This window comes from Mytilus trossulus, chromosome 5 (assembly GCF_036588685.1).
Source record: "Mytilus trossulus isolate FHL-02 chromosome 5, PNRI_Mtr1.1.1.hap1, whole genome shotgun sequence".
NCBI lineage: Eukaryota > Metazoa > Mollusca > Bivalvia > Mytilida > Mytilidae > Mytilus > Mytilus trossulus.
Genome location: NC_086377.1, coordinates 20,392,750 through 20,462,994, shown reverse-complemented (window position 1 = coordinate 20,462,994; position 70,245 = coordinate 20,392,750). Strand labels below are relative to the sequence as shown.

The 70,245-nt window shown below is 31.7% G+C and overlaps 1 protein-coding gene across 1 annotated transcript; it reads left to right on the top strand.

The window, feature by feature from the left end:
• Positions 1–15,495: 15,495 nt before the first annotated feature.
• On the top strand, positions 15,496–17,245 carry LOC134717727 (GTPase IMAP family member 2-like). Its single transcript, XM_063580219.1, has 2 exons — positions 15,496–15,573; positions 16,469–17,245. The coding sequence occupies exons 1-2, from the start codon at positions 15,496–15,498 to the stop codon at positions 17,243–17,245; spliced, it is 855 nt and encodes a 284-aa protein (XP_063436289.1).
• Positions 17,246–70,245: the final 53,000 nt, after the last annotated feature.

The following is a 70,245-nucleotide window of genomic DNA, read 5'->3' as shown; positions in this document are numbered from 1 at the left end:
ATTAAATGGAGGTTTATATCATTTGATTTTGCTATTTGATTAGGGACTCTCCATTAGTTAAGCACTGGAGATCACAAGGTTATCGTATGATCATATATTTAGATGACGGCTGGGGGATTGAGTACTCTTTTAGGATTGTGTGAAACTTTCTAAGGTCGTAAAGCATGATTTATTGTCAGCAGGTTTTTTCCTGAATCATGAAAAAAGTATTTGGGACCCCACAAAAGTTTTAACTTGGCTTGGGTTCCGTTGGCATTTGGATACTTTTAATTTAGAGTTACCTGATGATAAGATCGAGCGTTTTAAATCTACTATAGACGATTTTTTTTAGCAATATCAATAATATAACTGCAACACAATTAGCACGAGTTACTGGCAAGATTATTTCTTTTATTCCCAGTTTTGGAAACATTTGCAGAATAATGTCTAGGAATATGCTCATTCTTATCGCCGCTAGCGATTATTGGGATTTTCACATTCAGTTAACCGACGAAGCATTCATTTTTGCCAGATAGAATTGTCTTTACTGATGCAAGTGGTTTCGCTTGTGCGGGGTTTGCTGTTGAAACGCCAAATAAAATTGTACATAAGATGTGGACTCCCGACGAGGCAAAGAAAAGCTCTACTTTCAGAGAATTTTCTGCAGTATTTATAACCCTATTTTCCTTATTGCCCGACTTTCAAAATCGTTTGGTAAAAATTTATACGGACAATCAAAATGTAGTTAAAATTGTGCAGGCTGGGAGCATGAGATCAGAATTACAAGAAATCGCTTTGAAATTTTTTAATCTATGTATTCGCAATTGCATATCCCTTGAAGTAGAATGGATTCCCCGTGAGCTTAACACAACTGCAGATTTTAACAGTAAACTGTTTGACTTTAATGACTGGTATGTGAATGATGTGTATTTCCAGTATTTTAATTCTTTATGGGGTCCGTTCGATTGTGATGTATATCACTCAATATCCATTTAAATATTTATTTATTTTTTATTAGTTTTATTTGTATTTTTTGTCGGTGTTATACTAGTTGTTTCAGATCAATCCTGTTTTGGCATAGTAGTTATATAAAAAATATTTTGCGACACGCACTTGTTGAGCATATTTAAATTGGAGTTATGCATTACATACGCATTTTATAAGATATGGAATCGTTTATACCTACGTTTGCACTTACCAAAGTCCCGTTTGGGCATAACTAAGGTTTATTTATTATATTTTATTCTATGTCAGAGATAAGTCCCGATTGGGCTCTCTCGTGTGCATATATGAGTCCCGTCTTGGGCATTATATTGATTTATTCTTTATTTGTTCTTTAATGAAGAGATAAGTCCCGTTTGGGCCCTCTATCACATTAACATAAGTCCCGTTTGGGCATTGTATTGTTTTATTTTGGAGAGATAAGTCCCGATTGGTCATCTAGCACGCATACACTAAAGTCTCGTTTGAGCATTATTCTGTTTTATTGTGTTCGAGATAAGTCCCGCTTGGGCCTCTAGCATGCATGAGTTATGTCCCCTTCGGACGTCAAAGTATTTTATCATGCATTGTTGAATTTTACAAAGCAGATAATTCCATGTTGGTACTCTCAAAATGCCATTTAATTAAAATGTTTTTCTAATTTATCTTAATACATTTAATCCGTTAGTATACTTGTAAATCAAAATTGAGAGTATTTTGAAAAAAACACTTTTACATATAGTGCTTCGCTACATGATTTTTTAAATCAAATTAATTTCATTTAAATTTATTTTTCAGTTTAGATTCAAACATTCACATTGGGAATCCTTAAGGCATTTTTCTAATCCTGAATTGAAAGCTCTAACAGTTTCTTTATGTTCAGTAGTAACTGCTTCAAAAAGCGAAAATACTTTGAAGAAATATAAAGGATATTTCAAAAGATTCAAATACTGGTGCTTAAAGTACAATATACCGTTTTTGCCTACCACTGTGTGTACAGTTGCTCTTTATCTTAACTATTTGATACAATCTGGAGTTTCCACTGCCGTTTTAAACGCAGCATACTATTCAATTAAGTGGGAACATGATCTGAATTTATACGACAGTATATTAAATGACAAATTACTAGACATGGTATTAGAAGGTGGTATAAGATTGTTATATAAACCTTTGAAAAGGAAAGAACCCATCACCCCTACGGTTTTGAAGAGTATTATTGCAAAATTCGACAAAAATGACAATTTGCCAGGGTTGAGAATCTGTGCTATGATGTTGTTAGGGTTTTCCGGGTTTTTAAGATACGATGAGTTGGCACACATCCGTTCTTCTGATTTAAAGTTCAACGATTCTCATCTACAAATAATCATTCAAAAAAGTAAGACTGATAGATATCGACAGGGTAACACTATTTTGATCTCTAGAACTGGTACAGACCTATGTCCAGTTGCTATGCTACAGAAATATTTTCGTGTTGCAAGTTTGCCAGTTGGGAGTGAATATTACATCTTCAGAGCTCTTTCATACTTCAAATCTATTGATAAGCATACACTAGCTTGCACGAATAGGCCTCTCTCTTACACTCGAACTAGGGAAATTATTTTAAACGCGATTTCTGAAATAGGCCTGAATAGTTCTTTATTTGGCTTACATAGTCTAAGGAGCGGGGGCGTCACAGCAGCTGCTATTATTCTGTTCCCGACAGGCTTTTGAAAGATCATGGTAGATGGAAGACAGACAAGGCTAAAGATGGTTACATAAAAGAAAAATTAGAAAATAGACTTAAAATTTCCCAAAATTTGGGATTATAATTATGTGATTAGAACATCCTTCCTTCCTTTGTTTTTGTCGAAACTGATCAGTACAATTTCTCATCCCAAATTGCTTTTTGTTTTATTTATATATTATTAAGACAATGTTTATGTTCGTATGAGTACATGTACAGCGAAGAAGAACATAATGCTATTTATGTCCTGCGCCAAAATACTCTGTTATTATTAAATGGAGGTTTATATCATTTGATTTTGCTATTTGATTAGGGACTCTCAATTAAATTTTCTCAGAGTTCAGTATTTTTGTAATTTTGCTTTATATGCAACTTATAATAGGATATGTCTTCAAAACTAATTCTGGGAAATGTTTGTCACAACAGAAATAAATACAACATTTATTGAAAATGCACTTTTCAATTTCAAAAAGTACTGCTTTATACTTCAAAATATTTTGAGCTAGAAATATCTTCACGTGATAAAATTATTTGTTATGTAATGCATATTTATTTTAGATAACCTTTATTGTAGTTGTACGTGCGAAAAGTTTGATGTTGCAAACTTTACATTTACTGAGATATTTTGTTTAAACAAGGAGTTTAGAAAAACATTAATCTTTTTCTCGAGCACTGTGATGATTAAATACACACGTTTCAGAAAGATTATTTGGGTTATGTTAATGTGTCCATTAATAAGGAAATCTCATAAAACATTCTACCAATACTTTGTGATAATATGTGGCTTTGAATCAATTTTTCTACTGATATCGATTTGATATTAAATGTCATTCAATGGTTTATCTTTTTCAAAACGGTAGTTAAGAGACTGATAAATGCATATACATTTCTTCTAAACGGAGGGTAATACAGACAGAAGAAGAAGTATACTTAACAACACAACTATTTCCATTTTATGTGCATAATTGTCATTTTGCAAATGGCGTTTTTTTTCTGGTGTTTTTTTTTTTAATTGTATAGCATTTCACAGCTGTATAATAATTTTACTCTAATTATTCATCCTTTATTTTTATTTACTTTTTTTTTTACATTGTATCATATATATCAAATTTATTTGTTAGTTAAGTGTATGTTCATTTGTATTACTACGTCTTTTGATTGAGTAAAGCCATTCAAATATCTATAACTCATGTTATAAAACAATGTATTTAAAAGCCACTCTTATGCAATTTCAATTTCTTATTGATAAAATTCAAGGAAATCTGAAACAAAATACACGTAAATGTTCAATCGTTAGAAATTAGTTATATCAAATGGTGAGCAGTACCTAATAGTTTTGTGTAAGTTTCAAGATCTCTGCATTCATTATACACAAATTCAAAACACTCACTGTGTACTGTGATCGTAACGTGTCTTTATTCTGTTGCTGATATTTTGACGTATTGTGGACTGCTCAGTTATTATGTTGATGATACATTCATAATGAATGATTCATAGCATGGGACGCTAACTCTGCAAATGCAATTACCTCAGGTGTTTTGATTACTCTGATATGTCTTCGCAACCAATTGTATGAGATTTCAGCATTTATAATGTTTTAATTTTCGTTTAAAGAGAGGTTTTAACTGATGGCATATAATACTTAAACATACATAAAAAAATGTCGTCGATATAAAACAAAAACAGAGCCAATAAAACTTCATCAGAATCGTTATACCCAATACATACATACAAAAATCAAGGATTTGTAGAATATGAACACTGGTATAGCTTATTACATAAAGGAACTAGAAAAGCTGAATTTTTTTAAGGACAATTTTCCCGAGAAAGTTGCAAATTTTAAAAAATAAGAAATAAAAGACAAAAACAATTTATTAAAATTTAAGCACAAGTATAGGTAACAAGAAGATAACAATTAGGCAGTAACAATCATATATAATGAGCAAAAAGAGTTAAGCAACATTTTTTTTTCGGGAAAAAAATATTCAAACATCATTGATATAATATTATATACTTTTACTTAGTTTTACCTGTAATTAGAAACAGTCGTACTTTGTTCCTGGTGATTGATTTCGCGCCATTTCAGCTTTGTTCGTGTAACTGATGTTTTAACTTCTGTACCTGTACTTTAAAAACTATATTAAAAATTTCTTTTACACTTACGTTCAGAAACACACCATTGCCGATTGCATGGAGCGTTATCATGGCCTCCCCGAAAATGACCGTCAGATATCTCTTGGAATGATTGATGCCGAAATGAGTATTTCTGACACTCGATTTAATGTGCAAAAGTCAACAGTTTAGAAACTAACAAACATATATCGACAAAATGCAACTGCACAGGGTCGGTCGATAACTATCGTCAAGATAGGATCGATACCTTCGCTTTTCGCACAAGAATAGTGCATTGCCGTAGGCAGCTGCTGGTGTGCTTGCCCTTCCATCATTGGTGCACTCATGGGAATGGCTGAGAAATTGATTTTAAATAACACTATACTCATTTCCAGATTTTGACCCTCCCGCGCTTCATACAAAGAAAATCCTAATAGATGTGGGTAATACACATTCATGTTGCTTCTGACATGTTATAATTCCATTTTGTTATTATTAAAATTATCTGTTGTTATGATTTTGTAATCAAATAAAATTTCACATGTATGTTGCTTAACTTTTTTGGCTCAGTATATATATATATATATTTATTTATACAACTCGTCTAAACATCAACCCAACAATGTTAGATCTGTAAATTTGTTTTCGCAAATTTTTTTGTTCTTCCCTCACCGGGATGCGAACCCATATATATAACCCAACAATGTTAGATCTGTAAATTTGCTTTCGCAAATTTTTGGTTCTTCCCTCGCCGGGATTCGAACCCATGCTACTGTGATATCGTGACACCAAATCGCCTGCACTGCAGCCGTCCCGCTAGACCACACGACCACCTGGGCTCTCTCTCTCTCTATATATATATACAACTCGTCTAAACATCAACCCAACAATGTTAGACCTGTAAATTTGCTTTCGCATTTTTTTTGTTCTTCCCTCGCCGGGATTTGAACCCATGCTACTGCGATATCGTGACACCAAATCGCCTGCACTGTAGCCGTCCCGCTAGACCACACGACCACCTGGGCTTCATAAAATGAAGCTTTCGCTGGCCATGTGTTACCTTTACACGTCAGTTTTAATCTAGCGGCGTACTACAGTACATGATATATAAGGCATGGAAATGTTATTTTTACAGATCAGCTAAACAATCTATAGTAAAGGATCCTACAAATTCATGTAAGATACAATCACAGAAAATAATTATGTTTATAAGTACGTCTGAGCCAGTGACAACTCTACAACAGATTTATCCATCGGATCACCAGCAGTGATGGTGATACATGGCTGTGTACATTATGTATATACACTCGTCTAAACATCAACCCAACAATGTTAGACCTGTAAATTTGCTTTCGCATTTTTTTTGTTCTTCCCTCGCCGGGATTTGAACCCATGCTACTGCGATATCGTGACACCAAATCGCCTGCACTGTAGCCGTCCCGCTAGACCACACGACCACCTGGGCTTCATAAAATGAAGCTTTCGCTGGCCATGTGTTACCTTTCCACGCCAGTTTTAATCTAGCGGCGTACTACAGTACATGATATAATATATATATATATATATATATAACAAGTCTAAAAGAATACAACATCACCAAAACACAATAAAACGAACAATATGTTAGATATTTCGGATAACAGATATCCTTCTTCGGTAATTGCACGATGAAAAATGAATCATGTCAATTCAAATTAAGACTCTATCAAAATCTTGATTTATACAATTTAAGCGAACGCTGGAACAATTTTAAAATTTTCAAACACACCGCAAAGATTACAAAAATATGCCAAAAATAAAAAAAGTTATTTACGATGTGAACTGGCACAACTCTAAATTCCCAAAGGTGTTGACAGTTGAAATGTTAAACAACTGCGTGGAAATATAGTCCCAATAAACAGTCCTGACCGATCTAAACTGGTGATATTTAAAATATGACAACGGTAGGGCAGTTGCATCAGAGACTGCGTATTTAAACATCTAAAAAATATAGTAATTTGATGATAAGAAAATTGAGTAATAAATGTTTACTGAGGTTAAGTGATAGAACGTGGCTGCGTACTTACACATTCTTGCCAACTGTAATCAAAACTAATATAATTCAAAAATTCCTGAAAAGTGTAAGGGTCCAGTACGGAAGCCGTAGTAACTGGCCACAAGTGATGAGAGGAAATTAGTGATGGTAGGAAAAATGAGTGACTCTTCTATGTTTTTTCATTTATGCCCTCTGGGGAAACTGTCCTTAGCTTTCTTATCCAAAAACTGCTCGGGAAAGATTTTGATAGAGTCTTAATTTGAATTGACATGATTCATTTTTCATCGTGCAATTACCGAAGAAGGATATCTGTTATCCGAAATATCTAACATATTGTTCGTTTTATTGTGTTTTGGTGATGTTGTATTCTTTTAGACTTGTTATATATTATAGTATGTAGTGTACTGCATCATGTTTATATGATCCATCGCCCCGTAAGATTTATCGTTGACTATTTATTCAGTCATTTTATATATATATATATATATATACGTCTGAGACAGTGACAACTCTACAGCGAAAGCAAATTTACAGTTCTAACATTGTTGGGTTGATGTTAATCCGAGTTGTATATATATATATATATATATATTCATAACATCTTCATGCCTTATATATCATGTACTGTAGTACGCCGCTAGATTAAAACTGACGTGGAAAGGTAACATATGGCCACCTAAAGCTCTTTTTTGAGAGCCCAGGTGGTCGTGTGGTCTAGCGGGACGGCTGCAGTGCAGGCGATTTGGTGTCACGATATCACAGTAGCATGGGTTCGAATCCCGGCGAGGGAAGAACCAAAAATTTGCGAAAGCAAATTTACAGATCTAACATTGTTGGGTTGATGTTTAGACGAGTTGTATATATATATATATATATATACAGATGTACATGATGTACTAAGATTGTCATAAAATACTCAGTTTGCGGTAATAGCGACAAGTAAAAGTAATGTCTAAATTTCGTGCGATATTTTGTAAATATCTTCTTAAATTTTCCTCCAATAAGCGCCTTTTGTTCACATGTGATTAAGAACATCAATTTGGGTTGTCGGTGTGTTTTTACCAGATTTACTAATATTAAGAAACTGTTAGAGATTATTGGTTTCTTTTTATTTTTGTCAAATGAACGTCGCAGATTCATCTGAAGGCTAAATCTAAAGATAGATCTTACAGATTATATTGTGATATCTTGTTTTTATCATATTTGCGTTGGCATCTGAATGAACTTGACGTTGCTTTGTCTCAAAGATTAGTGATTGGGAGATTTAAATTCGAGTAATGGTTAGTAACAAACAATATTATATGTGTAATATATGTTTTTATGCCTTTTGAATATTTCGAAACATTAACAATAAACATGTACACTCAACTATAATTTAAATGTTACTTTTTGTCCACTGAGTATATTTTGTATAAGTTAAAACAAAAAATACCAATTTGGTGATTTTAATTTAAGCAGCTCAACTACAGATCTGATCAAAAGAGCAAAATAAATAGCGTTTTTTCTGATTTATCCTACATATATATTTTATGGTATATCAGTCTTTGACCTAAACTCAAAACTTAATATTTGCAACGATGGTTCATTCGACTTTAAGTGCAGTTAGATACATTGGTAATTGATATTAGAACTGAAAGACTCATTCAATGTAGTTACATACTGTACTGCTTAGTCTCTAGAATTCACTTAAACATTTTTAGTATTATTAAATCTAATTTTTATGAGCAAACCAATTTAGTAAATTAGTCTACTAATTCGTATAAATAAACATTTCTTTCAAATATACGTAAACTCTTGAATATTGTGTATTGCTAAATCAGATGTTTGATTATCTGACATTTTTGTTATTTTGTACTGTTTAAGTCAGTGGAGTTGGAGGTCTATGATGTATGATTTGACTGTTGTATCCCAATAATAGTCAGATTTACGTATTATGTGCTTATAGGACATATTTCTCTACTTTCATGGTGCTTTAGAACACCTGACGCAGCTTATGTTTTATTTACTTTTTATGATTCTGAATTTATCATTTAAGGTGGTTCATGGGTAAAGATAGAAATGACAAGATTTTCGTATACTTTGCCAAAATGAAGATTGTACTATGTTTTTTTTTTTTTTTTATCTGAATGATAAAAAGTAATTTTTTTTTGTAATATATATTTTATTATTTTCATATCATTTTCAAATCTCATCTACAAATAAAGATGTACACACAAATTATTCTGCTATAAATCTTAAACATATGGTTAACCATACTTGTTATAAATTATAAAATACATTGTACAAAGTCAAATAACAGAATACAGAATACATCTGCATCGAGCTCTATTTCCTAATAATATTATTAATGTTTGACCATTTTTCTTTTATTCTTTTTGCTTTATTGGTAGAGCACAAACTCATAGAGACCATGTCAACCCTATAATAATAGTTAAGCCATTCAATTGCTTTAGCAACAGATGGGACTGTAAATCTAACTCTACATAAGTAAACATATCTCTTCAATATCAGAATACATGTATTTAGAATATCTTTAAATATGTGATAATTAACACCCAAGATTATACTTGATAAGGTTGGGAGAAAGCTTACATTACATACATCTTCTAACTTTTGAAAAAAATTAAGCCAGAATGTTCGAACGTATCTACATTCAAAAAAGAGGTGTATGTATGTTTCTTTAGTTTCTGTACAAAAAGTGCATAGTTCTGTTTCACTATATTTACACTTCATAAGTAAAATATTTGTTCCTAGAATTCTATGGAGTAATCTGTATTGAAATGCCCTTAATGTGGGATCTTCAGTTATAAGTAATGGAAGACTAAAAAAATAATTCCATTCTTCGGCCACAATATCTATTCCCAATTTTATTTTCCATTTCTCTTGTATGCGTGATGGGGTTTCCTTTATTTTCTCTAGAAAAAATTTATACAAATGTTTTGATACTTTATCAACTGTTTTTATGGCAGTAACAATTTTGTGACTGACAATATTTAGTTTGATAAATACTTGTGAATGAATTATATTCTTCCATTCCTTTGGAAGAGCCAAGATTACTCCATAGAACTCTAAGAAAGTTGTTTTTATATTATAATTTCTAATAAATTCATCATAATTGTAAAATTCTCCCTTTTCCTTAATGAGATCATTTATGAAAAATACATTATTCTGTATCCACCTTTTATAAAAAGCTGTTTTTCCATCAATCATAATATTTTCATTTAAAAACAATGGTTGAGACAAGATATCACTTGGGGCTGTGGTCAGAGGTTCACACAGTGAGGCATATGATGAAATTACATTTTGCCAAAAAGGGTTAAATTCTTTTTTAATTTCATTGAGTGCTGATTTTGATAGATGCCACATATTTTCTCCACCATTCATTTCAAGGTGATCTGCCAATAGAACTTTCCATGAGGAATAATTTGTGAGGTCTAAAACTTTTTTAACCCAGGATAACTTAAGTGATTTTATAAATGATTCAATATGTGGCATTTTTACACCACCATCCTCGTAATTTGAGATAAGTATATTTCTTTTAATTTTGTCCCCTTTACCATCCCACACAAATCTGTATAGCATAGCTTGTAACTGCTTTAATATATCTGGGGATGGATCTGGTAAAACAGTAAAACATTGAATTAGAATTGGTAGGGCGAGAGTTTTCACAACTACAATTTTCCCATATATAGTAATATTTCTGAATGACCAATCACTTAAAAGATTTTTTACTTTTTGAATTTTTTCTAAATAATTATCAACACATATATCAACTTTTGACAAACAATATTGAATGCCTAGGAGTTTGAAATTTCCTGAATGGTTCCATATTATTGTTTTATTTGTGTTTAACTCCTCACCACAGCCCCTTTTTGCCCCAATCCATATAACTTGGGTTTTTTCAAAATTAGCCTTCAAACCAGAGCATGAGTAAAACAAGTCTATCTTATTTAGAGCACTGTTGAGAGATTCTTCACTATCATCCAGGATCAAAGTCGAATCATCAGCATACTGACTGAGTAAAAATTCAGAATTTTTAATCTTTATACCATTAATGTTGTTGTCATATTTTATAGATGCACTAAGCAGTTCCAAACATTAAATAAAAAGATAGGGAGACAGCGGTTCCCCTTGTCGTACCCCCCTCTCTATTACAAAAAAATCAGATAGATAGCCATTATTTTGAATGCAACTTTTTGAATTGTAGTAAAGAGTTGTGAACCATTTCACTATTGTGTCACCAAAACCTAGAAATTTCAAGGTTTCGCATATAAAGTTCCACTCAAGAGAGTCGAAAGCTTTTTCAAAGTCCAACAAAACAAACAAGCCAGGAATATCTTCCTCATCTACTTTTTTCAAGAGGTCATATATAAGTCTTGTACACTCACCAATATATCTGCCTTTCATAAAGCCAGTTTGAGTTTCACTAATCAGGTGATCTAGGACTTTTTTAATTCTATTTGCAATACATGTTGATACTATTTTATAGTCTACATTAAGTAGTGAAATAGGTCGCCAATTTTTTAGAAAATGTTTTGGTTTACCATCTTTGGGTAGACAGGTAATAACACCTTATGTTTGTGAAATTGACAATTTACCTCCTTGAAATGCTTCTTTGAAAGAACGCAGTAGGAAAGGATTAATGTCGTGCCAAAAAAATTTATAAAACTCAGTTGTAAAACCATCCAGACCGGGAGATTTTCCATTTTTCATATTTTTTAATGCATTATGAATTTCTGAGCTTTTTAGTTCCCCCTCTAAATTAATATTTTGTTCATCAGAGAGAATTTTGATAAATGGGTTTTCCAGAGAAAAGAAATTAGCTCTGTGTGTATTATTTATAATTGTTTTCTTGGATGAATATAGATTTTCATAATATAACTTTTGTTCCGCACGAATTTTTGCTTGATCAGTGATAGTTTCACCATTATCTAGAGTTAATTTTTGAATTACTTTTTCAATATAATTTCTTTTCTCTAGATAACAGAAATATTTTGTACTTCTCTCTCCTTCAATTTGCCATTTTGCTTTTGCTCTCATTATTGCCCCTTTTATTCTAGATTCTCTTAAAGACCTTAACTGAAGTTCAATACATGTAATTTCTTCCCTTTTATCATTGATATTTTCATTATTGTTCAAATTGTTCAATTGACTTTCTAGTTCTTCTTCTTCCCTACTGCGTTCTTTCTTTTTAAAAGATGAATAAGATATTGTTTTTCCTCGTATCATCAATTTTAATGTTTCCCAAAACAGTTGGTCTGAAATGGAAAATTCTATTTCTTCCCTATTTTCAGAATCAACTATTTTATATTGATCAATACAATCAGCAATACAAGTTTTAGTATTAGCAATAAATTCTTTGTCGTATAATAAAGCATTGTTAAATTTCCACGTCCCTTTGCCTTTTTCATTTGTATTAAATTGAATGGACAGAGATACAGGTGAGTGATCAGACCTATATGCAACACCAATATCACACGAGGTTATCAGTGGTTGAAAATCAGATGAGACAAGGAAGTAGTCCAGTCTTGCCTGCTTCTTGTTAGGTCCTCTCCAGGAAAACCTTTTTTTCTCTGGGTATAATTCCCTATAAACATCAACCAAATCTATTTCTGACATCATTTCATTAACCTTTTTTTGGGCTTTAGGATTATTTTTGTGCAAATAGTTTAAAGTATCCATATCATAATTTTGTGGTAAATTCCAATCACCCCCCACTATTACTGAAGTATTACCAAAATTTTCAATATCTCTTTGGAGTATTTCATAAAAAACTGGTTTGTCTTCGTTGGGTCCATATACTACTGCTATTGTCATTCTATGATTGAAAATTTTTATATCTAGAATTGCATAGTTCCCGTCTTGATCCACTTTCTGTCCAAAAATTTCAAAAGAAAAAGTGCTTCTAAATAAGATAGCCACGCCCCTACTGCTCGTGGTATGCGACCCAAATATTATTTTATACCCCCATTCTGCTTGCCAATACTTTTCAAGTTCTTTTTTACAGTGAGTATCTACCAAGAAAACCATATCATAGTTTTCTCTACATTTACTAAATATATCTCTTCTTTTAATTTTATCAGAAGACAGGCCTCTACAATTTATGCAACCAATTTTCAAACTACCCATATTTTATATCACTTACAATTGTAACGGATGAATGATCTAAAATTATACAGTCAATAAACATATTCAGAGCAATACAAAAAAATGAAGTACAAATAACTAGAGAGAAATAAAAGTGACATAAAAATGCTTTTTTCCAACCATTTAAACAATAACTACCAAAATGCTCCCGTTTCATGGTATTGCAGCAAATACAATTTAAATCAGATAAATTAAGTAACTAAGATACAGTGGGTTTCCTTCTTCCCCAGCCATTTATGTAAACAAAATATAGTGTTGTCTAAATCTTTTTTATTATTATTTTTTTTTTTTTTTTTTGGCTGTTTTCTTCATGCCTCTAAAAGAACAGTTTTTTAACCTTAAATATGGTGTAAAATCTATTTCCCAGTTAATTTTAATAGTGTTTGATTAAGGTTCGGAAGTTTGAATGAAGTATTTGTTATTTTTGACAGGGGTGTCCCCTTTTTTGGTGGAAAGCAGATAACTATTTGCTTGTAACTTGTCTCTCAGGTAGACATGTTTTTTTTAAAGATACTAGGGTTTTATAAATACTCTTTAGTGACATGTTACTTATATGTAGGGCTCTTTGAAATAGAGAAAAAGTGCAACATGTGGTGATATGTATCTTGACATGTGGATTTTATGATCTACCGCCGGTGACCACGCTTAAAACTTATAAAACTATTTTCACCAATAGGACAAGTTCAAACATGTTACGTAACTGGATTACCTTTTGCCTAATTACTCTCAAAAGGCACATATTGTGTATTTATTTAGTTTAGAGTAGGTAATATTACTGTAATGAATCTATCAGTGTTTATGTCTGATTAGCTTGCACGAGTCAAAACATCCGGTTTTGTTTGCGCATGTCTACCTGGGATACCTAATATGCAAATTAGCCATGTGCAGATTGACCGGGACACTCAATTAACAACATAGAAAAAAAACCCGAATTTAGAGATACAAAATACACAATGGCAAAAAAACACAAAAAAACAAAGTTATAACATACAATAATACTAAAAAGATATACTATGAGTCACTGTGTTCAAATGAGTTTTTGTTATAATTCTTGGTTTAATTCAGTTAAAAGTTGTCATTGGTTTTTTTTTTCACGAGTAGGTAAGCTAAAAAGTCTATGATGATCTCTTTTTTTTCAGCATAACAAACGGATAATCTTTAATGTACACTAGATGGACGTTCCTCTGTTCAGATGAAGAAAGTGCACGTCTTTCATTCAGAAGGTTAAATCTAAGTTTTGCAACAGACGGCGGCACATCGGGAACGACACTGTAACCACTTCCACGTTTTAATTTCATTCCAGCAGCCAGAACATCATCTCGATCTATTAGGCTATTAAACCGTACAATGATCTTTCTCTTCTCCTTGTCGCTATCTTTTCCTGGTAGCCTATGCACGGCCTGGAATAGCATTTTTTCTATGCGCTCCTTTGGTATCTCTAGAGTTTTTTCAAAGAAGGCCCGGACATAAACATCAGTCGCTTTAGGCATCTCGGTCAAGGGGGATCCCCTCACGCCACTTATAACCAGGTTCCATTTTCGGCCCCAATACTCCAGCTTTAGACGTTCCTTTTCTTCTGTTGATATTTTTTCCTCAATATCAGGGAGGAGTGTGTTATGGACATCTTTTATACTATCCTCCATGAGTTTAGCGTGAGATTCAAGGTTTTCTACATTGTCCCTTAGTACCTTGACCTCCGTTCTCAGAGTTTCAACATCCCCCTCTAATTTAAGGTGCAAACTTGCAAAACATTCGGACACAGACTTTGATTCGTACATTTGTTTTAATGTCTCATACCTTTCTTGTTCCCTGGGGTCCATTGTATCAGCTGTTTCAGTATAATACCGTCAAAATGTATTTCAGGTATTGGTTTCTTTTCCTACCAGTGACCTCTGTTTACACGAGTACTGGAAATTCGGTCCACTCGAATGATCTTATAACTATAATGTTTGTGGCAATTAAAGAGTTTTTATCAGATAAATGTCATTAAAACAGACAGAGTTGTTTCTGGATCATCTATTGTTTTTATTTTAAGACCTAGCTCATAACTCACATAACTTATTAACTGTGTTTTCAATAAAAACGGCGGAGAGTAGAAAAACACCACTTCATGCAATCGCCATGTTACCGCCATGTTTACAATGATAAAAAGTATGGGTTACCGCGTTTTTTTTTTCAAGGTACGAGTTGTTCAAAATAGCAAACAATTGCTTAGATTGTTTGTGAATAAAAAGAAATCTATGAGACAGAGTTTTGAAATTAAATATTCGAGGATAGTTTTTATAATATTTTTCAAGAAAATAAAAATAAAAATTGGTGTCAATGAAAAAGAGGCAGTGCCAATTTCCCCCTGGATTCTTTTACAGAAGGGCCAATTTCAAAAGATGCTAAAATATTAGAGTTTACTTTAAAAACAAAAAATAAAAATGCTTTTTGGTCAATAACTCGATTTTCATATGTATCATGATATTCGTTATAAATAATTAATTTAACCCTTCAAAAAGGAAGGAAGTCCAAAATGCAGAATAAGGTGTGTTTTGGGTGGGAAGAACAGGGAAATCCTCGTGAAGGACATTTCAAACCAAAACAAAGTTATGTATTTTGTCATTGTTGTAGTTAATAAATTTTGTCCCTTAAAAACATGAAATTGGTTTAGTGTTTCTTTAATATATATAAATACACTTTTTAATGACAAAAAATGTCACTAAATTGCTCCTGAATAAGAAAATCATATTCATAATCATATTATATGAATGTGACGTATTTTCATGTACTATAACTAGCATCTATCGGGCTATTCAAAACATGATTTACCTATTTAATCGAATGAAAGAACTCCAGGAAAAATGGCTCTAGCTCATTTGTACTAAAAGAGTCTCCAATCAACTGGCGTTTTAAAAAAAATAATAATTCCAAAAGCACACATATTTTGTATTTGTTAAAAAAAAATCGATAATGCAATGAATAACTAAGTTATTTTTAAATAGATCAACAATGTAACCAATAAATTGCAGATCTGTCTCCAAATTTGGAGATTTGGTCGAGAACTAGACCGATTATTTATTGTGGTGATTGTACAAATCAAGATAGCGGTATACCCCTGAACTACCTTAAGTTCACGGAACACCTGTTCTAACATAATCGAATTCTGGTAATAATAATCGTATATTGTTTTATAACAATTTGTTAGTCATTGTTTAAAGAATAGGCAAAACTTTGTCTAAATTTGTAAACAAGATTATTGATAATCAATGTAGTCTTTATATCATATTTCCCAAAACTGTTCTTTTATTTTGTTTGAGGCTATAATTCAAAAATAAAGCCATCACGAAAACCGTAAAACATTGGAAAAATGGATATCCCACAAACAATTCACTTTGCAAGGTAAAAAAGATGAAGGAGCGTAAAAAAACATTTAAAACATTTAAATCATTTACAATGCAATTTGATTATCAGAAACTCTATTCATCTCTGATGTTTTTGTTTTGTAGGCTTCACATAACCATGACACTCGTATTGTTATACTAGGTAAAACGGGAACTGGAAAAAGTGCAACTGGAAATTCTATTCTCGATAAAAAAGAATTTGAATGTTCACCTGGAGGAAGCACTTCAACATGGAGTTGTGTAAAGAGAGAAACAAAACGTTTTGAAACAAATATAGTAGTAATCGACACCCCTGGACTACAAGATGTCAAAAAACCAATTCATGCCATTCGATCTGAAATTCAAAAGTCAATCGAAATGGCGTACCCCTTTTCTGGAATTGCACATCCAGGACCAAACGTATTTTTACTATGCCTGAAGATGGGTCGTTTTACAGCAGAGGACGAAACCTTGTTTCAGGAGTGCCTGATCACTTTCGGAGAAGAAATGTTGCCATTCACCATTGTTGTATTTACCCATGAAGATACGTGGGAGTCTGATATGGAGTATTCTGGAAAAGATCCAAAATATAGCGAATACATGCAATCGCTACCATTATCTGCTTTAGAGTTTATTGGCAAATGTCGCAGCCACATATATTTTAATAACAGAAAAACTGATTTAGATATGGATTTGCAAGTTCAATTACTTTTTAAACAAATTGAAGATGCAATCGTATTAAATAGTGGCAATGTGTATACAAATGAAATACTCCAAAAAGTTGTGAGTCGCGAACAATTCAAAAACAATATTAGCAACTGGTATACTAATGGGAAGAAAATGTTTAACTCAGTTCTAGCCATTGGAAATGTTTTTTGGTTTTTGAGAAATTCTAGACGATAATTGAATTGTTAAGTAAATATTTTATAAGGCTTTAAACTGCGTGTTGATAGGCTACTGAATTACATATACATTTCAAAAGAAAAGAACAAAAAACAATAAACATATAAGCTATGATCATGATGAGACCGTTTGTTACAAACAGCCATCAGCTTTGAATTTCGATCGGAACCTTTTATCTGGATTCCGTGGTTTGCAAATTGTACATTCGATCTTTCAGATTATTTTAAATATTCAAAAGTCTTCTAAGATAATAACATTTTATAGTAGCGATGTGAAGCTTTATATTAAATACTGTATAGCTGGTTATTTTGCTCGTGGTTTTTATTTTTGCTTTTCTTGGCGGATGAAGGGAAATTGTAATACTTAATTAAAAAAAATTAATTTCAAGTGTTTTGTAAACTTTCTATTCTCACCTGTTCGTCGGATAAACAATGGCTTGCGTTAACTTTAACACCGTTGATTTAAAAGGTAAATGTTCACTGGTTGTCAGGTATATTTAGTGTATTGGTTTCATGACAAAATAATTAATGAGATAAAAGTGGTAGGTACTTTGATAAATATTTTGACTGTCCCTTTGGTATCTTTCGTCCCTCTTTTATCATTATTGGATAGTGTCAATTATGGAAAAATTGCAAGTCACTCATGATAATTGTCTATTCTAATTATTACATATAGGTCCAGTCATCTAGAGTTTTGTTTTATTTATTATACCTAGGATTTAGTAAAGAAATGTTTTAAATTCGAACGAGCATGGCGATGGAGAATTTAAGCCACACCGTATATGCGTTGACCTTTGAATAAAATAGTAGTGCGTATTAACGTTCTATTCAAGGATACATTTGATTCACAAAACTTCATAGTAAATTGTCACAGTTTTAGTCGCAAAAGGAGTTTCTATGGGAAATAACAATCTCTATATTTACAGAAATGCAACCCACATAGGGTTACAATAGGGAACATATAGTATTTCACAAAATATGTTTTTCTCAAAAAGTTAACAGAAATAACTCTAATATGAAGTTTTATTAATAATCCTAGAAGATTGAAAAACTCATGGGCTTTAACCATTATGACTCAGCATACGTTTCAAGTTTACAGTATGCATGGTTTATTTAAAGCTCTGAATTAAGAACAGAGTCATGCTATATGCATATTTGTAATTTAAATATTTTAGAAATGCCTTTTTTTACTCATCGCAGTCATTGAAACTCATTGATCCTTCCTTGACATTATTTGTGGAGTGTTTTTGTCCTTCGCTAAAACAAAAGTAAGCCTAAATGTGCCTCTTTCTGACCGCGGCATAAAACAATACAAGCTAGAATTACAAAAAGTCCTTAACAAAATATACTATAGTGTATGCTATTCTAAATATGTAACAAATATTCAACATTGACAGAAACATGATAATAATTTAGGAAATGTAAAACCCCAGGTGTTTAAAATCAGAGAAAACGCCTACCTATTTGGTCATTAAACAGATAATTTGCTATACATTTATTGTTTTAAAGTTCTTTTGTATATCCAACAATAACTGTGCTTGGAATTTATTTAAAATTCAGATGTAAGCAGTCATTTCTATCAGTGAATTCATACACAAGACTGGTATCGTCATATATAGAATTTTTGCAAATATGGCTTTGTTTGAACAATCTAGTTCATATAATAGTTAAATTATGTTAGATATATGGTAAGAGATGGTACTGTTGTGACAAAATTGAGAATCCGAGGAAGAAATTGTGAATTTTCATTAACAAATGATGTGGACTGGAGACAGAGTCAGGATTTGATATTTTTTTATAATCTTGAATGTTGGAATGATTAACTACTTAAAATAACATTTATACTGTTCATAAATGCTTTTAATTTGTTATGAGAATAGTTTAAAACAGGCTCTAGAAAATTCATATCAGAAAACATTCACATTACGTAAGCAGCCAATTGCTATCGAATTCTTTAAAAATATGAAATATTGGTAAGAATATAAAATGTACTGTAAAAGAAACTTAGAGTATATGTAGTGATTTACTCATGTCTATAATTTTCATAAATAAGTATTGTCGTATTCAAATAATTGCACTGCAGATACATGGATATTTAATACCAATAGGTACATGTAACACATTTCTAGTCAGAGTGTATTCATATTGTATTGTTAAATATTGGATGCAATCTATTTAGGAAACATACTCGATAGTCCACGAGTTACTATGTAAGAAACTGTTTCTTCAATGATTAAAAAATAAATTTTATTTTTTTGCTCAACAAAAATCCCCTTCGAGTCCCTTTTACATTCCAAAAGTAAATTTGATTAACACCTGTTAGCATATTTTGATTCATCTAGTGAGCTGGTAAAGGTTATGACCCCAACATTCATTCTATCATTTGTCAGATCACCAATAATTTATTAAACTTCATAGATAAAAGTGTCACAGTTTTAGCCGCAAAGGTAGTTTCTATGGCAAATTGTATTGTGTATATTTACAGAGTTGGTGGATTGAACTATTTTTAGCAAACCAGTATAACTCCGACTAAGCATTTGAATAAGTGAAATGCACTGTTCATTTTTGGTTCAAATTTATCTATCCTCAGTCATATCAACCTACTGTTTCACCAGTACATGTTTTCTTTTAATTATATTTGTATCAGTCAGCAAATTGTGCATTTTGTTTTAACTTGGTCCAAATATGCCGAATATCTTATGTTAGGATGTTTCCTAAATCTTGTACATGTATATACAATCGAAAAATGCATCGAGCAAAAAAGAAGATATAATGTTTCGCAGATTCGAGTCTACTTTGTCATATCTTGATTTAAAGTAAAACCACAAAAGGCAAGAGAAAAGTATACAATTATCCATTGTATTTAAATCTTAAAATTTTGTTGTGCTGCTTTATTTTTAAATAATCCTGGTGATACATTTGAAGCCGTTTAAAGACGTTAAATCATTTCAAGATAAAAGTCTAAAGTAAGCAACCATGGGAGCGTTAATTATATTGTTAGTAACCCTTGCTGGTACTGTCTTCGGGTGTGGTTGGGGCAGTGGCAGAAGAGCTGTTCTTGTTTTTGCCGGAGGCGTTGGAGCAGTTGGCGTTATTGGTGAAATGATCACAGGTGATGGTGGATATGGAAGGCGGTATTTACATATTTCAATTGGTGTGTTTGTCGTATTCGATTAATTGCACTGTAGCACATTTCAAGTCAGAATGTATTCTTATTTTACTGATAAATGTTAGGCTGTGTGATAATGATTTTTTAAATGTATGTTAGTTCTCTTTGTTTAGTTATTTGGAGACAAATTAAAAGTGACAGTAAGAAAGTTTAGAAAAAAATTAAAATCAGTGTGCTAGTGATTCTAAATTTGTCATCCTTTTATCCATGCCAAATGTAGTAAAAATGTTTTGGTAAGGGCGACTGTTTTTAAACGATTTTATGATGAATAGAAAACACAATGTTAAGATTTAGGAGGAATGAAAGCAATATTCAAGTATAGAACAAGTATAATACAATATGTGGTATGCAGACGTGTTTGTTACTAATAACGATGATCGAATGTTTTCGATGAGCTAGCTAGTATTGTACCTTCGTCTTTAGTTTTGGCTTAAAGTTTAGTCAAAATAGCATTAGAAATAAAAAAAGATCAAACCGATTTTGTCTTTTTCAATTTAAAAAAATTTCTTTGTAACTTACTTAAAGTCTATCCAGATATCTGAGTGAGAACATGATTTTTTTGTGAAGGACTGGTAAAAGGTTGTGAAACTTTTATTTTGGAAGATAATCAGTTCAAATCAAACTATAAGTATACAGTGTTTATTGAATGAAACAATTAAACAAATGATGGGGTTTTTTTTGTTATGAGCATGATATTTTAGGTGAAAACAGTTATCGCAGGTATCATATTTATAATTTAATAAGCCAGACGCGCGTTGTGTCTACACAAGACGCTCATATCAAATTAGTTAAAAAGCAAAACAAATACAATGTTGAAGAGCATTGAGGACCCAAAATTTAAAAAAAAAGATGTGTCAAGTAAAAGGTATGGCTAAAGTATATATTTCTAGGAAAAGAAAATTAGCTTTTATAAATTGTTATTGGGATTCAGAGTTGTCTCATTGGCCGTCATACCACATCTTCTAATATCTTAGATATCTGTCCCTGGGATAAGAAAATCCTTATTTTTTCGAAAATTTCAAAGTTTTATAAAAATAACAATATAATTGATATTCATGTCAACACCGAAGTGGTGGCTTCTGGGCTAGTGATTCCTTCGGGACGAAACATCCACGCGCAGTGGCATCGACCTAGTGGTGTTAACAGTTATAAAAGGTACCAGGATTATAGTTTAATACACCAGACGAGTGTCGTCTACACATGAATCATCAGTGACGCTCAGATCAAAAAAGTTAAAAAGCCAAACAAGTACAAAGTTGAATAGCATTGAAAATCCTAAATGTTAAACAGTTGTTCCAAATACTACTAAGCTTTTTATTCTTGGGATCGGATAGTCCTTATTTTACATCATATTTTTGTTGGAATTTGAGATTAAAGAATTGTGAAATGGTTACCAAAACAGACAGGAGGAACTATAAAATCACTTACAGCCATGTACCAGGAAATTGAGGCCGTGGTTAGTTTAAGAGACAATATTAATTGCAATCCTTGCATTATTGACCTACACTTGTATGTAGGTCAATAAAACAAATGTCAAGAAGTCTAGTACACTTCAAGTACAACATGCAGAGTTTATATACACTGTATGACAAGCTATTACATTTATCTCTATATAAGCTTATACAACAAAGGAGAAGTTTTTCATTATTACTCAAACTTGCGCACGACATGTAGTCAAATACGTGTCCCAAACTAGTGTAAATCACCTAATTTCCAAAGTGACAAATTTCTTAAAATGTACAATAATACATGTACCATAATAAGGTTGAGAACAACCATAAGATCACCCTCAATGTATTAAATATGCCTTTTAATTGAAGACATCCAAGAGGGTACAATAAAGGTGACACATAATTTTTTGTAATAACCATTGTTAGTACAAATGAGTTTATGTCAGTCTGCTAAAACAAATTATATTTTGTAGTCTGGAAAATTCTAAACTTTTCTATATATATAAGCAACAACAACAACAACAATTTTTATTTGTTAATCAGAACGCCCCGAGGACCAGCACAATTTCATTTTAAATTAGAGTGTACAAATAATTGTGGTGATTTTTTTCATTGAAATTACAAAACATGACAATAGAATTAAAACTATACATAAGAGAAGGGAGACAACAAACACAGTATATATTCTCATAAAAAAAATGAGTGAGTGAACACTATCAGTACCGGATTATAATCAGAAGAAGAGCTGTGGGCTACTGATGTATTTATACTTAATTTTACTCTTCTACGCTTTATTAAACTATCTATTAATTTAAGAGCTTCATACGTCATGTAGAACTGCAACCAGAGGTCATTTTTTTAAACTTTAATGGTCCGGAAGAACACACACCTAAATTATATATCGATGGAAAGAGGAAAACGTGTACAATAGGAAAAGTTGGGTCGTAAAAATCCAGAGTGGTTACAATTTTGTGAAATTGAGGTCAAAGGTCAGACTGAAAAATATCAATATTTCAACCACAAGGACAAAAAGGAGAAATATTCTGATATTTATTCAATAGAATGAAACAAAAAACAATTAAATCATAAGCATATGCTATAGACGATGTTAAAACGAAAGATTTGACTACTTATATGAAGAGCTGCCATTACAAAATGACGTTGGCTTGGAACCTTCTGATTTTTCCATTTAAGACATAGCAAACGAAGAAGTGGCCTTGTCCTTTTCACACCCACAAACTTTCATATAGTGAATAGTTTTTCACTAAAGTATATTACAGAATTATTTTCTAAACTATAAAACACCAGTTTATCAAATTATTTCAATATTTTTTCTATCTTTGAAAAAAACAAAATGCAAGCGCTGAAACAGTGTTTTTAATTGTGCATCTTAAAGGTTGTGTATTTTGTAAATATTAGTATCTAGTGATAGATAAATACATATTGTGTATTTGCAAAATCTGAACAGCAGTTATAACACTAAATAGACTTAAGTCACCCGAGGCGAATGCGAGGTTTAGAATAATCTAGTGTAAAACAAAGTCAGGTTGGTGCATGAACATGTTTTAGTGGGATAATTGTGGTAAAAAAGATAACTTATTAATTTTTAAAGGGAAGGATGAAAAATTATACAATGCAATGCCAATTTTCTCATTTTGTATATAAATTTTAAAAGCGACACACAATAGCCATAGTATTCATTAAATAGGGACATGAATCAATCTCTTAGTCATCATATGCGGATTCAGTACGTGTATAAGTATTACAAGACACTTCCCTTTTTTTGTAAGAACAAAATCGGCGCAAGACAGAGTTTGTTCAAAGCAAACACAGTTTTTGAGTACAAATGCTATCTGGAGCGTAAATACCTTCACGATTCTGTCAAACTCGTCATCTGTAGTCTTACCTTTGCATAGGAAACACAAAAGCAATGTTAGTACAAAGTTTCGATCAATGTTCGTGACCCATATTCCCATATGCATATGCATGATATATCTGCACTGCCAATACCAAATGTAATGGGGCGAATGTTGCTACAGAAACGATTGATTTTGTAATACATGTAGCCGTACGTTTACGATTTTTTGTTATCTTAAAGGACAAAATACGGTTCAGAAGCGCCTTTGTGTTATTTTTCACCATTTAAATAACAAATGAACTTTTGAACATAGGCTCCGTGTTGAAAACCGGACTGTGACCTATATTGGTTTTTATTTCTAAAAATTGTGACTTGGATGGTGTGTTTTATCATTGGCACTCATAACAACTTCCTATATCTATTAAGAAGCTATGCGAGCATAATTTCCATAGAAATACCAAAACGAGGACATAGCTCAAAAGAGCACTGGTGGCAACCAGGGTGAAGTAGTTGTTCCTCTTTAATGTATCCTTGATATTTTCAGACACACCTTGGTGTAATTCTGAACTTAACATAGACTTTGATTTTCCAGCAGCAGATATGGCATCTCCTATATTGAGTTCAGAGTTAAATTCTATATTTCACGTCCCTTGGCCCCACTGTGTCTGAATTGTAAGGTGTCACTATATCTAGTTAGTTCTGGAGTTTGGCAGTTTAACATCGTTTAACATCGTTTTTGTCTGTAAAAGTCATTACATTAATTGCTTGATAAACGAATTAGGTATAGACACTTCACTTGGAAACTCAACATATACCCTCACGACACTTACCAAAGAGGAAATCCTGGATAATCATAGGTCTGTTCTTTGTTCCTTTGATATTTCAACCAAAGATGAAGAACTGGATCTTCCATCACTGTAATGGATACCTAAACTACATAAGTGTCCTTACAAACAGCGGTATATTGCTGGGTCTTCCAAGTGCTCCACAAAACCTCTTTCTAAATTATTAACATCCATTTAATCAGCAATCAAAGACGGGCTTCAAAGTTATTGTGAAACTGTCTATTCTAGAGGTGGCGTGAATCAGATGTGGATACTTAAAAATTCCAAAGATCTTTTAGAGTACATACAATCTAACTCTCTTTCATCTTGTAACAGTATTAAAACATTTGACTTCTCTACTCTTTACACAAGTATTCCACATTCCAAACTTAAAGACAAATTAAAAGAGTTGGTATTACTTTGCTTCATAAAAAAGAATGGCCAACGTAGATACAAGTATCTTGTCTTAGGGAGGGATAAATCCTACTTTGTAAAGAATCACTCTGATTCAAACAAAAAATTCTCTGAAACCGATATTATCAAGATGCTTGATTTCTTGATTGACAACATATTTGTTACGTTCGGAGGACGTGTTTTTCAACAGACTGTCGGCATCCCAATGGGAACAAACTGTGCCCCTCGACTTGCTGACTTGTTTCTTTATTATTATGAGGCTGACTTCATGCAGGAACTTCTTAGGAAGAAAGATAAGAAGTTAGCAATATCCTTTAACTCTACTTTCCGCTATATAGATGACGTTCTTTCACTAAGCAATTCAAAATTTGGTGACTATGTGGAACGCATCTATCCCATCGAATTGGAGATAAAGGATACTACAGATACAGTTTAGTCAGCTTCATATCTTGACTTACATCTAGAAATTGACAATGAGGGTCGGTTGAAGACAAAGCTTTACGACAAAAAAGATGATTTCAGCTTTCCAATTGTGAACTTTCCATTTCTAAGTAGCAACATTCCAGCAGCACCTGCATACGGGGTATATATCTCTCAATTGATACGATATACCAGTGCTTGCATTTCCTATCCTGATTTTCTTGATAGAGGGTTACTGCTCACAAGGAAGCTATTAAATCAAGAGTTCCAAATGGTGAAGTTGAAATCATCCCTTCGTAAATTTTACGGACGCCATCACGAGTTGGTTGACCGTTATGGAATAACCTTTTCACAAATGATATCGGATATGTTCCTCACAATCCCCTTCCCTTTCATGAATTTGACCTACCGAATTAGACTATTTACCGGATTTGTAATCACATAAGCAACACGACGGGTGCCGCATGTGGAGCAGGATCTGCTTACCCTTCCGGAGCACCTGACATCACCCCTAGTTTTTGGTGGGGTTCGTGTTGTTTATTCTTAAGTTTTCTATGTTGTGTTTTGTGTACTATTGTTTTTCTGTTTGTCTTTTTCATTTTTAGCCATGGCGTTGTCAGTTTGTTTTAGATTTATGAGTTTGACTGTCCCTTTGGTATCTTTCGTCCCTCTTTTAGTAAGCATCAGAGCAAAGTGATCGGTATATGTATTGGGTCGTGCTACATGAGAAAGGCTTTTCTTATGGAAGAACAAATAAATTCACTAACGTTATAAATGAACTGACAGCAAGTTCAAATTCTGATTTTTCAGTAACTGGTTTACTTAATTGCACAGGTGTTGGCTTCAGTAAGTACTTTGTTATGCATGGATAAATGATTACTCACATTATGAGCACACTGACTTAAAAGACAGTCAACACGTTTAAAGGACTCAGTTTTGTGTAGTTTTCCGTTTTTTTTTAATGTATTTCTTTTACACAAAAAAAAACTTGTTTATATATCCAAACTACAAGGAAGAAACTGAGCGCGAGATCGTATGAAAGTGTCAGGTTGTTAGGATGCATGTCGATCAGTTTGTTCACATATATGGATTTCTGTTGTTTCTAATTTAAAGTTCCCTGTGTTACTGGGGAAACGAAATATGGTCACTTGGTCTTCTCCCGACCGGCAGTAAAACGAAGAGGGTCGTCCGTTTGACTGTGCGGGATGTATCAAGTTCGCAGTCACGTCAAGTCAGAATGGAGATGTTAAATCCGATGCCTCGTGTAAAGGGAGTGCAACGTTCTTTGCACGTTAAAAACCCTTGCAGCAACTCTTTGGGGGAGTCCGTAGGTGGCCTGTTGCATTGGCAAATTCTATCCCAATCCAAAATATCATCGTTTTCCAGTGGAAGTCTAAATTTTCCCGACCCTCATCCCGAATGACCTCTATTATGACAAAACCTACCTATTGTTTTTATTGTTAACTTGATCTCGTCCTGAACATGCATGAAATATTTGCCACTGGACGTTTAGCAACAAAAAATCAATCAATCAATCTAATTTAAACAGTCAGGGGCATTACTTAAACAAGTAACAATTAAAATAACTTATACAAGTAATGTTGAAAACGAGGCTGTTTTAAATATAACTTATATAAGTAACTTTTCTGAATAATATTTTTTATAGGTGTCCAATAATACAGATTTTACTAACTTTGGTCTCTTGGGACTATGAAATTATCATTTTCCTCAAAAATCGTGAAAGTAGACTGATATAAATAGATAGATACTTGAGATTTAATTAAGACTTGAAGTTATTTATAATTTGTAATCAAAATCAATCACATATGTTCCTAAAATAAGTGTTATTACTAATTTTTTTTAAAATGTATAAAATAACTTATTTAAGTCATATTTTTGTCATTATTTTTTTAAATTAACCCTTTATTTCAATACTCCTCTCAAATCGAATAAATTCTTTGTTTTATGATATAAAGTGATGTAAAAATTCATGAAAACTACATTTAGTCTATATTTTTCTATTAAAAATTAATATAACTCTATTAAGTAATTTTATTATTTTTAGAAACAAAAATTACTTATATAAATAACTTAAAAAAATAACTTGTTTAAGTATCGCCCCTGACTGTTAAAGACGCACCAATTTTGATTTCTGGCGCAAGTCTCATAACATGACTGAGATTCGCCAAAGGAAAGCAGAATATCAAGAAAAGTTGGTTTTAGCATCACCTTGTCACACACCAAATCTCTGCGAAACTTCAATAGTACTTTTCCCCCGACCACTTGCATGCATATTAATTGCTCTGAGGTTAAACATTGACATACAATGTATTTTCACACAATATCAACTAGTCATTATCCGGAAAAAAACTATTATCCGAAAGATTTGGTTAACTTTTATAAAAAGTAAAAATTTTATTAACAAAAATATAACTTATTTACAGAAAATACACGAAAGAACTACTATATATATTCAAATTACTAAAAAATAAATTAACCTCTCCTACAAAATCTACATAATAATATCGAAACTATCAAAAAGATTGTAAAGGAAAAAATAAATGGTGGAGCTGATTGACGGATAGGAAATTTCCGTAATTAAAAAGGGTCCAAATGATGGTTTTATTTTTGAGTTTTTGACAAAATTGTTTAGAATTTGCCCAACACAATTTGCATGCAGTATTGCGATAATATTTTTTGTCCTCTCAAATGTTAAATACTGTTTTTATATCATATGTTTTCTCGTTTTCAAAGAAAAACGCGTTAAATTTCTATCTAAAAAACAGCCAACTTTAAGTTTGAAAGTTTTACTTGGGGATGGTATTATATTTATGTTTTCATCATTCCCATGATCCTTGATAATATGTGCATAGAAAATATGTACGAAAATAGCGGGAAATTGAACAAAAAATTATTTTTTTTGGATTTTAAGGTAACTACCCAAAACCGTAAATTATGGGGTACCCCATTAAAGGGATAAAATACAAAAATGTGACCATAGAAACTTTTAACGACCCGACGAAAATTAAAATATAGATATTATTCTATCATTTAAAACAATTTGCAGCCGTGTGTTAACTAAGCGTCTTTTTCGATGACAGTTGCAGTACTAATGGCGGTATCTGCTCCCACAAGTTGAAATATTACACAAATTTATAGTCAAGGGGAAATAACTCTAAATTGACTGTTTTTTTTTAAAAATTCAATATCAATAATTGATGACATTTGTCTTTTTATTTATTACATGATTTGCTCATTGGTTCAGACTGTATTGAAATTATTGTATAAATAAATTTATAATTGTAGTGTATGCAAGTTATACACGTATCTTTTGGTATGATTAATTTTAAAACATAAACTGTCACAGCTTTGGCCTGCATCATTATAACATGTGTTAGTTGTTAGTTTGACTTTAGCTTAACATAAAATAACATTAAATATAACCTTTCCATCGATAAATATTTAGAAGCGTAAAAATCGTGAATGATGCATTAACACGAACCAAAGAAACCCTCCAAAGTCAGAAAAACCTTATTATTCAGAATAATAATGTGAGATATAGTTTCCATCGCCTTGGTACTAGTATTCAAATATTTAACAATATTTAAGCCGGAAATGCATCATTGGCATGTGATACGGGTATTTAAAGGTTTCATAACGAGTGAGAATTGAATATCGCTTGATATCCATTCGAATCAGTTATTTAAATATGATAATAAACGAGCTTTCGATGAGTTCATTATTACTATTTAATTTAAATAACGAGAGTTGATTTCAATCAATATTCAATTTTCAAGAGTTGTTGAACTATTTTGTCTTATGGTTAACACACTTTTTGTGTTAAATTTTAAATTCCGAGAATCCTTTATCTAGTAATTGCATATACAAGTATGACGTCATATCTCATTTTCAGGGAAAGGTACCAGGATTATAACATTATCAGTGACGCTCAGCTTAAACATGTTGTAAAGCCAAACAAGTACAAAGTTGAAGAGCATTAAGGAACTTAAATAACAAAAAAGATGTGTCAAATATGGCTAAGGTTATCTTTTCCTGTGATAAGAAAATCCTATTTTTTTAAAGATATGTCAATGGTTATAAAGGTTGAACAGACTTACACCGAAATACAAAACGATATTGATATGATTTTCGTTTAAAAATGATTATAAAGATAATTTTAAATTCAAATTTGAATTAACTGATTGCATACTACCTTAATAATAACGTTTTGTTATCTATAACGCAATGATAACGTCCTTTGAAATATTAAAGTTATGATTAAAAAAATACCAATTCAAGCTAACTTCATTCACAATAGCGAATGTTAATAACGACAATAATGATATACTTTCTAATTAGACGACCTATTACAGTTAACCAGTATAATCACAATACTTTAGCGCAATTACAGTCATACACAAAAACGGGCGTTCTGCGTTCGATCAACTTATTTATACAGCCAATATCCAGGTATAATATTTTTCTCTGTACAGCAAAATAAAAAAAAAAGTCCATTTCATTTTTTTTTTTCATGGTAAAATATCATAAAACGAAAATTCCGCGAAATGATGTTTTTGTTCTTGCTTGGCAAAGAAACAAGATGACGTCACGAATATATATCCGTAAACAAAAAATCAAATATAATTACAGGGCGTTTTGAAACTTCTTGTGCGCCTACAAACGAATAAAATGACATTGGAAGAAAATATTGAGTGAAAAATGCGATTAAAAAAAATAATCATTAAATTAAATAATATTATCAAAATAATCAAAATTTGGTAAAATGGTTAAGCCAAAACGGAAACATATGTTTAGGGCTATCACGGTTCACAAAATTACCGATGTTCTGTCTTTAGAATCGAAATAATTCGGATTTTACCCCTCGGTAACGCTCAGTGTAAACTAATCGATTAAAAATGCCCAACCCATGGTTGAATGAAAACAAAACTACGGCTGCCATGAATTATTTCTTAAATATCCATTGTCCTGATGCCAATAATCATGCAAAAAGCAGCATTCTATAAAATCGAACACTTGGCATCTTTTTCATCTTCATCTTTTTTAGCTTTCACAGTAGGATCAGATACAAGGACTTTTGCAACTCCAACTACAGAACCAACAACATTTGCAGCTGCAACGACAGAACTTCCGACTTTTGTAGCTAACACGATGGGACCAGCTATCATAATACCGGACAGGAAGGCCACAGAGGTACTTAGTAATCCTAAACTAACAAAAAAATTGAATGTTTCTCCCTCATTTTCAATTTCCCTTCTTACTTTATCGACCTGTTCAATGTTTTCCATTCTTTCCATGAAAGCAGCTTGAGCACGTTTAAGCATATCACTTGAGTAGTATGTTTTTCCATCAATCATACCAAGCAAATTTTCCACTGCCTTGTTTTTTTCGCAATCAGTGCCATTGTTTTCGAAAACAATCATACGATTACTGCATTTTGATAAAAGATTCTGGAACAGGGGAGTAGAATTCTTAACATATTCAGTTAAAGATTTACCCTCTAAATCATTTCCTTTTGTGAACACTAATATTACATTACCAAAAATCTCTTCTCCAAACATGTCGGTAAATGTACGTATGCAGTTGTGGTCATCATTAGTAAGCCTATCACCTATTCGCATTACGTACAGAACTGCATGTGGACCAGGTAAAGACAAACCAATGATCTTTACTATTTCCTTTTTCATGTCTTCTATGTCGTGATGTGTATCAAGAATTCCTGGTGTGTCGATTACAACCAACTTCTTTTTATGAAGTGTTCTTGTCCCAAATGCTGATTTATCCGTAACTGCAAGGAATTGATTATTGGCTCTGAATTCCATACGATTCAGAATGGTGTTTCCGGTAGAACTTTTGCCAGTTCCCGTTTTTCCAACTAATGCAATCCTTATCTCATTGTTAAAGCCATCCATTGTGTCCTGAAAAAATAAATCGTCTCATTGAAGGATAATACATTGATGGCCATTTTGGTTGTAATTTATACATTAGAAATACATGACGAATAAATGAAATGCAACTATCGTGCGTAGACGTAAGTAATCTTAAACCAAACATTCAAATGTACATTCATTTCATGTCATTGCAACATGTAAATCTAAATTTGACTATATGTTTAAGAACACATTGACTATATCAACACAACTTTAACCGAATGTAAATAAATGCAATGGTAACATTGCAGACAGCACCATGTTAAAAATTTCACGTGCTATACTTCAGATTATCTAAGCTTATTTATAAATATAACATTTGGATCCGATGATCAGAGAAAAATGTACATAAACGTAATTTTTACGTACTCTGTAAGCACTTTAAATTTAATAGTCTCTCTATAAGGAGCATGGAATCAAAATTCAACATTTACCGTTTTTTGCGTCATTATAAGTTTAATTTAAATGGGACTCCGATTTGAAATTCTTGTATATTTATAATCATGTAACGAAGTACTTATTACTTGAATGGAAAATAATACACCTTCTGACACGACCTATAGGTATTGATATCAGTAATGTTGCCACGTATAGGGTATTAAATTATAAGGCTAGTATCTTTGATAACTATTTATACCACTTGGTCGATGCTACTGCTGGTGTACGTTTAGTTCCCGAGGGTATCACCAGCCCAGTAGTCGGCACTTCGGTGTTGACATGAATATCAATTATATGGTCATTTATAAAAACAAATACTGTTTGCAGAAGTATGAATTATTCGAAATACTAAGGATGTATACCCAGGAATATATAACCCTAGCCGTATACGGCACAAAGTTTTGAAATTGTGGGTCGTCAATGCTTTTCAACTCATTACTTGTTTGGCCTCTTAGCTTTTTTGATCTGAGCATCACTGATGAGTGTAATGAAGACGACACGAGCGTCTAGCGTATTGAATTGTAAGCCTGGTACCTTGATAACTTATTACGAATTGAAATGTGCAAAAAGTATTACAAACATTGCTTTACGCCATAAATTGTTACACTAACTTTTATAAACTTCAAACCAAACTATCAGTTTTAAAAATGAATATCAAATATCAAAATTAATACCAATTGAACACACGGTTCGATTATGAGTTCAATGCCGGGGGTTGCACTTAAGCTACTGGTGGTTATATGACAATTGTATTTTTTGTACATTCACGTTAAAGCATAGCGTATGCCAAAATGTTTTATTCGAACGACTTATTGGTCATTTTCGCCGGCTTTGTTAAAAATTGTCCTACTTTTTACTATCAACACAATGCAATAGTCCGAGTTAAAATTAAAAAAACAATGCTTTTATTACTTGTTTCGTCCGATTTGAGTTGAAATAAAGGCTCGGAAACTTTCAAAACGTTTCTTTTCGGTCCGTTTTGTTATTTACAATTAAAAATGGCTAAAGACACATATATCACCTTAAGGTATATACCAACTCTAAAGAATCCAATATGGATGTCATTTTCTATATGTCTGCTCATCAAACGATATTTCAAAACCATATATACACATGGCAAATCATTTTTTGAAATAGAACTAGTTACGCATTATTTAAATCTCATCTGAGTTTGAACAATAAATATCGAATCGATAAGTTTATATCTGCACATCTAGCTACTGTATCGGTAAACAACAATCAGATGTGTTTATCCTCATAGGTTTCAACACTTGCTAGTATATAACCAATTTTATAAAGTTATGTGATTGACACCTTGTAATTGGTCACCCACAACTCTTAACTGTGGCAAGATGGCAGATTATCAGCATGAGAGGAGAAGGTATGTCGCTGTGACAATTGCACGTATTGTTGCTCATCCCTATTCCACTGTAAGTTGTTTTGAGAATACAAATCAGGCAACAAACGATGTTAAAGACCTTCCGAGATCAAAAAGTTTCAAGACCGACTCATCGCTACTGGTTATCTTGCGATAAGACCATTTCGAAGACCTTTGCTAACGAATAGAAATAAAGTGGCCCGTATCCCATTTAGTGCAGAGCTCGCTAAATTTCAAAATTAGCATCGTGGAGCAAGACCCATTGTTCCAATGGAATTCGGGTTATCTTCCTTTGCCCGATCGTAGCCCGGATTTGAACCATATCGAGCTTATATGGGACACTTTTGGGCGTAAAGTGCGCGAAATGACACCCCCAGTTCAAACACGTCATGAAATATACAATGCCTTTCTTTTGGAATAGTTGCGGTTGCCTCAGCAAATAAATTAGTCGACTGGTGGCAGGAATCAGAAGACGTTAAGAAGTGGTTATCCACTAAAACGGAGACTGTATCAATTAGTAATTCGTTGGCATACTGTGGATTCATTTCGGATTCAATGGCATTTCGTTGAACATTAAAATTCGTGGTTTCCCTGTACCCACGAAATCCACAAAAATTGGTATCCAACGATTTTTAATGAATCTACAGTATAACCATCAACCATGATGTCAACAATCATCTCAAGATTAATTTTGAAATGTCTGACATTGCAAAGTTCGACTACAGTTAAATTTGTAAAATTAATGTTTTTGTACAAAAAATACTTTATTTTGTTATCCAAATTGTAGTTAGATAAAACCTTTTTTGATACAACTTTTATTTGTTTTAATGCCAATGTTATCATTTAAATATTTCATCATATTCTATGAAAAATAAGAGGCTGATTTTTCAAGGTTAAAAAAATCAAGGTTATTCATGTAAATATCATAATCCATTCAATTGAAAACATAAAAAATGTAATCCAACGTTTTAAGTAAGCTAGGTTCACACTTCCGATTTCATCAATTCGATGAACCCGATTGTCCGAATTTAAACCAAATTCTTGATCGGGCCTGTTTACGACTTCTACCCGACCGCCATCCGACTGTACACGATATTAACTCGACCATTCACGACTTCTTAATGACTCCATCACGACTCCAATTAACTCTATCCCGACAACAAAATGAATACTTATTCGATAATTCCGATCAATTATTCACGATCTTTACACGATCTTTACTCGACTAGCTAGACCAAATCAACTATACAAGATCTCAGACGGATATATACCTGATCGTATATGGGTCGTAGGGATAATCGGGAATTGGTCGGGTATGCACATTTTCAGTATAAAAACGTCCGAATCTTTTATTCCCTGCCGCTTCGGAATTGGTATTAAGTGTTACCCTTGTCCGTCCGTCCGTACGCACGTACGTCCCACATGACCTTTCATAATGTTTTATATGTAACCTGGGACATTATTGGTGTTCCATGTACACATTCTCCGTTTATTTGGTTATATTCAGTAGAAGTAAAATCATACATTTAAAAGATCTAAATAGAAATAAAACAGTTGGATTTTTGGGCAAGGTGGTAGGAGTTAAATTTAGGTGAGGCAATGGCTGTTATGACTAACAATAAGTAGGCAGTTGGAGAGACTTGCACTTACTCAATAAAGAGGAACCCAATGCTTATAACAACTTCCTCATAGTGGACACTGATATGTTTTATTGCCCTTTTTGTGGAAATGACACCACAAAATAAGATTTGTCACTTGATTAGTACTTATGTTAGATAGTAATTTACTTTAACTTTACCATCCCCAAGTACTTGCTTTCTTATTAATAAAAGAGGACTGTGCATGAAAATGTAATCAGTATTTTTTTTTTTATAGATTTGATATCCAGTAGTTAAATGGTTAAAACTACTTATTTTCTTTTTTCTGTATCATGTGTATGACAACAACCTGTATGTATTTGCCAAAAAGAAGGCTAAGATGTCACATATTTCCCCCAAAGTTGACCCATGGTAGAATTGCAATACCCTTGAGTGATACCTTTTCCAAAACAGTTCACAACTTTACATATATCTATCAAGAGATCAAGAGTGCATTTCTTTCTAACAAAAGTTTGGTAAACGTTGTGTGCCGTTTGTAATAGTTTGTTAAATGTAACAGAAGTAGAAAAATCCATTGTTTGGTTAGAGGGGATTGAAAGTGTGAGTAACTTTAGACAATTTTTTGAGTTATGACAAGCAAGAACACGTTTAGATAATTAGTTGAATTTTTAAGTTACAAATAAATGCATCGTTTTGTACAGGCATTTACAGCCAGTGTATAGTTTGTCAAAGTTGATGCAAACTTGCAAAAGTGTTTTAGGAACAAATGATCAAAACTTGTGCTCGGTGAATAGTTTGTATCGTTACTGTGAGAAAAAAATCGCACCAAATAAAAAAATATTTGTCTTTCGTCTCAATTTTGTGTGAAACTACGCCAAAAAGTTCGAATGAAAAATAATGGACTGTAAGGTAACCTATAATTGTGATTGATAATTTCATTTTGTTTTCTGTTAAGAGCTGTCTCCATTGCAATCGTACCACGTCTTCATGTTTATGGTACAAACATTTCTGGACCAACGGAAAATAGCCCATAAAACAGGTAATCTTGATGTTTTTATAGACAACCTTGAAAGTCATCAGCAGTCTAAAAATGAATATTATTGCACAATAGTTTTAATAAAATACGCCGGTGCCAAGTTGCAGGATTTTCTTCCCTTCCGGAACAACTGAGATCATCCCAGGTATTGTAAGGTTGCGTGTTGCTACGTTTTTTTATTATCTAAGTTTTGTGGACGGCTGTTTGTCTTCTCGACGGTTACCGTTTTTCGCTATGGTTGTGTCAGTTTGTTTTCGACCGCTGAGTTTGATTGTTTCTTTGGTGTCTTTTTTTCTCTCTCCTAAAATGTTACCACTCCTTGCAAAAGTAAAGAAACGTACTGTACATGAAGGAATTTTTGTATAGTTGAAAATAATAATGCCAATTTATTTTTGCGGAAGCATAGTTATGCGATTTAATCCGTTCTGCAGATACTTTTAGAGAGCAATGTACCGTCATGTGTTCTCGTGTAAGGCCGAGTAGAGATTGAAGAGTGGTCGAATGTGGTCTGGTATTGGTCGAGTTTGTCTGGGATAATATAATCATGCAAGTCGCAGTGATTTGGAAGCGATGGGGCATTGGTCGAGTTAATCTGGAAATGATTGGACATTAGTCGAGCAAAGGTCTAAATGATCGATTACTGATTGATAAAAATTTTGTATTCTGACCAATCGCGATCTCTTAACGATCCTCTCCCTATCAATTCGACTGCTACTGGACGAACTCGCGATCTCTTCCCGGTAATGTACTCGAATGTTTTTGACCCGTCTCCCGATCACGTAATTTGTCTTGATCGGGCTTGATCAAGTTGATCTGATCGGCAGTGCGAACCTAGCTTAGTGTCGAGTTTATCGAATAAATATTGTGCTCTACCTTACTGGTTACTCACAAGATATGGTATTTGCAGACTCTAAGCAGTTTCTTGTGTCGGGTAAAGACTCATATTGGTTTTCCGAGAATAACATTGTATGATTAAATATCAACCATTCATCTTCAGTTTTTTTCTCTATTCACACTGTATGTATTGATCAATGTAGTAATAAGTTGGGCTCTTTCAGACTATTGTGTCAACAGTTCATCTTGGTAAATATCGTAGAAAAATACCATTAAAGAAAACTCATTCCGTGTTTTTGCAATTAAATGCTGAACAAACTGATCCATATTTTAAAAGAAAAAAAATCAATAAAAATTACAAAAAAAACCCAATAGTCTGTTTATTTATGGTTCATTTCCATACAATTATTTGTGCAAAATACAATTCCCGAACAGATTTAGGGCAAAAACAAATATGAAACCATGATTGTTACCTCCAAAATGAGGACAGACAGATTGTTGACCAGTATATTACAATCCTTCAATGCTAAACATTGACAGCCTAAACTGAAATTCTAATAATATAATTGATTTTATAAAAAAACGCATATCAAATTGATAAAAAAGTTCGAAAATAAAGAATAATTGTTTTGTTTAATGATAATTGTATTTTAGATGTAAGGCGTCTTCTGAATGGCTGACGTCATTTTGTTATCAGCCTATAGACCTAATTGAGTCATGTGTCGTGACGTTATCAGCGTGTTGTCATTGGTATGGTTATATTTATAAATTTACTGTTTACAATTTTTTGAATTTTTTGAAATACTAAGGCTTTTCTACCTCAGGCATAGATTAACTTAGCTGTATTTGGCATAACCTTTAGGATTTTTGGTTCTCAATGCACTTCAACTTCGTACTTTATTTCGAATTTTAAACTTTTTTGGATTCGAGCGTCACTGATGAGTCTTTAGTAGATACTAAATTTAGTCCTGGTATATATGATGAGTTTATTTTCATTGTTTTCTACGGTAAAAAAGGAATTTAGAATTAAATTATAAGACATGACTGTAATATTTTTTCTGTTTATTCGAAATAACATAAAAATGTAGTGCACACTGTTAAATAAACCGCTACGCGCGTTATTCAGTGTGCACCAAATTTTGTCTATATATAAAGGCAACAGTAGTATACGACTGTTCAAAACTCATAAATCCATGGACAAAATACAAAATCGGGGTATCAAACTAAAACCGAGGGAAACGCATTAAATATAAGAGGAGAACAACGACATAACACCAAAATATAATACACACAGAAACGGACCGAATATCAGACAAAATCCCACGAGACTAACAAATATAACATTAAAACCAAGTACATGAATTTGGGATAGACAAGTATTTTATGTTATTTCTTCATAATTATAAAAAAATATTACTGTCATTCCTTAAATGTATGTTGAATTATGATATAACATTCACGTCCTTTAATGAATAGTTGTATTTATGTCATATCATATCTTCTTTATAGATAGTACATACCTCTTATAATCTATTAAACATTTCGTACATGGTAAACTGATATGGTTTTAAACAAACCAATAGGTTTTCTGTTGCATTTGAAAACTTATCCCATAATGTTCTTTTGGTAAGTTTCTCGTAATAAGGTTAAGTGTCACATAATACAAGTAAAAAGCTAGGTAGACTGCGGTCTGTTTTGATATAAAATAACTTTTTACCAGAAATAAAGGAATCAAAATAAATAAATCAAATAAACTGTAAATTGTTTATGCCACAAACACGCCAGTCTAGCCATAGATGAAATGAAAAATGATAATCATGATAATATGAATATAGGTACATGTAACGAGGACAGTTTTCATTAAAACTACTATACGATGTTCATAGCAACACGAGCAAAGTTGAAAGGACAAGAGAACGAATATTTGTAATCAACATTTATCTATTTGTATTTGTAATTGTTATCAATATTGAATGTTATATAATTTAAAAAAAAAGCCATATGATTCATGCATATATTCGCAATTTGTTTAAATTATTTAAAAAACACATATTTTGTCAGTATTATGGATGAATGTCAAATTAAATAATAATAAAAAACAAAATCTGTTGTTATTTTTTGAAGGATTCATTTCATATTAAATTACCTACCCATGGACATATCTGTTGTCATTTTGTTAGTTGGTATTTTGGTAGTTGATTCACCGTAAGTGATGGTTGATGCAGCAGTTGTTTGGGTTTCAGATATTGCAGCTGTAATTGAGATGCGGAATAAGATAGATTTCAGGTTCAGTTTAAAAAAATCTGCTATAGTGTCGTGATGCTTATTTTGGTTTTTATAGTCATACATTTGTAAGCATAAGCATGAGTTGAATTAACAAAATGTACAATGTCTAATTTGAAAATGATATAATTCCTAATCTAGTCAGTCAAAAAATGCCTTTCAATTTTGATGATTAAGATAACAACTACTGCACGATATAGCTAGCGTTACAAAAAAAAGTTTGTCAGGTTGTTAAAAACTATTTCTGTGAAGTAAGAATTACCAATGTTTTATTTAATCAAAGAACGAAAATAAATGAATGAATCATATATGCCTTTACCACAATACATGCCAGTCTGGCGAAAGATGGAATGAAAAATGAAATTCAGGATAATATGAATGAAGGTATATGCAACAAATACAGTATTAATGAAAACTACAAAAAATAAACAATTGTTATGATAAAGTTGAATTGACAAAAGAAAGTATATAAAAAAGAAGTTGTGGTATGATTGCCAATGAGACAACTATCCACAAAAGACCAAAATGACACAACCATTAACAACTAGAGGTCACCGTACGGCCTTAAACAATGAGCAAAGCCCATACCTTAAGTCATCTGTAACAGTCCCCGATAAGACAATGTAAAACAATTCAAACGAGAAAACTAACGGCCTTATTTATTTAAAAAATGAACGAAAAACAAATATGTAATACATAAACAAACGACAACAACTGAATTTACAGGCTTCTGACTTGGGACAGGCACGTACATAAATAATGTGGTGGGGTTAAACATTTTAGCGGGATCCGAACCCTCCCCAAACCTGGGACAGTGGTATAACAGTACAACATAAGAACGAACTGTCAAAATCAGTTGAAAAAGGCTTAACTCATCAGATGGACAACAATAGATGTTTGTCAATATAGTTCATTCGAAAAATTTCATAAAAAATGCTAAGACATATTTGGAAACCAGGGCTATTATTTATGAAGTCATTATTGTCAGTTATTCAACAATGAGAACTACACATTTTTAATAAATGCACAGTATTCAGCATCAACAGGATGTTTTTTCTATCGGTAATTGCTAACTATATTTAGAGTTATACAGTTATATAGATCTGATTCTGTTTTTAAAATTTGCCATAAAAGTTCATCCATATATTGTTTTAAGTTTGTCTTCAATTAGTTAAAACACACAAATGATGTCATTGCTAAATATGAAAGATATAATATAAAACAAGAATGTGTCCAAAGTACATAGATGCCCCACTCGCACTATCATTTTCCATGTTCCATGGACCATAAAATTGGATAAAAAGTTTCAAGTCGATTGGACTTCAATTTCATCAAAATCTACCTTCACCAAAAACTAGAAACCTGTAACTCCCACTTTCATTTTCTTATTTAGTGAATCGTGAAATTTGGGTCAAAAGTCTAATTTGGCTTTAAAATTAGAACGATCATACCATAAGCAACAAGTGTACTACAATCAACCTTACATTTCTTCCAAGATAAATTGTCCTAAATGCTTAAGTACATGTAGTTGGAGTGAAAGCTGCAAATTTTATGGTCTAAAATAGCCCCTTTTCAATTTTTTTTAAAACATAACAGCACAAAGAGACACACTTACCTGTTATACATGTGTGATTAATCAATATATTCCTGGAAACAGTCCATATTACCAGATTACGGATTTTAATCAAAGATGTCTCATTATAACCTGAAGTTGTAGCAACAAGGAACGGAAATGAACAAGGTTGTGATGGATTAGGTAGCTTCATATTGTGTATGTTAATGAACTGATCATCTATAAGAAGAACAAATCCGTCTTTTTTGTTCCATGATATTTGGTAGACATGCCATTCTTCTGCTTTCACATTCAGTTTTACTTTGGCTAACCATATTATTTTATCTTTTCTAACAGAAAAATAGAGTTCTCCATGCCACAGGTAGAAAGCAAAACCAGTATTGTTTACTTTACCACCACAACAGGATAAAATGTACCTTTTATTGTTAGAATTCAAATTCAGACAATTAACTTCCAAACTGAATGGAAATCCGTTCTCTCACTTAGTCATGTCGTGTATGCATTCTATACCTTTGTTGGGTAGTTCTACATACTGACCGGTGGTGTTTAAGATGAGTACAGCATTTCCATTCTTTTCTGGTTGCAGTTTTGGATCTTTGTGCATGGTAAAGTTATACTCAGGTGTAACAAGAAAATTGTTCATAATCTCCAAGAAGTCAAATTTTAGTTCCTTCTTTTCACAAGTAAACTCTGTCAGAAAAAATGGCATGCAATATTAATATATTCACGTATTGCCCTTTAATTTTACCGAGAATTCAAAATGCATTGGTTTCAATACAGAATAATATATCAAAGGTAAGCCACGAATGATCTTCTCCTTAGAATTTAAATTACAGATATGGACATCGGTTGCTCACAGTTCTATTGTCGGAAAGTTTTTTTTTTGGTGCGGAGGATTCGAAACAAAAGATCATATTTGTTCGCATATATCAAATTCATGGGAAGAATTTAACTCCTTGATATTTTGGAAGATAGGAATAAAACTTCATTTGGATATTGATTAAGTGATATATCAAAAACAGATAAAAGTAACGTTATAAATTTAATTCTAATAATACATTTTTACATATATAAAATCAAATTATGACTGAAACAATATTAAAAAAGCTTATTAAAAGAAAAACAAATATTAAAACTAGAACACTCAAAAGAACAACTGGAATTTCTGTAATACTTTACTGTCATAGAAAGAAAATTAACAAAAGACACAACTGATATTATATTTTTTTTTTAATTCAAAACGCCTTATCTTGCATTTATATTCTGCAATAAACAAGCTTTACCACAGTGTCTATCCTATATGGTGTATATAATATATTTAGCTATCATAACTTTTATAAACGTGTGTATTTATAGATTATAGTTGATCATCTCAACGAGATTGATTTTCACACTTTAGCCGGTATGTAGAAAGTGAGAAAAGCAATCGAGTTGAGATGACCATTGATGATCTGTTGATCGATATTTTTCTATAATGAAGTTGTCAATTTTTTGACAACGGACATGGGCGTTCGAAGTCACTGATAGCTTTTAGCGACAATTTTCATATCTTTTAACTCCGCTGTGAAAGAGAATTATCAGTCAGAAAGATCAAAGGAAATTCCGTAAAACAGAGATAAAACTTTTTATTATGTTAATGTGCGAATAAAAAGAAATGCATTATAAAAATATTGAAATCTTAGACTTCCTTTTAACTTAGAGGATTAAGGTGTAACGCTAGTAATATTGAATGGGCCAGAAAGACAAAACTCGAATGTATATAGATAAAGAAAGATGTGGTAATGTTGCCAAATCTCAATCGAAGTCACAATTTATAGAGGTAAACCATTACAGGTCAAGACACAGTCTTCAACGCAGAGCCTTTTCTCACACCGAACAGCGAGTTATAAAGGGAAATATTTGTTTGAGTAAAGACCAGTGGCAAATATTTCTCTGTGTACGACGATCCTTTTCAAATAAATATTTCGCCAATGATGATGCTTTGATTCATGATGAGTGTTGATAGAGCTTCTTAAATTTTTTCTTGTAACAAATAAATATATCAAGTTTATACATATATTTCTGTGAAGACCGTTAATAATAATTAGTATGCATATTAATTTTATTCCTAAATAGTTTCTTCCATGGCAAAATTTATGTTTTAAATACCTGGTGTTGTCTTCACTGAATCAACACAAGCCCTATATTTACTATTGACTGCATGTAGACAAAACATGATTTTAACTACATGTAAACATTGAGTTTTATCAATTGGAATGAAATTGTGTTTAGTTTACGTGTGAATTACACTAACACAACACCGAGTTTAGGTCAATGTTTAGTTTCAACATGTTTAAGAATCTACAACCTTTTGTCTATACAAAAAATAAATGCAAACTATAACAACGTGTTAGTTTTGAATTTGTTTTATATAGATATAGGAAGATGTGGTGTGAGTGCCAATGAGACAACTCTCCATCCAAATAACAATTTAAAAAGTAAACCATTATAGGTTAAAATACGGCCTTCAACACGGAGCCTTGGCTCACACCGAACAACAAGCTATAAAGGGCCCCAAAATTACTAGTGTAAAACCATTCAAACGGGAAAACCAACGGTCTAATATATGTATTTTGATATGTATTTTGAAAATGCCTGTACCAAGTCAGGAATATGACAGTTCATGTTCATTCGTTTAATATGTCTTTTGTTATTAGATTTTGCCATGTAATTATGACTTTCCGATTAGATTTTCCTTAAGTTAAGTATTTTTGTGATTCTACTGGTTTCCATCGTTCATTTTTAGTTTCTTCGTCTGTGAGAATCTTTTCGAAATTTCTTTTTAGTTTTTAAAGGGGAGTTACTCCTCACTAACCCCATATGGTTGCTAAATCTAAATGGTAACTTAACATTGTTTTATTGCACCCTATACTTAATAGATATATTCACCACGTGTAGTCCGTTAACCAATCATATCCCCACACATCTATAGGGATAAGATAAATATCAATATATGATTCAACAATTTCAAAAAAGTTTCCTACAGCGGAGTTTTGTATCTATGCAAGATTTAAAATCCACTAAAATTGAATCATTTATATGCAGCTATTACCATCTTGTCACTTTTTTAATTTGATCTCAAAATAAACATTAATAAAAATAATTATTACGACAATTATAAATTGGTTATCACTTTAATGGTATACGAATATGATAAGTGAGATTTTGTTAACTCTTTCGTAGCACCCACGGAATGTGCATATCATCGAACAATACAGACACAATCGGCAGATTCGTTGCTTTTTCAGTTTATGAATTCCCACAAACTAATATGTTTACATTAAGTAATATGAAATGAGAAGATTAACTGGACAATCAAAAATGACGCCTGCGGTGAAAATACTATAGGCGAGAATTCAGCATATTGATATTAAAAACAAAATTTGATAAAATGGTACCTAACTGGTAACATATTAACAATTATTTGTTTATTTCCATCTGTGCAATTTTCAATATTTTTCAAATTTTTCTTTTCAATCTTAATCGATGCAACTATAAAATGTTCAAAAGATAACAAAAGACGACATATAATTTGAAACACTTGATGTAAAAATGAGATTAGGAGTTTTTCCATTCCTGCTCAGTCGCTTTCAAATTTTGATATTACGGTTGTGAGACATGAGGAAGAATATTAGTGACATCACATTATCTGTTTATAAATTATAATGACGTCATAATGTCTGAAAAAAAGACATTTAAGACGTCACAATGTATTAGGAAACGTTGCTCTCGTCAAGCTGAACAGATATAAGAAAGCAAAGCTGTTAAATAACGATTAACAGATTATCGGGATTTATACGAAAATACATGTATCGTAAAAAATATACCGCTGAATACAATGTCAATCTTAAGATCCTTTGCTGCGCTCATTCTAAAAAAAAATCGCATCGTGGCTCGCTTTTGATACGTGCAGATTGTTGGGTTTTTTAACACATCGATATCGAAAAATAACAGCCACGAGCCACAATCGAAACCTTTATGGTGAGTCACATTTTGTCTAGCGGCAGTCATTTTACGATATATATACGACAAAAAAAACCCGATTATGTGATATAGATACAATGGATAAGCGTTAATTCCTGAAAAAAAAAATCATCATGAGCTCGGAACATACTGTTTGCTTTTTCTATTTTCTTTAATTAACTGTTGTATTATGTTATTGTGTCATACATACGTAAAAACACAAAAAATAGATTCAGGATTGAAATTTCATTTATTTGCCAGATACGTGTTTCGTGTACAAAAAACTTATCAGTGATGCTTGAATAATAAAATTTAAGAAGGCAATTAAACTCATCATAGATACGAGGATTATATTTAATATATACACCAGACGCGCCATTCGTCTGCAAAAGACCCATCAGTGCCGCTCGAAAAAATTGTACGGAGTTGTGAAGCATTGATGACCAAAGATTTGTAGAAGTTATCAAAGGAACCAGGATAAAACTTAGTAAAAAAAAACAAAAAAAACAACTCGGGTTATATACAAATATTTTTTCAAAAATTGAAAGTTTGGGAAACAACCAATTTATAATAATGTCCCTATCTTAGTGCTGTCTACTAGGCTGATAAGAAACCTCGTGGAATAAAAAATGACGTAAAACTTATTTACTATTTTATTAATATAAGGTTTGTATTATCATATAAAATACGTACAGAAATCAGTATAATTGATTTTAACTTCCTATGATCCAGATGAAAATATGTTTGTTCGTGAAATACATTATTGCAATTGTCGTATAAATAAGAAGAACAGTTTTGCTTTTCTACCAAGGAGCTTTTTCTACCATGATTGTTTGTTTTTATATTTCTTGTTTTGTCACATGGACTAATTTTGTTTCTAGGATACATGAACACTTCTAATCGTGCTGATCAAAACTACAAGCATACATAATCTATTTTCAAATTCAGAAATATTCGGGAAAAAATAAAGCTTGTTTGTATGAGCTTTAGATACTCGTAGATTGGTTTAGTATATACGTCAGACATGTATATATCACTTATATGATTATGCATGATAACACAAGTTGGATTATTGCACTCACAAAAGGACATTGCATATTGTTTCCTTTTTTTTTTATTTCTAGGATTTTTTAAATACAGAGATCAGGATTTTTATGGACTTTATCAGAAGTCAATTACTCTTTTCTTTTGTATAGCTTTGAGCCAGCATATAAACAAACTATTTTCTAACATCTTGTTAAAATAAGAATCATGGGGCGAACACATATTTGCTGCTTTTATTTCACGTCTGACAGTATCAAAAGAACCTCTCAATTACGTCTAGTTTGGATCATGGTTTTGAAACATTTGGTGGAAATTATGAGGTTGCATATATATATATATATAACATTACTGCAAATTAATGTTACAATTGTTCGTAAATATTCTTATACAAGCTTGCTCTTATGTAAGAAAATTATACGTTTGTTACTTTATGTACCATTTTTATAATTATTATAAGGTACCAGGCTTATAATTTAATACGAATTTTGCAATTATATATATTTTTAAAATTTGTTTTAGCTCTTTTGCTTTACTTTCTACGCTATTGTTCGCTGCTTACTAAACGAAAATAAAAAAAACGTTAAATGTTTACATTTTTTACTTATTATGTAAAACAAGTCCTTCTCTATAATTATTCCATAAAGTTTATCTTACGTATTCAATACGTCCAATAGATTTTTTTGTACAAATATATCTACAATTATATAAATCTTAAAAGACTAACACGAAACAATTTACTCTTTGAAAATCAGAATTAAAATTGACTATACATTTTTAACTTTCACCGTACCCGTAAGACAAGTTCTCCAGAAGAAGAAACAAATAATATTCAGTTATAACCATCTGCGCTACAAATACTACATTTGGCATGAAAAGATTCGTTTGTAAGGATTACACAGGTAAATCATTTTTTTTTAATTATTCCTATGTTAAGCCCACTGTTAAGTTCTTCATACTAATATTTTTTCATATTGTTACATCATATACTTTGTTTTATGTTTTTCTCACTTTAACGAACAGCTGCTGTTGTATGACGACCTCCAATATAATATATTTGTTGGTTTTACACTTAAAATAGTATAACTCAATACGTGTCACGCCTCAATAATTGCAATACAGATTCATAGAAACATACGAAGATGTGATTTGATTTCTAATGAGACAACTACCAAGAAGAGACTAAAATGGCAAATACACTTATAGCTAGACGTCACCGTACGGCCTACAACAATCAGTTAAACATATACCGCTAGGCAGCTACAAAAAGCTCCTGATATTTTTACTTGATGCGTTTCATGCGTTTACGGGATTATTTCATGATCTCTGAATATACTCTATTAAAATCAACAAGGAAAATATATAATTTAAAAACATTATATGTTCAAATGAATATTTGCCATATTATATTTTACTTCAATAATTAATGGTTGATAATTGGTAAAACGTTCGAACTTAACAAAAACAATTCCGAAATGCGCGCACTTCCTACAATTCGAATATTTTTAGTTAGATTTCTAAATTATTACAGTCTATTTTCTTTTTTTCAAAGTGTGCTTGTTTCTACATACTCAATTGATAATATGCACTCTAAATCTAATATTTAGGTTCCCTTTAACTGTTCTACGTGCAGCGCTGTGCTTGTAGAAAACAGAACAAGTAAATAAACCATATCATAGTAATAATTTATACATTTTTCACTATATAAATACAATATTGTTTTGAAAATACAGATGTTGAGATAAGATGTATTATTTTTATGTTTGGTATGGAGAGAGGGCTGTGTCTGTTGCTAAATTCTTTTAATATTTTATGTATAAAATATGTTTAGAATAAAGTTAAGGTACGCTGACTTTTATTATAAATAATTCAAACTGCTACAGAATCAAAAATAAATAGGAGCTGACCAATTAAGACACAAAAAATCAAATTCACACTTACGTAGTGTTGAGTCATGCTACGAAGGATCATCACAATTAAAAATTTTAAGTATATACACATAATTTCTTACCATTTTTATTCAATGCAGAAGTGGTAAATCCAAAAACAATATGCAACAACACAAGCAGTGTTAGAAACGGAACCATTCCTAAAATATGAAGTGATTGATAAAAATGTAATACGCCTGATAGACTTTATAATAGATAAATGAAGAAAAAAGAAACCATAAAAATACAATCAATGAATCTTTGTAAAAATCTATTGACACTGAAGCTCTGTTTATATTATATGACATTTAAGTTGTCTTTAAATTTGCTATATCCAGCAGATTTATCAGTAAATTGATGTATGCATAAAGCATAAATTCAAGTAACTAATCAAGTCACGTTTTTGCTTTTAGATACATCATTATCAAACTAATCATGCGTATTGTTTTTAATTTATTACTGAAATTTTGTTTAGGTTTTACCACTTATTTAAATGAAATGACATACTTGTATTTTCTGTTGTCAAAGACAAACTGGACGAATTGATTTAATCAGCTTATTTTTATTCGCGAGATTTATAATAAAAGCCCCGCCCACATGACCTTGTATAGTTCCTCAGTTTGGCCTTAAAAGGGGGAAGACAAATATTAGAGGGACATACACACTCATAAATCGAAAATACACTGACAATGCCATAACTAAAAATTGAAAAGACAAAAAGACAAACATAAATACACATGACACAACATAGAAAACAAAAGAAGAAAACACGAACCCCACCAAAAACTAAATAAGCCGTTGACCGGGACTTTCAATGAAAGGGGCGTAAGATAAATTAATGTATATAATATATAGGTTGAGGGGAACATTGAATGTTGAAGGATTATGTTGAAGTTGAATGTTTAAAAAACAAATGATTTATGATGAAATCGACTTCTGAATGTGGAAATATTGCAAGTTAAACAAAACTATCTAAAGAGACACTATAAATACATCTGGAAAACAGGAAATAAGAAATCAATATGAAAACATTATTTTTGAATGAATCATTTTGGATATTGAACGAAACAAATTAGTATGATATGATTTATATTGATGTATTTTCTTCAGTACAGAAGAAGAAGTTTCAGGGGATGTACAATTTCATAACACACCGTTTGTTTTACGAGTAATAGATTACAATACTTTGCTATTACTTTTTAAGTGCTCTTAATCATGTGAAAAAAGACAAGACTACCTTAAATATAAAAACGATACATTTATTTATAGAAAATCATTCTTTGTGAAGTCTACACATCAATTATATCTAAAACCTGAATGACGACAAAAGATCATAGTACGGTAATAACATTATACAATTGTAAACCGCTGAGAAGATTTATAATCAGTATGATAGAAGGTATGAGTTTATGAGTCAAATGACTTTCAAATAATCCGTTTTGATGAATATGGTGCCCAGAGTGATAATACATAACTCTTTATATCTTCGATCAGGAACGGTAAATTTCAAACATATATTTTTTTAAGAAATGAAAAAGCCTTCTTCACCATACAAATACGACTTGCTTAATATAATATTGCCTGATGCTAACTTGAAGAGAGAAGGCATATATGTTATAAGATAATTTATTGATTATATGTGTATTTCGTATTTAATCCGTAACTGCTTATAATGTTTGTATCATTAGACTGGTCTTAATAAAGGAAAATATATTGGCTCAGTTCCCAATTAACGTGCGCGTGTACTCCGGGTTATGATTTATCCCTTTCATTCAAATAAGTCGTAAAAGATTGTGTTTCAGCTTTTGTTGTTGCCATTCCGTTTAGAATTTTCTGTTTGTAATCAGTATTTTTTGGCATTTGACTTTTTATACTGACTCGTTGAAAATTAATCATTTCAAAAAAATGATTATTGGCTAACCCTAACAGATAAAAAAAATGAATAGGCTGTTTGTACTATGTCTATTAACATAAAAAAAGCTATCTTTCTAAAAACATAGCTGAGATTACACCCGAAAATCTCGTTGTTTTTATGTTTTGTACGCGTAATAACGGGAACTTTTGAAATGACATCCTATTCCATTGATAATCTAAAATTTCGTGCATTTTTCAAATTTCAGTTAAAACCAGGCTTTATAATAACCACAAGTCGCACCAGTTATAAGTTGTTCTCTCTTCATTCATTTGTTCGCTTTTTTATATATTTTTTTTAGGTACAGCACAGTGATAAGATGTTTCTAGAAAATTGATAGATATAAACAGATGATTTGATTTAGGAAAACATTAATCGTAACAAAGGGATGAGATACATGGCAGAGAGTTAACATAAAATGGAGTCGAATTTTAGAATCCACTTATGTCGAGCACTCTATGATATATCATCTGCGCATTCAGAAAGTATAACTAATGTATCTTCCATATCAGTATCCTTCGTCACCATGTTAATGTTTCCGTCAATGTCTAGTTTTGCTGCAGATGACAAATATTTTGTAATGATATAATACAAATAATCGATCCATATCTTAACATCACGTGTGGATAGTACAAATGCGTATTTTTAACATGATACATTCCTTTTTGCCACTTGCCCGTTTACTGCAACTTTATGACCATAGAACTGGCTAAAATGGAATTGTTTTGCAAAAATAAAATTCGGGCAAATATTGTCAATGTAACACTAACTTATCTTTAAGTCGATTGTAACCGATTCATGGTCCTACAAATAAAAAGAAAAAAATGCAAGTACAATTGCTAACGAAAACAAAAAGACAGTCATGCCATACAAGTTTACAACAATAGGTCATTAGACGGCCTTCAAAATGGAGAAAAACTGTATGCTGTTGGAAGACAAACGTAAAAAAAAAATCAAACAAGCAACTAAATGCATATGTACAAAAATGTTTGTAAAAACATTGAACGAAAACAAACATGAAAGTCATCGAAAAACTCCAATTTACTTATTAAGTGCTGTTTACTTTTGACAAGCACAGCAGTAATATTACTGACAACAGACCCTTCTAAACTAGGACTGTTGTATAGGAGTCTTAAATAAGAACAAATCAATAAAACCAGTTAGAAAGTGATTGATAGAAAGCATATAAAAAATGAAAAATATGAGAGTTAGTACACATGTTGTATAGGAGTCTTAAATAAGAACAAATCAATAAAACCAGTTAGAAAGTGATTGATAGAAAGCATATAAAAAATGAAAAATATGACAGTTAGTACACAGTATATTACAAAAAAAACCCGCTAATTTAAGACCAGATATGACAGCTAGTACATAGTATAATAACAAAACAAACGCTAATATACTGAGAAATTAAAAAAACCCAACAAAATAGTAATTTATCTAAGAATGATAAACAAGCTTGTGAAAAGAACGATTTTTTTTAAGAGAGTGAACATTCGAAACATACAAAGTTGACATCGTTGTTGACATGTTTTGTTTGTTTTGTAGTGATACGGATTATCACACAATGCTGAAAGCTGTACCCTTAGTGTAATCCTGTTAACATATTATGTTTTATTATGTTTATTTTTTCTTTTGTTGACACATTGATGTCAATAATGGAATTATAAATGACTGTCATAAGTGGGAGCTTTAGCAATTTATAAAAGCAGGTTGGATCCATTATTTTCTTCTTCGTGTACCAAGTATTATCCATATTCATTTCATGTGCTTGGGTTTTGATTTTGTCATTTGATTATGTCATTTAGTTTTGAAGGTTTTTTTTGTTATATTCTTTTTAGCAGAAGATTTTAAGACTGGAAAGATATTGTAATCATCGGTGTTTTGAGAGGTTACGGTATTCAGTATTATATTATATATATAGATTGGAGGTTTTAATCGACATTTGTATGTGAATATAGAATAAAACATTTTTTTCTTTCATCTCCTCTCTTATAAGTGATGTTCGTGACACGTTCACCTATATTTATATTTTTTCAGGCTCAATATATTTTGTGGTATTCTAAAATTTGTCATTCACACTTGCAGATCGTTTGAAAAACACTTAGAGGACTACACATAAGACAATATCTGAAAAAGTCTAATTTTTTACAATAAGAAAAAAAAACCAAAACAGTCTTTGGACCCGGTATTTTAATAGCAGAAATCGTAGAACACATATTGGGGATTTAGTAATTGTCTGTAATTCAAACAATTGTTACATGTGGTATCAATTGCAATTTCAAATTGGCATAAAAAAAATCCAGTTCTTTCCTGTTACCAAAATGAATCAATTTTAAAAAGTATGTAATGGGAGTAAGGAATACAAATGCCAATTATTGATTTTAGCATTTGTAAAACAAAAGGTAAATAAATATACTAAAATGTAGTCAGAGATGTTGGAAACATGAAAGAATCTTGAGAAACAGAACAACGATAACAGAAAGGATTTTTGGCCTTATTTTATAGTTTAAGAAAAATACATCATTTTAGTTGGTCACAATCGGAAGATAACAGTTAACAATGTCATTTATCCTTCGAAACTGTATTTGCAAGATGAAAAATATGTTTAGGTTATGAAAAATTCTAAAATAAATTCCTTTCAGTTACTATCTACTATACTAAAATTGCATAATGTTCTCTGCTGTTATCAAAAGCGAAATAAACTATTTTTTATCATTCATTATACTGTATATTACTTTGAAATTTATTAAATATGGTGATTATAACTTATATTAAATGAAATGGTTGACATATAGTAAATGAACTTTTTGATTCATCAGTGAATTTGTCTTTAGTATCCTTCCTGTTACTGATTATGGTTATGCTATTACTTTTTATCAGGTAACATGACATAACGTAACAGAAAGGAATTACGCAGTTCTTTTTGTTCATTTACTCGAAATGTGTAGAAGTTAACGTCCATCTACATATCAATTTGATAAGATCCTATAAAAACACACGTACTGTTATAGTGCTGACAATGAAATATTCTCAAAAGGTACACAAAAAGGCTGTACATTTAACAGGAGAGAACAACAAAATAATTTATCTCCCAATTCTGATCTTTGGGGAGTTCAGTTTTGTAAACAGGCGGCCATTCACCTAAACAAATGGAGTCATACATTCAGGAAATAATGCTCTTAACATTACATTACAAGAAATATTTGTTTGGTTTTTCAAACGTGTCCAGAGCATGCAGAGGTGGAACAAGACCCCAGCGGTAACAGGAGGGGAACTACCCCTGGGGACAACATTCAATAGACCCTTAAAAATGCAAAATTTTCTTAAATGCTTTAGTTATAACAAAATCAGACCAGTAATGGAGAAGTATTTTTGTATAATATATGAAAATTGTGAAAATTAGAAGGCTGTTCACTTACTTAAGATATTCTTCAACGATTCAATTTTCAGACAATAACAGGGAACAATATGATTTATTTTAGGGGGGATGGGGTTGACCATTTAAATGATTATATTTCATTAGACGGAATATCAAAAAGAATGTTTAATTGGTTTAAGTTGGTGCATTATATACTCGAGTTAAGACAGAAACTTAAAAAATTCGAAACAGATGCCTGAACTAAAAAAAAATTGCTGGTGTAAGGCGAGACTAAGAATTTGGACTTTTTCATATATTGTTTCAGATATCAAAATTGCATGGAATTAGGTATTAACTCATAAGTTCTTACAAACTAATGACAACTGACCTCACGTGAAGGAAATAATTCATGTTTAATTCAGCAATGTAAATTAAAGCATATATAGCTATTTAGTACAAGTTTCAAAAACTGCGAAATTTCAAGTAAAAACTATTTTGGTCTTTAATGCTCTTCAACTTCGTACTTTATTTGGCCTTTTAACTTTTTTGAATTCGAGCGTCACTGATGAGTCTTTTGTAGACGAAACGCGCGTCTGGCATATATACTAAAATAAGTCCTGGTATCTATGATGAGTTTATTATATACCTTGTCTAAACTTTTACATTTTTTTATCATACTTTTATTATCATTTAAAAGCTCATTGGCTCGTTGAAGTTCATATCTGCATAAAAAGTTGCTTTTGAATTCAGCAAAAGGGCAACATTTCTTTCTATTCTTGTTTGTAATCAAAAGATATTCTACAGTGGTTAAGAGTCCTTATGTTACCGTTTAATTCCATATTCATTCACATGTTTCAATTATATTTATTAACAAATATACATGTATGTAGGAGCTGTATTTGACATTTACTTCGTTTTGTATGGTTTGTATTAATTGTCTAAATAAGTGGGTTTATACCTTGTGTGTGTTTGAATAACAATTATTTATTGATGTCACCTTAATTGGACTGACACACGTAATTTTCAAGAAGTGAACTTTTGTTCTCTGATTTGTATCAGTCATATTTAACTATGGTAGAAGCAGATCAAATTTCAACAGGACTTTACTAAGAAACGTATACCATATGGTCATTTATTTCTTATTTTCAAACTGAAGTTTGTCATTGTAATTTATTTTTTCTCCAATCTATATGATATTCAGATTTATGATTGAAATCAAGTAGTTTTACAATCTTTTCCTGTATTTTTCACAGCATCATTGACTTTCATTTTTTTCGTTTTTTTTTCTAAAATTATTAATCACAGAAATTTAACAAAAAAAGCTCGTGTTTATTCTTGTTATAGTGGTGTTTGTGAATTACATAACATATAGTAACATCCGCCCCCCAACACCAACAGGTAAAGTGCAACATATACTGTTTTCCTTTGTTTAAGCAACCCTATAATGACTTTTGCTGGTTTGATCAAAACTCTGTAAAGAATGCTTTTAGATTTTGAAAAATTTTCGCTTGAAAAATATGAAAGGTTCTTTTGTGCTATTTTCGTTTGAAACATTATAATTTGCCGAAACATGTTTTCGCTGTATTCTTCTTCTGCAGAACCTGTTAATACTCTTCCACCACATTTGTCTACTAATGTTCTATAGAAATGTGGCAATGTTTCAACAAACTCCTTCAAAGGTTCTGTCATTAAAGGATTGTCGGTAACGAATAGTATAATACAGTAATCACAAAAATCTTCTCCAAATACATCTTCGAGCTCGATTAGTGTTTGCTCCTCTTCCGTCGAATGTCTTGAAATTCGAAAAACAAAGAGAAATGCATGTGGTCCTGGAGAGAGAATTGTCATACATTTAACTATTTCTTTCTTGACTAAATCTTTTTTAAGTTTGGTATGAAAAAGTCCAGGAGTGTCAACAACAACAATGTGTGTACCATTTCTAATAGTATCCCCTCTTTTACATTCTTGAGTCACGGATACTGAAGAAACGTATCTTCTAAAAAACTCTTTCTTCAGAAGTGAGTTACCAATGGAACTTCTGCCAGCTCCAGTTCTTCCTACCAGTACAAAACGAACTTCATTTGATATTTCCATTTTATTTTCCTAAAAGTACAAAAATGAATAGAAAGTTCAGTTTACAATTGTTGATACAATACGCTTTGATAGTCGTCAAATACATAACAAAACGTTGTTAAAACTAAATCCATCACCTTTAGAAAACCTACACACAAAGAAGAATAGAAAACTATACAACTGACACCGTTTAAGATAAGGAATGACTTTCAGGAACATGACATTTTTTAAATAAAACCCATTAAATTCAGTAGAACTTTCTCAGATTTTCTTTCAAATTAGAAGAAAACTAGATAAGCAAAGGCGAACAAACATTTAATTTCTATTTGAATATCGATGTGTTTAACTCTATTTTTTTACATATCATACATATCTTACTCGAAACAGACTTAAACATAGAATGCGGGTTGTTATTTTAATTAAGAAATAATTCATGGAAGCCATAGATTTGTTGGAAATTTACACATGGCCTGGGCCGTGATATTCGAATTTTATCCTGAGCGTTAGCGAGGGATAAAATTAACGAATATCACGGCCCAGGCCATGTGCAAATTTACAACAAATATATGGCTTCCATGAATTATTTCACTTCTAATAGGACAAATAAGTTCATTCAAGTACTGAAGCGAGGATGGGTATGCCGTGTGTGTAGCTGTTCTTTTTTACCCCTGGTTAGATAGAGCTCAAATAATCACATAAATCTTTAGCTTGCATTGAGCATTTCGTAAATTACCGCTAGAAAAAATATGTTTAATTCTCACACCCAATTTTTGCGACTTTTGATTTACATGTTTTCTCGTAAGCTACCATCAAAACCAAAATTGACATGTCGTGGAGTCGCTGGAATCAGTTAATATGCGAATAATGCAATAGAATAGAAAATAAAACAATACCAACCTCAGAATTCCATTTTAATACAATAGTATACGAACTTCGATGGTTACAAACAAAACTATATTGTTTTTATTCTGCAACTTAGATTAGTATATTGATAGCTTTTTAAATCGTAACATAAATATCAAGATAATTTTCATCCCTTAATGAACCCCTGATTTTATAAAGAAAGCTCCGAAATAAACTTTACCAATCCATACAGCGATTTGTTTTCATCACTTTCTCACCTGATTAGTATAATGCATCACTAATACAACTTTGTATAATAGTGTATACATCCTGTTCATATTACATACTGATAGGTTATTTTTATGGAACATAGCCTGAATTAAAATATCTGTGTTGTCTTGTTACGAAATTGATATTGATTGTTCCATATACTCAGCAGGGACATGTTTTTCTATCTTAGTTCTTAAAATATTATATAGTTTTGTCTGCGTGAAGATTTTCATGGTTTGTGGTACCTGTAAAGATGGAGACGCTTACCCTATTAACGCAGCGTATCGATATTTGGATCCTTCGTCTGATTAGCTGAGACACAGAAATATCATTGCAGGTAACAATTTGAATGCTGAAAATTTTATTCTTCTCGAAAGACTTTGTTTTCTTATTGTCTTTTATACGGTGTAAGTCAAATAGAAATGCCAGCTCAGTTGTTTATATCCTTAAACATGTTAAATTAAGTTCGATGGGATGTATGCACTTATCATAGTCATACAAAGTGGCTATAAGAGGGAATGTTTACCAATTGTTGGCATTAGGTTTTTCTCGTATATTTTATGATTGTATGATACTAAACCCTAACGTGAGGTATTATGCTAGATTTTCACAGAATGCAGGTATAATCTTTTTTTTAACTGACCTGAGGCCTAGAAGGCGCTAGTAGTACTTTGTTGATAATTATTTATCAATTATTAAGCATTGTCATTTAAACTTAGTGTCCCTTGTTACCTATTCTTAAAATAGACTCGGACTTCTTTTCTAACCGAGTTTTATCGTTGGTATTGATATGTAAAATTGAGAAAGGAAATGGTGAATATGTCAAAGCGACAACCACCCGTGTGCTTGTTTATTTTGTCATATATATGTTTTTGAGTTGAGTGTGAGATGAGGGTCTACATAGTACAGATTTGTGTTTAGGAGAAAGCTGTAGCCCATTTCAGGGTTCAGATTCTTGCTGTGTTAAAGCTCATGTTATTTGATGTGTCACGGAAATAATATGGACAACAGATTCAACAAGGCATAGTTTTGATTAACAAAGAAAGTACAATTGTTTTATTTTATAAAAACGTCAACATGTGAAGTAATTGAATCCAACTATCCAGTCGTATGAATCGGTCCAACCAGTCAAATATAATCAAGTTTGATCGATTGGTGATACCTTTTAATTGTCAATGTGTACCAGTTAAAATCAGTGAAGTACTTTGAGTTCTTATGTTTGAAAATCATAAACTAAAATGCAATCTTCTGATTTGTTTGTTTTTGATATTGAATATCTATTCTAAAGTAGAATGTATACACTTTCAGTTTAAAACCAAATGTTGAATTTCAATATTATGAAAATACAAAATTTAACTCTTTGCAAGCATGACTGGATAATTTTTGAACTAAGATTTTCTAGTTTAATAAAATATACAGATCTAATAAATATGTAGCGCAAGTAAAAATAAAACTGACAATTTGTCGATTTCTGACCTGAATCAAGTTTGATAAATTCTTTGATTTTCTATGACTGTTCGCATATATGCGTTATAGTAAGGTATTTATTTTTTCCAATGACGACAAATTGATAAACATATGAATACTTTATATACAAACTCTGAAATTTTTTGATATTTGTTTATAGTATAAACAGACTTAAAGCAATATATCATAGCTTGTTAACTACATAATAAGATAATTTTGAATTTTCAATGTGATTTCAATGATGGTTGCCGATAAATTTTGGTTTGTTATCTATTAAATTATCAATAAAATTGAGAATGGAAAAAGGGAGTATGTTAAAGAGACAAAAATCCGATCAAAAAGTAGATAACATCATAAAGGCCACAAATGGGTTTTCAACGTTGCAAAAAAATATCCCACACCGGAGGTTGTACTTAGCTTGCCCCTAAATGAAATAGTGTACTACTAGTGCAGTGAAAATGGACGTCACACTAATCTGACATGATTTAACAAACTTTTTTAAAAGTTTCCAGTAATAAATTTTAAAATTATTAAGACACTAAGGTTTCAATTCTCTCAGACAAAGTCGACGTAAGATGAATTTGGCAATCAATTTTATAAATTTGTGTCATAAAGCTCTTCAACGGTTTTGGTACTTATATATCCTCGGATTTCAAATGTTTGACTTTGAGCGTTCCTGATGAAGATAAATCCAGAAAAGCGCTTCGGAGGCATTCGTGTTGTTTTCATTTTATTTTAATAGATATTTTAGTTTGTACTGAATATGACATCCCGGTTTTATTCATCTGAGTATATATCTATATAATACTGTTTGTTGTGTTTTCATGGTTATTCGTTTTAAATTGAAAAGAATAAATAATGACGTCCAAAATATGAACCAGCGCACAGTAATAAAATTAAGTCAAACAGATAAAACTGTCCAGCTGAACACTTCAAAAACTTACCTTGCAAAACATAAGGTAAAGATAACAAAAAAAAAAGGTTTATCAAGGAAACGCCTGATTAACTAGTAGAAATTACTGAATAGTAGGAACTGTGTTTTAAGTAAATATTCCAAAAGTAATGAACATAAAGATGTTCTCGCTCGGACAGGCACTTCATTACCATTATGTAGTATAAAATAAGAGAATAAACGTGGGGTACGGTGAAGCATTTCATCTCTAATTGTTCTGCTCTTGAAACATTTTATGAGGGGTGTGAGAAAACAAATCCTCCTTACTAGTAAAATATCTGTTTTCGATCGGCAAATGATTAGTCGAAATTTAATTATGACGACGACATTTCATGATTTCTTCTGCATTTGCCTATTATGACGTCATGAAAAAGGCGACTATTCCGGATAACGTCACATATAAAAACATAACTTTCTAAAAATCATTAGAGAAACAGATTTCGACACTATCATTCGCGTATTACGATATTTTTCCACTCTCAACAGTTAAATTTCAATTATTTAAAAAGCTCGGCAAGCTCCACGCTTTAAATAATAAAAATAACTGTCTCGAGTTGAGAAATACCGTAACGCACTTGTTGCAGTGTAAATGAAATTAAAGACAAACACTGTAAATAATGAAATTGAGCATTGAAAAATTTAAATAAAAACACTGCCTCTCTTATATTGCAGTTCTGTTTGGAGTTAAAAAATATGTCTTCACACTAAATTTAATCATCGTGAAAAAAAACTAGTGAAACCATCAATCAAGTTATTTATACATCGTTCTCATGCCAATCATATTTCAAAAATCTTCAAACTATGAAATCGAACACACGGACCCCAAAACTCCGACACTACCACCGGTTACAGCACCCGTAACAGTTGCAGCTTCTGCGGCTACACCAGCTACTCCAGCTACCCCAGCTACCCCCGCTACTCCAACTACTTCGGCTACCCCAGCTACCCCAGCTACCCCAGCTACCCCCGCTACCCCAGCAATACAACCAAGTAACAAACCAAGGCCTCCAATTTTAAGCGCAAATTGTATTTTATTGAATGCTTTTCCTTCATTTTGAATTTCCTTTTTTACATCATCTTCCTGTCCCAGTTCTTTCATTCTTTCTAAAAAAGCCTCTTTAGCCCTCTCAAGCATATCATTTGAGTAGTATGTTTGTCCATAAATCATTGAGTCTATCATACCAAGCAGTTTATCTACTACATCGGTTTTCTCACAATCAGTTCCTTTGTTGTCTAAAGCGATCATACGGCTATTACATTTTCTTAAAAGATTCTGAAATGGTTCAGGGGAATCTTTTATATATTCAGCGAGGGATTTACCATCTAAGTCATTTCCTTTGGTAAAAACTACTATGACAAATTTAAAAATAAGTTCTCCAAACATGTCGGTGAATATATTAATGCAGTCGAGTTCTTCTTCTGTAAGTTTATCGCCAATTCGCATAACGTATAAAACTGCATGTGGACCAGGAACAGTCAAACCAATGCTCTTAATTATTTCCTTTTTTATTTCGTCTTTGCCGCGATGTGAATCAAGAATTCCGGGCGTATCTACAACACTTAACTTTTTTCCTTCAAGTTGCCTTGTCCCAAATGACGATTTGCCTGTTACAGAATTAACATGAAGATCTGCTTTAAATTCCCGTCGATTCAGAATGGTATTTCCAGTAGAACTTTTACCAGTTCCTGTCTTTCCAACTAACACAATCCTTATCTCATTGTCAAAACTATCCATATTGTCCTGAAACATAAATCCTCACATTGAAGGATAATGCATTTATGCTTTTTTTTTGGACTGAAAGTTATACAATGCAAAAAAAAACAATGAATCACGAAAAAACATCATGTACGGCAGCAACGATATAAAGACTAATTAAAGTTATCAAAGTGACCAAACCTCGATAATAAAAGTGAATCGACTGAACATTTCTATACACATGTTGCACGTGTTAAATCAATGGACTTCAATTTTGTTACAAAAAAGCTTTGTACACTCAATGAATATATTTTTAAAGAATAAACAGAGAAATGGGACTGGCAGACCAGTTACATATTATTTCTACTTTGTCAGATTTGTTTTAAATGGACACCATCGTGACCGAATTTGTAAAGTAGACATGATACTGACATGATATAGATATAAGAAGATGTGGTAGGATTTCCGATCGAACAACTCTCCAACCAAGGCACAAACTTTCAAAGTAAAACATTAAAAGTCAAAGTACTGTCTTGAACACAGAGCCTTGGCTCAAACCGAACGGCAAGCTATACGGGCAATAAACATGAAAAAAGAATTCAAACGAGAAAACCAAAGGTATAGTCTATATAAAAAAACTGGAAACGAAAAACACTTATGAACCACATAAACCACATGATGAATTGTCCAACTACTGATAAAAAACATGCATTTTTAAACATTCTAAACACAATGTGTATACAATTATTCTTCTTTGATTAAAAATAATCCATCCTGACTGCCAAGAGTATTGATAGCCATAGCCGGAGTAGGATTTTATAACTAAAACGAATTGACACCGTTACTACATCTCGGTAGCAAATCTTGCTTCAAAAGACAAACATTGATCCAGTTTATTGATAAATCTTTGGCTATAACAGGTACAACATGTATTGATTTCCTGAACCAGAACGTAGTTTGAAATACCAACAAATATATTAGCACTTATTTTTAACGACATAAAATGTTAAAACTGTCGACAAATATTGTTTTTATGTATATGACAATCTATCATAATGCACTTTATGTACTAGTACCCTATTCTGGAGCTTGTTATTAATTATGCCGTTAGTTTTCTCAATTGTAAAAAGTAAAAACACAAAAATACTGAACTACGAGGAAAATTCAAAAAGAAAAGTCCAAAATCAAAAGGCAAAATCAAAAGTCCAAACTCATCAAACGAATTTATTCTTATTTTCTATGTCGGGGCGTGGCCGACTTTACGGTTGCACTATTGTTCATTGTTGGAGGTCGTGTGGTTGCCTATAGTAACCGCTTATATCTTCTTGACTTCTCTGCACAGTTGTGTCATTGGCAATCATTACCACACTCTTCTTTTTCTTTTGTGCATTATTTGAAAGATGTGTATGTGAATTTAGGTGAAGACATGTGAATTGTCTTCGCTACAAAATTCAATTTTAACCTCATTTATAATCATTTTTTGTTGATCCTTCGACTTTTGTCGAAAAAGCGAGTATTACCGATCGTGCTTTTTATTTTTTTGTCGGCGGCGGACACGTCCACAAATATGCACTCTGGTTAAAGTTTTTTTTAAATGTTGATATCTTTGTCAAAGTATCAGGGATTTTTTTTTTTTAATCCTAAAATGACGTTATTTTCCTGCCAATTAATATCATATTCACTTTGTGGTTACAGCCGCTTGCATTGAGTGTGTAGACAAAGGAAATATCTAACCCTCCTTTCGAAAGAGATTAATCCTACAAACATATAAATTAGATTAGTTTTGTACCTTTCGGACTAGTCTACTCTTACGGGAGGATAGTTTACCCGTCATAATAATGACTTCCCGTTTCAACTAGCAAGCAAGCTAACCAAAGATATAATCTATATCTACGCACTCATTGCAATCGGCTGTAAAAAAAAATTTAAATTTCAATTACTTGCTGAAATTTCATGGATTTCTTTGAATTACATAGATGCTTGTTTATGATCAAAAAATCTATCAGGAAATTTTGTGAAAATATATTACTTGTTGTTCTGCATATTACTGATAAATGGACTTTCAGTCAACAATCAGTCAACATTACATACAGTCTACCGTTAAAGTTCTTAAATTATTTATAAGATTTATAAAGAAGTCGAGAGACACATTTTCATTATAGAAAATTGGATTGAGAAAATAAATTGCTGCATGCTTATCTGTTTGTAAAAAAAGTCGTTGATTTTCTTCCTCTAAAGTTGGGACAAATAATTTCCAAGCCAATCGACAATTTAAAAATGGGGGTAAACATGCTTATTTTTAAGAAAATGGTTAAAATAATTGAAAACCATGCATGTTTGTTATAGACCGTTTGAATGATTTTACACTAGTCAATGTTTGAGCTCTTAAAAAGCTTGTTGTTTGGTGTGTTCAAATGCTCCGTGTTTAAGATCCTACCGTTTTGATCCATAATAGTCTACTTTAATAAATTGGGATTGGATGAAGAGTTGTCTCATTAGCACTCATCACATATATTTTTATATCTTTTGAACCCCACCTTTGTCTAAATTACAGTGTCCATTTAATTATAACTGTTTATTTATTATTTATTTTTTACCATTCCACGTTGAGGCTGTAATACAAAAAATCCGAGATTCTCGCACCCATCTGATATTTCGTTTTCCACCCCAAAAAATGATGAAACATTACATGGAAATTCGAAGAAAAAAAAATCAATATGTAGGGCATTCTCAAGTTTTATTTTTGTAAGATAGTTAAATAGTTTTAAATGTATCACTTAATACATGTAGTATTTCATAAATACATGTAGGCATATGTCGTGTTTTTAAAGACGAAATTAAAAAGATGTATGTCTCGGGTATATGCATGTAATTTTAAAATATTCCCATTTTATAAAATGAATATGGGTTGTGACATTACACGAGAAGTCAAGGAAAAACATTTTATTTCAAAATTTAAATCACGATTGAATGCAAACTATGCATTTGCTATTGTGTAATAATGACGCTCCATACTTCTATATATAGACTTAGTGTAATACGATTTATCTCCCTTTATATACTCAACGACAACTATGACGTTACATAGCTACCGTTACATAGTTACGTTAATCATGTATAGTTTCACCTATTGAAGATTGTTATTTAAACATGAAAGTACTAGTGAATTAAAACTATTCATACCGGAAATGTTGGATTTATTAGTAATCTATATATATATATATATATATACAACTCGTCTAAACATCAACCCAACAATGTTAGATCTGTAAATTTGCTTTCGCAGTTTTTGGTTCTTCCCTCGCCGGGATTCGAACCCAGGCTACTGTGATATCGTGACACCAAATCGCCTGCACTGCAGCCGTCCCGCTAGACCACACGACCACCTGGGCTCTCAAAAAAAGAGCTTTCGGTGGCCATATGTTACCTTTCCACGTCAGTTTTAATCTAGCGGGGTACTACAGTACATGATATATAAGGCATGAAGATGTTATTGTTACAGATCAGCTAAATTATCTATAGTAAAGGATCCTACAAATTAATGTAAGATACAGTCACAGAAAATAATTATATTCATAAGTACGTCTGAGTCAGTGACAACCCTACAACAGATGTATCCATCGGATCGCCATCAATGATGGTGATACATGGCTGTGTACATAATGTATATACAACTCGTCTAAACATCAACCCAACAATGTTAGATCTGTAAATTTGCTTTCGCAAATTTTTGGTTCTTCCCTCGCCGGGATTCGAACCCATGCTACTGTGATATCGTGACACCAAATCGCCTGCACTGCAGCCGTCCCGCTATATATGGATATATATAGAGCATATATATATATGGATATTTTCAAATACCTGCATGTTACTTCATTTCGACGTCTAACACATAAACGTCATAAAAAACGTGACTATTTCCAATGACGTCATATGCTTTATGGTTTAATTAAACATAGACTAACATTGTTTTTATAATGTCAACTATGTTAACATAATGTTATAATGTTTAGAAAGTCAACGATATCATTACAGCCATATAAGGTCTGGAATATTCAGATTATATACGGAAAATATGCATTTCACCATGAAAAAATATATTTTAATAATTATTAGTGCCTGAGAGATTTTTAAAAGTATATATATATAAACAGAACGAATGTAAAAATTTTCATATTTTTCATAGATAAGCCTCATTAAGATATTCTGACAAAGTGATAATAAAAATTAAGAGATACCCCACATGGTGATGCAATTAAATTTAAATGCTAATGGTTGTATAAAAGGGAGAATTTTAAAATGTCTGATTACTAACATCATTTTAGTGATTTTTGTTTTGTCTACACAAACATCAAGGAGAGAACAAAAGAAAGAACAGCTTTAAATGGGAATATGAAAGCCAACATTCGTTACTGTTTCTGAAGTTTTTGATGGGGCGTGTCTGCTACATCAACCGCGCAAAAAAGATGGAAGTTAATAGTTTTGAGGAATGTTACTGAAATAGCGGAAACTGTTGAAGTGAGTTAAACAATAACGAATCCCTCTACCTGTTATTACCAGAAGACCGAAAATGGCCAGCATAACAATGTTAAACCTCCATCAGGACCGAAATGTAGGCGGTTTATGATAATCAATGGAGCGGTTAATTAATAAAGAATGTTAGTGAGATAGATGGACAGTTATGTTATATTTTAAGGTTTTTCTTGTTGTAGAACACACCGAGGGGTGTCAGGATTGATAAAATAAAAGACCGACCGGAGGGAGGTATATAAATTGTTATGATTTTAAGGCTGACAGGATCACTTGAGTCAGACTATAACACTTGTAATATATTTTAAATAAAACAGCTCCTCATGATGTACTTAAAGTACTGATTTCTCCAAGTAATGCATATTACCAAACCATTAATACTGGTTTTCGTAAGTAATATGCAAACTACATTGTAACAGCATGTGATTTATATTGCTTTCATAAAAAACATAACTGAGATACCACAATAACTTATATATCATGTTTATATTTTTCGTCGATTTACTTCTTGCTGGCTACCAAATTGAAAATTTATCTCATCTTATTTTCAGACTGGATTAAGTATTGGTTTGATATAAAGCTGGGGTTTTATTTTCATATATACAAATTTTACTTTGAATGTTAGTACAAATTAATACCTATCTTTATTTCATATTTCTCATTCAAAAACAAAGGTTGTTTTGTATGTTGGTGTTTTGCTGTCAAATTTAATGACCTAGTTAACATGGTAAACATTATTTTCAGTTTTGACCAAAATTCAGATAGATACCTATAATTTAAACATGTAGGGGCATTAAGGTCTGGTTTTGGCCCAAGAAAAAAAAATGCTTGTTAACTTTTTCAAATTGGCACATAATGTTTAGAAATGCATAGGGTCAAGAAATATCAATGAAAAACATTAAGATTCCTATGTGATGACGTCACAATTACGTCATAATTATGTACTGTTTTCACAAAACCGATGAAAAATACAGAATTTATGATGTTTTCTATCATTATTTCTGTTGTGGAAACATCGTGACAAAATGACAAAATCTCACTAAATATAATGTTGTTTCTTGGGTGCGCACATACTTTTTCAATCTAAAATATACTTAAAAATTTGATGAAAAACAAGGAAAATCAAGAAATTTTACAAAATGTGCAAATTAAGTCATGATTTGTTGCCATGGTAACTTGTTCAATGTCCAAAATTGTTTTGTTTTCCTGAATATCTTTTACCTTAGATACTTTTCAGTAATTTAAAAATATATTTAAATATGATAACTTTTAAATTTGCACTAATTTTTGGGCCAAATAAGGGCCTTATTGCCCCTACTCCTTTGACAGCAATTTACCAAATAACCTGTTTTTTGTAAGAATAAAATATATAATAAAGATGCCTGTAGAATTGACTGAAAATCCAAGTTGCTGTGAAATAATCTAAAGTGTTCTATCTGAATTTTGTCTGAATTGCAAATTCTAGTTTTTTTTTCACCTACATTAATTTAATTCTTAAATTTGTCAGCAATACTAAAAATTACATAACAACTTGTGATTCAAGAAGATCAATATAGTACTAAGATAGCTGTATAGTTTGATGAAAATCCAAGTTGATTTAAAAAAGTTATTGAAAAGATTAAAGTGTACCATCTTTTTTTTTTCGAACTGCAAATTTTAGCTTTTTTTACCTAAATTAATTTAATTCTCAAATTTGACAGCAATACACCAAACTTCATAACAAGTTGGGATTCAGTTATATAAATACATCACCAAGTTAGATGTATAGTTTGATGAAAATCCAAGTTGATTTGAAAAAGTTATTAAAAAAATTAAAGTGTACATTCATTATTTTGGTCGAACTGCAAAATCTAGGTTTTTTTAACCTACATTTATTTAATTCTTAAATTTGACAGCAATACAACAACAAAAAATTACCTGGAATTCAGTAATCTTCATATATATCTAAGATAAGTTGCCTATCTGAATTTATATTATAATTTTTATAGTTACCTATTGTAAAATAAAATTATTTCATTGCACAGCAATAAATCAAACTACCTATTAAGCTTGAATTTTGTAAGATCAATATTTTATCTAGTCAGATGGGCTGATATACACCAGTGAAATCTTAATTTGAAGGTTAAGACTAGTCGAGACAGGTCGAGCCTTGGTCAAGACCATTTCAGACTACACAAAGCTCATCAAGTACTGAATCAGACTAAAGTCGAGACCTAGTTGAGTACACTTGAGTACAGTTAATTACAGTCGAGACAATGTCGAGTAAAATGTGTGCTCGATTTTACTGGTCGAGCACAAAAACTGGTCAATTCAAACTATGAACAGTTTATAGTGCAACTATACATGTATTAGATAAACTATACCTCATAATATTTATGCATATGATATTTGTTTACGCAAAAAGGTTGTATAGTAGTGGTGTACTGGTCGATTCGATAAGTTTATTTTCACATTACTTAGTATTGATAAAAAAACAATGGTAACAAAAAAACAGGCCGATTAAAGCTGTTGTTAGAAAGGGTTCTTCAGAATAAAAATAATTTAAATGCACGGGTCTAGAAAACCTGCATCTATTCTATATGAACCTTTTTTTACCTCGATGAGACACCTGTTGTCATCGCAGATAATGGCCCGTACAACATCTTTTTTGTCTGTAAATTACATTAACTAACTGAGTCATACCTTAGAATAAGGTATGATATGATTAAACGCAATTATGCTAGAGGGTATTGATTTGATTAACTCACAAACTGAATAAAAGTCCCGAGGACCTCTAGATAAAATGTGTGTAATCCTTATTTTTCGCAAGACTAATGTTCACGATTTTATATTTACATTTTTGTTAAATAATTGCTACAATAATTATCACCAAATGCAAATTTGAAAGGTCGTAACTAAGGAGTTTGCCAACATATTAACTTTCTAAAATCTATAAGTGTTCGATAAATGAAACAGAACGTTAAATGAAATAGCACCTACCCCAAACACTTTATTTCGATTAAATATTATCTGAATTCGAAGCATACAAATACCCACATATTATTTGTTTTAAAGTTTGATTCGTTTTTCGTCGTGTTTTGCCATGAAGTAAATTCGATTAATCATTCATAAAAATGTAGCGGAATTATATTTAAATTTTAATTTTATACACATTGAAGCTTTAATGAATTAATTTTCTTTATTATATATGCATTTGAATACAAAAACAAATGTGATGCATTTATTTTTTTCATCTCAATTTGCTTAAAGTCCAAGGATCTCTGCATGCATATGTATCGGGCATGAACAGATCACAGTGAAATTACGAACGTAGTTTCGAAAACATGGTAAATTGAACTGTTAATCAAGTAATCTTACTGACCTGTCCAATTCAAGTATTTATGGATATGCAAGATTACAATTAACATGGAAACCCGACATAAACACCCACAACAACTTTAATTTTAAAAGACAAGAGGAAAATGCTGAATAATTATTGTCTATTTTATGTTGGAATGTCAAGCATAGATATTATCAGAAAACATTAGCAGTCAAAGCCAGTTTCAAAGTTATTGTGAAATTATCGATTCGGGAAGTGGCGTCAATTAGATGGGGAAACGACAACATATAAAAATCCTAGGCCTTTTCCTTTCGAATAGCATTAAAAAAAAATTTGATTTTATTTGTACTTGACACTTTAACAGATAAATATTACTTTCAAATCAGATATTGTGTCTCTGAATCATATTCAGTATGCGTTGGTATCTTAAATCATTTTCATATCCAATAAAAACACTGCTTGTAATAATCATATTGACAGGACAATATGTAAAAAGACTTGTATTTTTAATGATAAAAATGTCAGACATCTATAATTCTAATGCAATTATTTTGTAACAATTGTTCTGATTGGATGACAGCAAGCGTAAACTTCTCTATCTCCTTGTCTGCAACTAAGGAAGCCGACATTTGGAATTTCGGAATGTATTGACATGTTATTTCTACAATAATAAACAAAAGACTCACTTGTTGCGCCTAAAATCTTTTGTTTATCAAATTTTATTACATTTTGAAGCCGCACAGAAGCCAGAAATTGCCCGGTGTTTATGTTTGACACCCGGAGCATACATCTGACGTCACCTAGTGTAGGGACCAAAGAAAATAACGTCTTTCGCGGAATTTTCTATAATGAAGATTTTACTCTAAAATTATGATTGAAATTTAATTACAAAATATATTGCATTAGAATAGGTAGACTAAATTTGCGACAGTAAAACTACCGATGGACGTCCTTAAAGCTTCAAAGACAATACAGTTATCTCTTAATTATACTTAGCCATTTATATAAAAAAAAGATACAAGTATCTCTTGATCAAGACAGTGTTAGTTTAACTATTTTCGGATTTTGGAAATAACATTCAAAACGCCAGTAAAATTTGATCCTTATTTTTGAATTAATTATATGAAATGACATTGCATGTAATATTATTTTTTTCTTTAGCAAGAATTTACAAAAAAAACCTGTACACATAGATGCACATCATTATTTTATTCTTTATACATACACTAGATTTTGTACACGTTTTTGTGTTGACTTATTTTCGTATCCAATGAAATTACTTTTTTTCAATAAAACTTAATTCATGAACAATATATGTCAAGTAACTTACTTTTTTTCGAAGAGCCAAACAAAATTTAACAATGGTATCTCATCGACAGAAATGCCAAATTGAACAGATTACGACATCTTTGGTATCACCAAATCCTCATTCATCCACATTCAAACCGTTTCTGGACTTAATTATAAACCAAGTTAGAATTTATATTGTCTAGTTTGGTTTGTTATATGGAAATATTCCAAAACACTTCAATAGAGACAAGAAAAGTGAAAACAAATCTCTGTGAATAACTCGGCTATAGAATTTTTGCTATTATTCTGTAAGACACATTAACAGGGTTCGTGATTTTAAGATTGATTATACATTGAAAGGTAAGTTTAGTCAACATAAAGACCCCCTTGTTAGAAGTCAATGATACTTTAACGTGTTTTGGTATCGGGTTTACCATTCAATATGTTTGTGATTTTCGAATTGATAATGAAACAAGGTCAAACATCTAAAATTTTAATTTTCCTTTTTTGGTATAGATAAACATCACATAGCCAGTATTCTATACGTTATTTTTTACAATCTAGTGTATGTAATCTGTGTAAAACTTTTACGATAAACGATCAGTTACTTGTTGAAACCCTACCCACTTTTTATCTTTAACGCTAATCAAAACGATTTCACAATGATATAATTTCAATATGTCACATTGCAAAATAATTAAAAATTCGAATTTCTTACAACAAGTCATTTCAATACATCAGATTTTAACGACAGTCTATTGATATTACTGTATATCTTTTAAGAATCCACTGTGTTAACGTAATATATAACTTTTATTATAACATTTACATTTTACCTACGATTTGTTATCCTCTCAAAAACGATCTCTTAATGATGGGTATAAACTTGCACTTATTTTCATTGATTCACATTGCAGTATCCCATCTACGCACGAAACCGCTTTACCACGTGGGTAGATATTAATAAATGATTTCACACTACTCTTAAAACGCCCATTTGTCAATGAGTTTTGATACTCGGGTTTCGTGTGATATTGATAATTAGCTTCTGTAATCTTTAAAATATATAATTATTGGGTTTAGTTTGTTCATA

Excerpts from the sequence above, each read along its gene's own strand:
- LOC134717727 (XM_063580219.1), top strand. The coding sequence starts at position 15,496 with ATGCAGAATAAGGTGTGTTTTGGGTGGGAAGAACAGGGAAATCCTCGT. Across the intron at positions 15,574-16,468 it reads TCAAACCAAAACAAAGTTAT|GCTTCACATAACCATGACAC; the intron begins GTATTTTGTCAT and ends TTTGTTTTGTAG.